The sequence below is a fragment of the Cyclopterus lumpus genome, chromosome 3 (genome assembly GCF_009769545.1).
Source record: "Cyclopterus lumpus isolate fCycLum1 chromosome 3, fCycLum1.pri, whole genome shotgun sequence".
In the NCBI taxonomy this organism is placed as follows: domain Eukaryota; kingdom Metazoa; phylum Chordata; class Actinopteri; order Perciformes; family Cyclopteridae; genus Cyclopterus; species Cyclopterus lumpus.
The window spans coordinates 23,437,235-23,508,792 of NC_046968.1; the positions used below are offsets into that span (position 1 = coordinate 23,437,235).

At 45.0% G+C, this 71,558-nt stretch overlaps 4 protein-coding genes across 7 annotated transcripts in view; 2 read left to right on the forward strand and 2 right to left on the reverse strand.

Annotated features, from left to right (window-relative positions):
* The first annotated feature begins 15,340 nt into the window (after nt 1-15,340).
* Nucleotides 15,341-35,520, forward strand: sema6dl (sema domain, transmembrane domain (TM), and cytoplasmic domain, (semaphorin) 6D, like). Of its 4 annotated transcripts, none has more exons than XM_034560171.1 (20): nt 15,341-15,430; nt 21,702-21,873; nt 22,420-22,531; nt 23,545-23,605; nt 23,863-23,925; nt 24,023-24,124; nt 24,322-24,412; nt 24,648-24,767; nt 25,079-25,167; nt 25,976-26,193; nt 26,309-26,440; nt 27,071-27,226; nt 27,751-27,924; nt 28,274-28,414; nt 28,648-28,725; nt 28,851-28,909; nt 29,491-29,547; nt 30,058-30,240; nt 31,261-31,502; nt 31,621-35,520. In XM_034560171.1, exons 2-20 carry the CDS (start codon nt 21,750-21,752, stop codon nt 32,752-32,754), a joined length of 3,336 nt encoding a protein of 1,111 aa, XP_034416062.1. In that variant the 5' UTR covers nt 15,341-15,430; nt 21,702-21,749; the 3' UTR covers nt 32,755-35,520. The 4 variants fall into 4 exon arrangements, with proteins under 4 accessions (XP_034416062.1, XP_034416080.1, XP_034416088.1 ...); XM_034560180.1 differs by lacking the exon at nt 15,341-15,430 and adding an exon at nt 16,418-16,490; XM_034560189.1 differs by lacking the exon at nt 30,058-30,240.
* A 16,946-nt stretch (nt 35,521-52,466) lies between these two features.
* rnf128a (ring finger protein 128a) lies at nt 52,467-55,410 on the reverse strand. Its single transcript, XM_034560208.1, has 2 exons — nt 55,109-55,410; nt 52,467-54,919 (listed from the first exon to the last, which is right to left on the reverse strand). The coding sequence occupies exon 2, from the start codon at nt 54,905-54,907 to the stop codon at nt 53,819-53,821; it is 1,089 nt and encodes a 362-aa protein (XP_034416099.1). The 5' UTR covers nt 54,908-54,919; nt 55,109-55,410; the 3' UTR covers nt 52,467-53,818.
* A 3,435-nt stretch (nt 55,411-58,845) lies between these two features.
* slc24a5 (solute carrier family 24 member 5) lies at nt 58,846-64,476 on the forward strand. Its single transcript, XM_034528414.1, has 9 exons — nt 58,846-59,005; nt 59,374-59,553; nt 60,162-60,245; nt 60,429-60,532; nt 60,682-60,782; nt 61,673-61,956; nt 62,117-62,323; nt 63,414-63,515; nt 63,985-64,476. Exons 1-9 carry the CDS (start codon nt 58,846-58,848, stop codon nt 64,305-64,307), a joined length of 1,545 nt encoding a protein of 514 aa, XP_034384305.1. The 3' UTR covers nt 64,308-64,476.
* Nucleotides 64,477-65,022: 546 nt separating this feature from the next.
* The window catches only part of myef2 (myelin expression factor 2), a 10,007-nt gene continuing 3,471 nt past the window's right edge, over nt 65,023-71,558 (reverse strand). Inside the window, exons 4-17 of the mRNA XM_034560696.1 lie at nt 70,992-70,999; nt 70,797-70,890; nt 70,097-70,288; nt 69,859-70,012; nt 69,711-69,760; nt 69,571-69,631; nt 68,709-68,864; nt 68,335-68,379; nt 68,125-68,232; nt 67,900-67,995; nt 67,670-67,723; nt 65,863-66,050; nt 65,534-65,585; nt 65,023-65,350 (exon numbers count right to left, since the gene is read on the reverse strand). Of these exons, the coding sequence (XP_034416587.1) occupies nt 65,175-65,350; nt 65,534-65,585; nt 65,863-66,050; nt 67,670-67,723; nt 67,900-67,995; nt 68,125-68,232; nt 68,335-68,379; nt 68,709-68,864; nt 69,571-69,631; nt 69,711-69,760; nt 69,859-70,012; nt 70,097-70,288; nt 70,797-70,890; nt 70,992-70,999 (1,434 nt within the window). The 3' untranslated portion in view covers nt 65,023-65,174. The remainder of the gene's footprint in view (nt 65,351-65,533; nt 65,586-65,862; nt 66,051-67,669; nt 67,724-67,899; nt 67,996-68,124; nt 68,233-68,334; nt 68,380-68,708; nt 68,865-69,570; nt 69,632-69,710; nt 69,761-69,858; nt 70,013-70,096; nt 70,289-70,796; nt 70,891-70,991; nt 71,000-71,558) is intronic.

Genomic DNA, 71,558 nt, shown 5'->3' on the forward strand with positions numbered 1-71,558 from the left:
ACGCGTGCTCGCGAGGCAACTGCTTGACCTTGCTGCACGGTGGGAGAATTCATCAGCTGTTGGCATTTTTCTCAGCGTGAGCTTTCTTTTATGCAAAACATGAAGCGGGTGTCCACAGCACATAATGTTGTCTCGCGGAAGACACACACACACACACACACACAGACACACACAAACAATCGCCCCCTCGCTGCATGGTTATCTGTACACGGGAACACAAGCTTACTTTCTACACACACACACACACACACACACATACACACACAAATATGTCAACACGTCGAGGCAAATGAGAGAATGGCGCTCCCTTTTCCCACGCCCTCGTTTTTTTTGTTTTCCCATTCAGCTGACGGACATTCCCGGTAAGTCTTCCTGGCATCACAAACACCAGATCCCCACCGGGATTCAAGGACACAAAACAGCAGGAAACGCGTGATCGCACCGCACTGATCGGGACAACAACTCCAGGCTAGTTTTGTGCATGTGTTTTGGTGAACTGTAAGCTGACCCTGGATCTGTGTCCCATACCCAGAGGGGAGCTGATGGATGGGATGAGTGGAAGACCACTTGGCCAAACTTGAAAGCCCTCTTTCTTGGACCGTGGTGGGCCGGTTTGACTCTGTTTGGGCAGATATTTGTCCGAGTGTTTGTCTCTGCGTGAGTGTTTTGTGTGCATGCTAAGATCCTGCCACGAGTTTCCTTAAAACAAACGATTGAAGATCTAGAGAGATTTTTTACATTTTTTTTATCTAGTTTGTGCAAATGAGACATCCAGGGGAGAGACTGAAAAGGGACAGCGACGGCTCTCTTCTTCTCTCGATGCGAGTGCCTCTGCAGGAAAATGTTTGGCGTGCGCTTGATAATTCATAAAGGGATCGTATTAAAGGTCTTGACACAGCAAAGGGAAACAACTCTTTGATGTTATAGATTGAGCCTATTCTCTACAGGTCGCAGCATGCATTGCAAGCCTAAAGACCATTACACATAGATTTTTTTTGCCCCCCATGTGATTAATTTGTACACTAATATTGTTTTTTTTTTTTTTAAACTGTTGTTTTTGTCATGAGTAGCCCACCTTCAAAAAGAAAACCAGTTAGTGGCGAAAAAGTGGCATAGGTTTTTTTTAAAATATATTTCCGGAGTGACTTTTCTCAGCTTTCGCACTGTGAATAAAGATATCAACCAATCGCTGTGTTTGTAACGGATATATTCAATATGTACACACAATTGTACGACAACACAGAACCAAGACGGCAAACTTTAATACTCCGATCAACCTCAACAAAGAATCATTCCACTCCTTCTGTTCCTTCCTTTTTCAAATGGAAAGGAAGGAACGGGGTCAAAAGGATCTATTTGAATCTTTTATTGAAAAAGTGTTGCAACTTGCTGCCGGTATGAATAGTTTAATGCGAATTATTCATCATGAAATTGGGAAGGCCACTGGTGTGTAAAGACCTAAAGTGGCCATTGCTGTGTAGCAATCTTATAGCACAAGAAACTTTAGGAGAAAGAGGGGAAAAATACATTTTAGGAACATTTTAGGAACCATAATGGTTAGCCGGGTGGGCAATCCACTGAAAATGTTCCATCTGGATCTCATCACAGAGAGGCTGAGAGTGGCTCGCTCTTACTGCGGTGACTGAACTCACCACACACACACACACACACACACACACACACACACACACACACACACACACACATACACACACACACGCACAATGACTCATCCTCGACAGGAAAGGGAAGTGGTGTGCAGCTAAAACATGTCTAAATGTACCTAAAATGAATTGTTTGCATCCTAAAAACATAGTTTTAAGTCAAGATGGCCACATAGGAACATTTCACTGTCTCATGGCTCCGTTGATGTACAGTTCGCCCGGTGACGTACAACTTCCGCGATAGGAACACTTATGCACTGTCGTTGTAATTAAAATGAAAGATAATGGCTTCACCTCGAGGCTGAAAGAAGGCCGCTAAAATCTGCAGCTCAGGGAAAAGATAGAAAAATTAAATAGCACTTTTTTTCCTCGTCTCTCAGTCTTCGGGGCAAGTTGTGAGCTTTTACCACTACTTTACTCTCTCACTCCATCCTTCAACCACCTTTCCTTTTCTCCTCTGGCATTACAGACAACTCCTATCCCGACATCCCATCATACGCTAACTAAAACAAAGAGATCCAGTGGCTCTGTAGCAACCAGGCTATGTACGGACCACCTGGTGTACTGGGCTCCAGCATATATTGTAATTGATCTCAAATGTTTTCATTAAAGACGGCAGTTTATTTGCATGAGAGAAATACTCTCTCATAAACTTTTTAGGCCGTTTTTCGGTTTACCATTCTTTCGCATTCAAACACTATGTTGTGGACAAGCACAACTACTTACATATACATGTGTGTTCACAGTATACAGAAATTGGCTAAATATAGATTCCACTGTTATTTTTAGGAGAAACATTTGTCCCTACCTAGAAAGTGGGGTGTTAGCTGGAATAAGTGAACATTCATCATGAAGAAATTAGAGAACAAGACAAGTGGTAAACATTGACTCCATTTGCTCTTCATCCAGCCACTTGACTTCAAATAGTGTGTGAGATGAAAAGGGGGCTCGCAAAGAGGGCAGAAGTCCTCGCTAAATGTACGAGTCAGAGAAAGAGCAGGAGGAGAGATGCTCCCCCCCTCCTCTGCCAGTGCTACCCAGACTGAAATATAATTGTATAGATCATCAAAGGGTTCCTTCCCACTCACTTCCTGCTTGCTATAATTAGACCTGTGCTCTCTCTGGCAGCCACCACCAACTTTAAGAACACTCTCTGCCTTGAGCCGGCACAGACACTGGCCTGGGTTCAAATGCTGTGCTTCCTCTCTGGAGGGCGCTTCTTTTTTTTTCTTCTTTTTTTTGAGGAAGGAGCTCTGAGCTAGCATCGCATGCGTCATGCAGCGCTAATCTGGAGTGTGGGACCAGCTAGTCGATGGGTACCTGGGGGACCCCAGATCAGCGCTGGACATCAGTCATTAGGACGGGAGGAGAGCTGTGGAGTGAGGTGGAAAAACACTCAGCTAACGACCACATGGCCTCAGCCGCACAGACCTGAACCAACAGCCCTGACCCCTCGTAACTCATGCGCGCACACACACACACACACACACACACACTCCAGATCCTACTCACACACACACATCCAGATCCTTCAAGAGGGCATAACAGCCCAACAGTTTGGAAAAGCAACTGTGTGACCTACAGCAGAGCAAATTCCCATGTATCCAGTGTGACTCTGCACGTGTGTATGTGTGTGCACGTACGCACGCATGAACTTGTGTGTGTGACAGAGAGAGGTGGAGTTGAGGCTTTTTTTCTATAGAGCGAAAGCAAACAGTCCATAAAGAGGCCCTGCCACTCTCCCATTTCAATGTAAATCAGCCTGACTCTGTTAGGGGGTTAAAGAACTCTCTAGGGGCCTGGCGACTACCACCGCTGGGGTCACACATGCACACGCACACACACGCACACAGGCAAGCAGAAGCACACAACACACAAATGCACAGGCACAAACATGCATGCGCACACACGCACGTTCTGAGGCGAGAGGCCCAGATAAAGAGCTCAGAGAGCCTGTCAGAGTGTCAACTCCCATTAGGCCAAAGGCTGTTGTGTGTGTGTGCAGGCAGGCGTGCTGCTTTTTGCATTTCATTCAGCACACACACACACACACACACACACAATCTTTTCCTCACACACACACACACACACACCCTCCCAGAGCCGCCCCGCCTGGCTGACATGCTGTTTCAGACAAGACACACAAAAGACAACGGATCCCGCCTGAAAAGACAGACATCTTCTACATTTCCTACATCACACACAGCGGGGAGAAAAGAAAGAGGGGAAACAAAACATGCACTAAATGATTTTAGATGAGCAGAGGTTGTGCCTCTGTGGAAGTTGTCAGGGATCTTCGACGTAATTAACCACGCGAGCGAACAAGAGCGTAAACTTCAACAGCAGCGATGCATTTTAAGTTTCCAGTTTCCAACATCAGAGTGCAATGTTTATTTGTCTTTGCGATGTAAACTGTGATATCATGCATTATTATACAGTAACCGAGTGGAGAGCTGGGACTTAACCACATCTAAAGACAGGGATGCGGAGGCTTAAAGAGCAGAGAAGTCTCAGAGAGGCTGCGTAACCTCGGTGACCTGCACAATTAGTGCTGCACTCCCTTGGCTGCCTGTGGCCAGCAAGTTGTGTAAAGTAGGATGGGGCTGTTAGGACACGAACACAGAGGACAGGAGGGCTGGTTTCCTCCCACAGAGCCTCAAGAAGCACATTACAACCTGAAGAGGAGGGGTAAGCATGCCAACAACCGCCTAGAGATGAAAAGAGAGGTGAAGAAAGAGAGCGAGAGGCGGAGAGCAACCTTTTTTCGAGCCACCAAAACGCCTGTACATAAAAGACACACTGTGAGCCGACTCGGCTGACTCAGGCAGGTGTGTCGTTGTGTTGCAGCCCAAAGCATTGGCATGCTCGGGCAGCAATATCGGCTCTACCCGCATAATCAGCGGTGTCGATGCCGAACAGGCTGGAATGACTTGAAGTCTCTCGGTGCTGCTCGTTGGTGAGGATCCCTGCTCTTTAAATAGTGCTCCTCTTGCCTTCGAGTCTTTCATGTCCAGAGTGCAGGCTGACAGCTGGAGCTAAAAACAGTCATCTGAAAACAGCGTGCGCTTGATCTAGGAGGGGAACTCCAGCCACCACAAAACATCCCATACCCACACATGGCTAGTCATGCTTCTGACACACATCTCAGTCTGCCTCCGCTGCCTGTTCAAGAATGCTTGAAACCACAGCCCCCAATCCCCCCCGCCCCCCTCCCTCCCCACAGGGCGAGAGACCGATTCGCAAGCGCGCCGTCAGAATCTTTCTCGTACACGTGCTCATTACCGAGTTCACTTTTCACCCACATACATCTTTCCCCGAGTCGAGGGATTGGCCGCGCATCAGTCATGGCCTACGTGTACACACAGGCTCAGACCGGCAGGCAAACAGAGAGACAAACACAAAAACAGACGCACACAAATTGCTCATTACGGGAAATACTGCCGACGTCACGGTTCACATGGGCTCAGCATAATCCACATGAATCATTAACTTATCAAGAACCCGCGTGTTTCAGCGACACACCCGAGACCCTGGAGGAGAGCGGAGGAGGCCGAGTTGAGGAAGCCAAGGTGCGCCAGGCTCCCTCACACTGATATACTACAAATGAAATATGTATTTGAAGGTGTTTTTGCTTTTCAAAACTCTGGCACAGAGATCACAGAGCCTGCAGTAATTAGGTTGGCCAGAGCTCATATGAAATCTTCAGATATAGCTTTTCACATTTTATAGGAGGAAACCATTGGCAATTTGGTGATGTGACCCGAAAACATTGTGTACAGAAACGTGGTCCCGGAGATTTAGATAAGGTGTATTTCTAGATTGGATATTTTTTTTTATGCATGTATTTGAAGAATGTATTTGACCATATCAACACATGTCCTTGCCAAAAATCTAGCTGGAATTTCTTTTCAAAGTTATTCAAATGCTACTTGATGCACACAATGATTATATTTGGAACTTACTGAATATAGAAGTTAAAATGTTTGTTTCGGTTTGGCTGGTCTCATCGAACATTCGTAGCTATACCTACGAAGAATTATTCATAGATATCCCATGAAGTTGACCGTTAACGCCCACTCAGCGCGGGTGGGAGTGGCGATGAATGGGTCCAACGTTGACTTTATTTGTCACGTAACTTGTGCACTTTAGAAACTGCACTTGCGTAGTTCTTTTAACCAAGACGACAATCTGTTCATACGCCTAGTTTAGTAGTTGTGTTGCCTGAACCACAGTAGTTTCCTGTGAAGAGGGATGTTTATTTTGGAAAGACTGTATGCGAGCGTAAATGTGTGGCTGGCATTTTTAGAAAAAACGCACAATAAATAAGGTGTAACTTTTCGTATGATATCATGGAAACTGTAAGAGGATATATTGTTTGGTATCATATAGGAGATATGATTAGGGATCCATACCTATCGGTGTTAAAAATAGGTTTAATTCATGAATTCAGACTAATCACCAGATATATATATGGATACCTGGTGATTATAAGTTGTAATTAACTTTCAAAACCTGTCTAAAAAATACATACACATACACAATCCTGCATTGTGTTCCAGTCCTGGCTCGACACTGTGCCGCTCTGCTCAACCAACCCTAAAACACCACCAACCTCACTGTCACACAATACCTGTTGTCTCTGCCATTTGGCTGCAACAACAAAAAGCTTCCATTCAGCTCTGTTTGTAACAAGGGCAAGGCTGATGCTGTGAGAAAGCAGGCAAGTCAGCAACATTTACCTCTTAGAGAGATGAGAAAGCCCAGGGCACTGGCCACAGGCCCAGCAGCATTCCTGCCTATGAAGTATAGATAATTGTTTTGAGGGCCCCTGTTGAGAGCCGCTGTCTCATTTCCATAACTCCATAGGAGTGGACATGATATAGTAGTGTGGGTACAATGAGGCGATGAAAATGGCAGACTGTATAATAACCCTCTGACAGCTGCAGCTGCATGCTAGCTAGTTAGCTCGCCTCTATCGAGAAAATCACATGGGAGTTGGCAGGATTTCAGAGAGATGAAAGAAAAAGGGACATGACTGAAAAACATAGGAGGTAACAAGAAATGCAGTGAGAAGACAAGAAGGATGTCAAAAAATGGAGAGAATATAAAGTGCGATTACATAGGCCAAGGCTCATTGGTATGAATTATCATCGGCTGGTATCCATGATTGGAGCTGTAACCTTTGGTAAAGGACTCTACTTGATCCACGACACGGCCACCAGCCCGATGGGAGATAACATCAACACCAGCACACTGACACACACACACACACACACACACACACACACACACACACACACACACGCAGATTTAAGTGCATTGCCGAGAGATAAAGAGACACACCCATAACATACACTATCTGGAGACTATATTCATTATTCAGTCTTCATTAGAGGAAATATTAACTGATCCCTTTCTATCACCTCACTTGAGGTACTGGGAGGAAATGTAATATGATGTAAATTACTGGGATATTATAATATAACAAATGATCCCATTAACAATGCCTGGATGGAGAAAGAGATAGCGGCAACGGTTGGAAGACTTGATTTAACTTGAGGAATGGAGACCACAGAGGAGGGGAAGACTTTATTTAACATGCAGGATAGCGCTTGTCTATAGCCCCAGGAAGGACCGAAACACAGAGCTACTTCGGCACTCCATCCACCAGGAAAAGTGTCGAGAAAGGGTTTTCCCTCTAATGGAAGCCATTAATTATTATATACCTTTATGCAGTCATCACTATCTTAAGTTAAATCCTGTGGAAGGGAGTGTGTATTGTCAGTGGAAGGGGGGGACGGGGACAGACGGGGGGGACGGGGACAGACGGACGGACAGAAACAGTCTGTCTGTCTGTCGCACACTTAATGGCCTGCACACACTCTGGACATGTCTTATGGAACTGGCTGATGTTATCAACAGATGAATGGCCACGCAGGTCAAAGGTCAAGTCCAGCGCCAATGTTTTGACTCTGAAACCCTGTGTGTTCACTCTGCTTCCTCTCCCCTTAATCCCCACCAGCTGTGTGTGCGGACATGCACTTAAGTGATTGAGGCTAATATCGAGAAAAAAAATTGCTAAAGTCACTGCTGCGTGCGTGCGTGCGTGCGTGCGTGCGTGCGTGCGTGCGTGCGTGCGTGCGTGCGTGCGTGCGTGGTATAGAGCAGCATGATGCTACTAAAGCCAGATGACTTACCAAAGTAATGAGCTAGGCTTACTTAATTTAAATATAATCTACCTATGGGAGACAGCACACGTTATTTTTAATTCAATGACAGCTGGCATCGAGCGGCAGCAGAGGAATCTATCGAAAATATTAATTTGGTCGCAACATGAAGGAGAAATCAATCCCATAAAAAAACAGAGCACTTAATAGAGTTCCATTAAAGCGAGCACAAACGGCCACTCCACTGCAGAAGGGCACCGAGAGGCCACGCTGTCGTCACCAGGATGCATTTTAGACTGAATAAAGTCATGCTCCATTTTCAGCCAGTCCTGACAACTGCTTTGTTTTGTTTTTTATGACACCTGATACCCTCACCGCTCCCACCACTCAGCTGGGGGGGGGGGGGGGGGGGGGGGGGGAGATGAGAAATGGATGAGTGCTGTTGTGGAGGAGTGTGTGAGGGGTCAGACGCCAGGGCTGCACATCTCCGTCCCGCGCACCACACACGACTGTCTCCAAACGTGTGTGTGTGTGTGTGTGTGTGTGTGTGTGTGTGTGTGTGTGTGTGTGTGTGCGTGCGTTTCATATTCCACCTGGTCGGTGAGAGTCGCAGCGAGATCCTCTCACAAGGTTTCCAATCCTTCGTGTTGTGGCGGCAGTCAAGTGGCGAGTGTCAACGTGGATCTGTCTGAAAGCTTATAGCGTGAGCGATAGATTTCACTGCTTGTTTTTACAGACCTCACAGACAGACTCTGAAGGGTAATTCCTTTTTTTATTACAGGCCCGGGTCCTGTTTTTTGTATTTTTGGCCATCATTCCTATTAATAGTAATAACACCTCGCTCACGACGTTGAGTGCGGAGTTCTGGGAACACAGCAAGCCGCAGCAAGAACATGGGCAGCCAGTCAATTTCCAACGAAGTCCCAGAGGGGACATTGTTATTTGGAAGACAAAATGAAGACAAACGGCTCACAGACTGACACTCCTAACTTTCCTTCACTGAACTGTTGGCTTGTTTACAACCTGTACGGACGTGAGAGCTCTCGATCCTTGCTCATGTGTCTTTGTTGCGATTTCTAAAATGGGTGAGCACAATGTTAAAAAGGACCGAGGTGGTAGAAAATGTATTTTTTAACATTATGTGTTTATTTTCATTTTTACATATTTACAAATGTTGGTTGACCCAATTTTTTTTTTTTTTACTAAATTGTATTTTCTCACCTTTTGTGCCTGTTCACACAGATAGTTCTGGTTTTATTTACCCTCCCACAATAAAGGAAAGAATTAGCTTGGACTGACGAAGCAGGACTCACGTACAACGCTGTATTCCCAAGGAATGTCACCGGAAAAAAACTAAATCTGGCGTTGTTCTGCATCCTATCTTACCCCATCTACTCGTCTTTCTCGCGAGCCCCTGAGGAGTTGTGACATAGAAGCCGTGAAGCAGGAGCCGAGGCATGTTGCAGCCGGTCAAAAGTCCCAAGTGTGGAAGGCTGCAAAGTATTAACCCTGCGACGGCCGGCTGCAGAGCTGGGGTGTGCGCTGCAACGTGGGTCTGAGGAGGAAAGATTTCCTTGTTGGTGTATTTTAATTAGGCTCGAGTTAGTGAGGCCTGCAACAGCTTGTCTGGTGGCTGACCTGGAGAGACGGGATTACCTTCTCCAGCTGCTCTCCTCCCTGCTGCCTCTCCTAATGCCATCTTTATTAAAGGGACAGACGACGCTGGCTCCATCTCTCACACATCACAATTGGGCCATTTGCTAATAAGGTGTGTCACAACCAACTGGACATGGGGCAGCATTCTTGTCATTTCCTCCCTTACGCACGCACACACTCACACACACACACACACACACACACACACCCCGGCCCCCCTGCTGACCATATGTGGACACCTGGTCTGGAGGTAGAAGCATTCCTGAAGCCTTGGAGCTTAATTCCCCCAGATTAGCCTATACTATCCACCTTCATCAGCAAGTAGCATCACATCCTTTATGTCCACCCACTTAGGTACAAATTACAAATGTTGGCTTGGCTAGGAATATGTATGCTTGCGATTAATGTAGAATAAAAATAAATGAAGCTCAAGTCAGGCGCTAGCGCGACAGTCCTTCCAATGATTCATTTCCCTCGTAATATACACACCGTGCGTCTGCTAGCTCAGAAAAGTTTGTTTGCCACCTCCGAGAGTCAAAAAAGCATTTATGGTGTTTTTGCTGACATGACACATTTGCTCACCCCGGCCCGTAGAGAAAGTCCCAGGATAAAGGGCTTTTCCTTTAAATCCCTGATAGCCTCCGAGCTCCAAGGAGGACTTAGCCGGCGACTGACAGCCAACATGGGAGGTGGGGCAGCGGTTTGACGTTGGAGCTTATGGGTGTTGTGCGGGTCGGGTAAAGTGGTAGGTAAATATTTGGAGGCCCTCAGTCGAGGTTTATGTGTCCCTTTTGGCAGGTTGGGGGTCTGGTTGCAGTTGGAGCACTTACAGATATGCAGGATATTTCTTCACAACATGGGATGCGCGGCAGAGACGGGGTGGTCATTTTACTGTAAGGTCAAAAGCAGAATACCATGCGGGAGACAGTGTGTCCTGTGTGGGCGGGTGCAGTTGGCTTTCCGGCCCTTGAATGGCAGCTTGCAGCTGCCCTCGGTGTGCGTCTGTCTGCCGGCCCGCCTGCCTGTGTCAAATGCTGCGTCCGGTGGTACGAGAATGCAACAGCTACCTCCCAGCGCGCCCGGCACAAGCTCCTACACACAGCTGTTCACCACGCAGTCAGTACCAAACACAGCACCTGTTTGCACGTGTGTGTCTATGTGCATGCCTGTCTATGTATGCGCGCCAGCCAGATCAGACACACACACACACACACACACACACACACACAAGAATAGACCCCTGCTTCAGAGCGTGTGAACAGAGCAACCTCTGCGACTCCTCCTTTCCTGTTCACTCTCGGGCCCACTAAATCCCACTTCTATCCTCTTCCACCCTAAATAAAGTAATATCCTTCCTTACAGACAACGTGACAAGGTCTTGGATCATCCGCGCGGTTGACTGCTGAGTTGGGAGCGTTCATTAACTGCGCTACAGTGATGGATTTGCACGTAGATGTTATGGGATCAATGCGGTAATGAAGGGCATAGTGTGTGGGAGGAAGCATTTATTACCATTACCAGAAGTAATACAACTTTTGCCCCTTAACCATGCCTCCCTCCCACACAAAGTGAATGTTAGTGCTCCGCTTGGGCCAGGAGTACTACCCTTAAATGGTGGAAGTATTGTCCTAATAGTGTCACGGTGGCATTGCATTAAAGACACATTGTCATTCATTTCCTATATAAGACCGAGGCCACCATCAGCTCAAATCCAGGAACATTGCATATAACTCAGCTACGTGATAGCAGAGCAGATTAAGACATTTAGATGGGAAGTGAAATGGGATCAATAAATAATGAGTCGAAAATGTCACGTGTGTCACTCAATCGTCAGCAGTTCACATTGATACGGCATCTTATCGCGGGTCTGCAAATTACCCACAGCACCGGCTATGAATATGATTAGCATTCTCAATTTTCGCCGAGAAAAAAACTCTAATAAACACAATTGCATTATATCCAAAAATCATTTCGTACCTTCCCGTGCATTTCCTTTACTGAATGTGTCAGTCCTCAGGATTGCATCAAAGCAAACTAGCTCCTGTAATTTCCTGAAATTTGGAGCGAGAAACAAGTCGTGACGAAATAGATTTGCTTCCCTCTTTCCCTCATCTACGAGAAAATAAAAAGATCTCTGCAGAGGGAGCAATATATGCAAACAGAGCACAGGTCATTGCCCTGCAAATTACAGATATATGTTTCAGTCCTACCTCCAGTCGGCACATTTAGCTGTTGGCTATAAAACTTGTCACCTTTCTCTGACCTTTGGTTAGGATGAACCTTTTTTATAAAAGCAACCGATCAAGCAAATCAGACGTCTATGTCAAATCTTCAATCTGTGACCCAAAGAGTAGTAATAATATAGCTTAGACACTTGGTATCCAAGCGGTTACAAACTGTTCTCTGAAGTCAAACGGACATTTTAAATCACGCTAATTTTTTGTAAAATAGATGCTAATATTTCCCCCCTGTGCTGTTTTTGGTCGTATTCGTGGAAACTTTTCAACATGAAATATTTTTTTTGGACGACCCATTGTTATGCTCAAATTTAAAATCGGCTCGTTAGCCTCGGTACTCCAGGTGTGTTGACGCAAATGACCTTCGAATTCACTGTCAAAACTCAGAGCGACGAGTATTTTCATTACTCTGTCATTTAGCTGATGCTTTTATCCAAAGTGACTTACAATCATGTTGCATTCATACACCGTAGACACAGCTACATTAGCTGTTCAGGGTTAAGTGTCTTGCTCAAGGACACATCGACTAGGGCGGGGATTGAAAGACGGACCTGCTAACCACTGACCCACGGTCGCCTCAACACTCAACACTGACGACATAAAATAGCGAATCACTTGCTATCACGGCAGAAATCAAAGCACCATTAATGATAAAGCCTCCATACTTATTTCCTGACAATATTTCATCACGTTTCAACGGGCCATTTGGTGTTTGCTCTCGTCCAAAAGGCCGAGCACCAGAATGAGGGAACAGATTTATTGACATGGGTGGCCCCTGTGGGTCCGGCTGCATTGGGGATTTAAAGAAAAAAAAGGTCCGAGTGTAGATTGGAGGACACAAAGCTTCTCGACAGGACTGCACAGTCAGGTGACAAATGGTGCCCCGGGCCAGCCGAGTGCCAGAAATGGCCTGTTAATCAATCAGAGGTCACCATGGAAGCTCAGTCCAGACTGCCTTCACTGAGAGGCAGCCATCTGATGGACCATTCAATGCCAAGCCTGCAAAGCACACAGCCTTTTCTCCTCGTTAGCACATCCCCGCTGCTCTTAATGTCGACTCATCACTTCTGAAAACTGGACCACTCTCAGCAGAGAAGTCGTTTGTTTTGCTTTTGCTTGGTTCATTATGACAATAACGTTACGATAATTGAGCTCTCTTTGAATTCAACTAGACAACTTTTACTGTTGTACCATTTGGTTTTCTCTTTAACTAGCCCCGTTGGTTTTTTTTTTTATATTCTCAAGTGACCTTTGGTTCTCTCCATCTTTTGGCCTCGGCCCCAACCATAAGGCTCTGGCCCCCATCCTTGACACATGGCCATCTGTACTGGCATTTCAGGCAGTAAATAAGGGAGTGGAAGGTTGTGCACTCTCTGGTCGGCCCATCCTAAGGCCAAGCCCTCACATTCTCCTCTGCACCCCGAGGCCCACCCTCACACACCTCCTCGGGTTGAACTACACACTGCAGAAGTCCCTAAGGGAGCATATCATGCTTTGGGAGTAGCGCCGGCCTTCTGTCCTCTGTCCCCTCACCTCCCCCTTCACCCTATACCGCTACTCTCCCACCATCACCATTCATCTCTCCATCTCCCAACATCAATACATTCATCTGTCCATCCCCACTATCAATACAAACATGCTCTCATTTTCAAAGACCTTTGTCATTCACCCATCTGCTCCACTTATAGCTCGGCTATATTTATATACCAGTGTCATCTATCCTCCCAATATGCACTTTATTAAAAAAAAATCATCCTCAATAAATTGACATTTTGAATAAAAGGGACGAAAGTAATTATCTCTTGGGCTAATAAAAGTGTGGCCTCAATATCACCAGTGCAACTCTTATTTTGTGTTATCTTGCTTAAATAATCATTACATCAGAAAATTGGATGTTTTAGATTGTGTTGAGTGGGAAGACAGTAAAGCCATGATTCATCCTTTGACTATCGTTGGGTTGGTGACAGTTCATGCCAGTAGCAAAAATAATTACGCTACAAGCAGATTTAGAATTGTCAACGCTAACAATAGTGCACTAAAACCCATTAAAACCTCCTGTGTCACATTGCCATTACACCCATGATAAATCCGTCAATTCGCGGGGAAAGAAACGACCACTCGATACGCCCACCAATCACCAGGCTCCCACAGATCCATATATGTCCACCCATCCTGACACTCAGTACCTGCGTCTGCACAAACCTTGGACACATTGATCTGTTCATCTTCCCCCTCTATCACCACACACAGTGACCTCACACATAAGAAACCCAGGACTGAAAGAAACAATGAGTGGCAAGATTGAGGCGCCAAAGTGCCAGAAGAAACAGACTATCTGTTGAGATAACCTTGGTGAGATTGGAGAAAGAAAAAAAGAACTATAGAAGGCCTGAGGAAAAAGAAATGAAGAGCATAGATATTGAGAACTAGTAACTCCCCAACCCAAAAGAAGAGGAAGAGGGTGGGACAAGAGAGGGACCAGCGGGAACAAAGACATGCAAGAAGTGCCAAACTGGGATCAGGCAGATCAGCAGTGCAAACTAGTGTTTCCTGTGCAGAGTATTTAGATGCAGATTCCACTTTCTCATCTCATAGTGGGGGCTGTCAGGGGGGCGAACTGATCTGTGTGTGTGTGTGTGTGTGTGTGTGTGTGTGTGTGTGTGTGTGTGTGTGTGTGTGTGTGTGTGTGTGTGCGTGTGTGTGTGTGTGTGAGGATGTTCGACTGGGACGCATTCTCACACATCTGCTAACCTGCCTTTCTAATGGGGTGCAAATGGCCCCCCATTGCCCGGTTAGAAACGACCCGACACGTTCGATGACGACTTCAGCCTCGCATGCATATGGAATACGAGCACTCACACTGATGTTACACACACACACACACACACAGATCAGTTCGCCCCAACGCTATGTATGGCAGGAGCTCAAACTAAAAAACCAACAAAGATCATTTATAATTCCTTTATCGTGTTCATAGTGCAAAGTAATAGTGTAACATTATCCATAAAACACATTTGTGGTGCATTTAGAATTATATTATAGCAGTTTTCCTGGAATACATAACGTATGAATTTGTGGAGTTATTTGACTTGTTTTAAACTTTCATATTTCCACCAACAAAAAAAACACATGTAAACAGGTGCATTTTTTTTTGCTGAAGGAGGACATTTGTGCTTCAACCATCACCCTCTCAAATCCAAACAGTTTCTATTCCTAAAGCTGTGTTTTACTAAGCAGCCACAACTCAGCTGAAATGATTTTTACTAGGCGTGCTTGCTGACTTGGAGTTGGGGGATGGGGTTTAACAGAATGGAGGGGGGGGGCAATACGGGGTCACACAGGAGGAGAACTGTGAGGGAGGGGGGGGGGGGCGCTTTTTTCTTTCTGTGGGCTCGAGGAAAGAAAGGAAGGAAGCCCGAGCAAAGCAAAGCAGCCCGAACCACACCGAGGAGCTGGTACCGCTGGGGGGGAGGGACTAGAGCGAGAGCGCTGCTCATTGGTAGGCTGCGGCTCGCTCTCTCTGGATGGATTGACTTAACACGGGTCGAATTACACCATTTGCCGTGCATTAGTTTGTTTTTCTCTCCGCCAGGAGAAGTTGATTCACTACGACGCGCATCATTTTTTTTTGTTGGGGTGTTCCTTTCTGGGGGATTACAGCCACACACGCACAAAAAAAGGATACAAAATAAGCAATGCAGATGAGGTGAGTTTCTTGCAGCTATACGTGGATTTACTTTGTTGCGCCGCATTACGCAGCGAAAGTCGGAAGAGGGGGGGGGGGACTAGAGAGAAGTCTGGCTGGGAAACGAAATATTCCTTTCGACCAAAACGCTGCTTTGCAAAACCGGTGGTTTGCAGGACAGAAATAGTTCCGTCCTGGCTATTTTTTTTAATATTTTTTTTTTTTTTTACTAATGCTTGCAATTTACTATTCATCCATTCCGCTCGCGACCGACAACGTGTATCTGCTCCGCTCCGCTCGGAAGCCTTTTTTCCCGGCTGCGCTCGGTGGAACTGAGGGTTGACCACATCTAAAGTCACCTCTTTATTTGTTAGACAGCTTCCCCCTCCTATCGAAGCTGTTGGAAACCTTTTATTTAGGATGTATCGTAGTCTATTTTAAAGTCTGGTGACTCGAAAACTAAGTGAGCTACTGGGATAAACAGGCACAGGAATAAAGCTTTGTGTAAATAGATCTTTTTTTTTCATTATTATTATTATTATTATGGTGGATCTGTGCGATATCACGCTCTCCCGTCAGTCCAGCACGCCCTCTCTTCTCTTAAAAAATGAGCATTCAAATCACTGCGTTGCACATGATGTCCGAGCGCGGCGTATGGCGAGGATAGCGCGTCGTTAATGTTTATGCCCCCCCCCCCCCCCCCCCCCCCCTCTGGTTTTCCAAAGTTAATAGTAGTGGAAAGGGGGGGCTGGTGTGTCGGTGTATGAGGGAGGAGGCTGAGTGGTCGTGGCACAGCTTCTTTCTTTTTTTGAAGATCGGTCACCAGAGCGCGAGGGGCCCGGAGACAGCGCAGCCAGTCCAAAAAGGCTCGTTTGTGGCGAGCGAAGCTGAAATCTGTGCGCAACTGGGCCCCCCCCCCCCCCCCCCTCCTCCAAAAAAAAGAGAGAGAAAAGTGGGGTCCGCATGGAGCTTTAAATGACAGGAATATTACACGCTGGGTGTTTTCTCTTAAATGGATTACCAAAGGAGTATGACATTCAGTCGGATTGCCCCGTTCGCGAGTGAATTCAAAACACACAAGGTAGGTGTCCTCGATGGTTTTTAATTATTGATGGGAGTTCATTTTATTTATTGGACACATTAAAACGGATCTTTGGATTGCAGTTGTAAAAGAAGAAAGAAAAAAGGACACATCACTTCTGTGTAGTGCGACCCGGAGAGCTACTTTGAGAACAGACTATATATATATACACACACAGTATATGTGTATACAAGGGGAACCAAGTACTTGGATTTCAAAGTATAATACCCCAATCTTAAAAGCAGATGTTCGCATACATTATGATTCATCGGGAGTTAAATAGAGCCAGTGTCGGTCAGATCTCTCGCGCAGAGCAGGGTCCGCATTTTGCTCCAGTTTCAGACACACCAGCTCACCTCTTCTGCTGTGTACCGATCCAGAGTTGTTTTAATCACTCATTCAGACACTACAGTGTTTTCTTAACATTTCGAGTTGACACAAATCAACTTAAAAGGAGGCAGAGGACACGTTTGAACGCGCGTGCTGGCACACAATCAACAATAAAAGACGAGCAGGACGGGCGGTTTGACTTGAGGGGTTGTTTACTCCTCACTCACCGGGGCCTTTAATCTATTTAATGTATTCCCAATTTCATTACGGCATTTTCATATTGGGATAATAAATCGGAGGAGCATAGCCCCCGGTTTTTCCCTATTTATTCTGGAGGCAGAGCAGCGCGAGATGGCTGCGCTCAGTGCCGTGGAGGCAGCCGAACGCAGCCCCATCACAGTTGTCCCTCCACCGCTGTCGTCGTCCCGGCCCCCCCCCCCCCCCGCGCCCTTTGTTGTCTTTTGTTTGGGTCCTACATGTGGACTAAAGGGCTCTGAAAAGATTCACCACGGATAAACCTTGAATGCCTTTACGCCCCGGTCCGCACAATGCGCGCATTAGCGCCAGGGCTGCTGCGTGGATTGTGTGCGCAACGGAGCAGCGGAAGATCCCCGAGCACCAACTTGGAAACAGAAGAATAATGAGAGAAAGACGCCGAGAATTAGAATGGTTCATTTGATTCACGAGGAGGCATCTAAGTGGGAGAGTAGTTTTAGGAATTGTTCCGCCGGGTCTCATTATTTGAGGAGATTTGGCCAATTAAAGTGTAGGAGCAAAGGGAGATGAAGCATTTGGGCGTAATCTAAAGTTATCTACTGTGCTAAATTCATTAAAAAACTAAAAAGGTGCACCTTTAAATTAAATTTGCGCACGCCTGTGGTCTAAATGTATTGATGCTATTCTCTTATAGCAACGCAGTCCCTTTACAGATGTCAAAACAGAGCAGATCTGTGTGAAAAGCCACAGATGTGTATGTTTCCATTAAACTCGGAGTCCGCCACACAGAGAGAGTGTGTGAGTGGAGAACCCCGGCTTAGTTACTGGAACCACAGACTTAATATTGGCAGGAGTACCGCACTCCGGCCAGGTCCAACACCAGAACCAGGCCGAGGGGTTAGTTGACAGCACAGCTGGCTGCGTTGCACTTCACCGGCCACGGGGTCAGAACTCAGCGACCAGAACAATCTCCGTTAACCTCCACTACAGCCGCCTGTAACCCCGGAACAGCCGCCATTGAACCATACAGTGATCAGTGTTAACCCTTTACTCCGAGAGCCGTGTGGTTGCACCCAACTGCAGCTTGGGAAACCAGATTGTTCAACGCTAAATTGGTGGAGTGATACAAGTTTGACCCGGTGTGCAGCATTTGGAGTCAGTACAGTTATGTGGTTTGCTTTGGTTCCCCCAGAATCCCCTTTTAGGAGCCCCAGAAAAGCTCACCCCCTGACCAGGGGTGGAGCTCTATTGTGTTGACTTGCCCAAAGCCCCCTTTGTTTCCTGGTCACACCTGCAGCTCAGCCCCCTTTTGTGCTCTACTATAGCAGAACTACTGCTGAGAACAGCCGTTCTCCTGTTTCACTCCGCCTCTATCCAAGGTGGAGAAGAAAGGGAGGGAAGCACGGTTTAGGGTGGCACGGCCCTCTCCTTCTGCCAAGTCTCTGAAGCAACAAGTCCGGCCCAGCCCCTCAGAAGTGATCCTTAGGTAAATAGCACGCGATTGGGGGGCAGTGGTTGTTATTGAAGTGTGGGGAGGAGGAGGAGGAGTAATCATTTCTGGGCCCGTGTGGCGGCCGCACTAATCGTCTGGCTGACTCACTCTCCTGTGTGGCTGCAGCTTGATTACTTTCTCAGAGCAGTTGAGACGGTATCGGACGCGTCCGGCTTTGGACGCACACACAGATTTAGACATGCATACATACACCATATAGGTGTGATAACTGAAATGGCTGAAACTGAACTCCTGGGCTATTTGAATCCCCGTGTCGTTGGGTTTACAGATCAGTACGGCGCAAGATGACAAGGCAAGCAGCCTCGAGCACCAGCCATTGTTCGGCGGAGATTACACTCGCACACAATCTACCAATCCTCACGCACCACTGTTGTTTGTCCCACTTTTTTTATTAGCCCCATAGGACTTCCCTGCAAAATCACATCCATTCAGTGGGGGAGAGGTTATGGCTGGCACGAGCCAGTGAAAGCACCGCTAAGAGGAGAATATGTGTTAATCCGTCATTTTAAGCTCGAAACACTAAATCTTTAGCTGTAACTACCAGAATTGGGCTACAGACCCACCATCAGTAGAAATGAAGCAATCCCACCAGACCCCCCTCCTCCTCTCCCCTCCCCGCGTTTAACACCGTGGGCCGGAGCCAACAACATCAGCAGGGAAAGTGCGTGGTTGTAGGACATTGAAAAGCCTGTAATAACAGAGGTAGAGAGAGGCCAGGCTAAATAGCACCGAGTTGCGTGACAAGCCCAGCATCTCTAGGCTTGTTGAGGCCCATATATGTGTGTTTGCACGCACACACACACACACACACACACACACACACACACACACACACACACACACACACACACACACACACACACACACACACACACACACACAGACAGTCACACACACACACACACAGTCACACACTGGAGGGCAGGAACCAGAGAGTGCAAAGGAATAGTCAATAGAAAACATGCTGGGCTCACTGGAGATTGAGAAGTAATTTTAGATCGCTGACCTCTGGATGTCTTCTGTTTCTGTTTTACATTAAAGTTTCCGAGGAAAGCCTTCGCCTCCACAGCGGGGCTATTACCATGCAAGGAATCATGGGAGATCGTTGGAGTGTTTCCCTCCTGAATTTTTCAGTGAGGGAGAAGCAAAAAAAAAAACAGCGCCGTGTGCTTAAAAAGACGGGATATAGAGCAGGACTCTTACGTTCTGACAACCGAGGAAATGATTTACACGTGAAGCGCAGCCCGTGTGATCGCGCGATAGAATTGAAACGTGAAGCGGGGTTTATTTACCTTTTTTCCTAGCTCCACTTTTTCGCCCCCTATTGTTACACGTTTTGTATCTATTCCTGTCCTCGGCTTCTCCCAGGAATTCAGGGTTTTAATACAACACATTTCTTGGTGCGAGAGCTCCTGAACCCGGTAGTAAAAAAAAAGAAGCTTCTCTCTCTCTCTCTCTCTCCATTGTTTGTGTCCAGGGATTCATTTGTATCGAAATTAGATTGTAGTGACTGCGCCAGCATCCTTGATGTTTTCAGTTATAGGGATATATATGCCCCCTGATTCAATCTCTCTATTCTGTCAATTTAACTGTTAAGTGGACTAATTGAGATTAAGTGTTTTTATTGTCCATAAAGACGTTGCTCTGTCAAAAGGCGGCAGCATCCCACGGAGAGCTGAATAGCCGTGATTACACGTCTGTGATGACTAAAACACGCGGGCATTACTCTGCCTCCATCTCCACCGCTTCCATTCTCTCCAGTGACACACCGTACAGGAACTGTTCAGCCAAAAATTGGATTATTAATGCCTGGAGAAAACACTGTGTGCTTTTATATCAACATGTATGCTTTTAAAAAAGCAGTGCAGCCAATTTATTAGCCCATGTAATCCCCAAACGCTGACAAAAGGCTGTCATGCTGATGCCTTTTAAATGCCTCGTGTCGCCTAGTTTTGACGACCGTGTGTATTGCAGTTCATTAAGCGACGTAAACAAACAAAAAGTCTTTCCATCTATTTACGGGGTGAAAGTGATCAGATTGTGAGTTGAAAAGTTCTCACATGGCCACAGTGATATAGCCATGTCCATAGATTGCCTTTTTCTGCCTGCTGATCTGCCGCGCTTCCTGTGTGGATCAATCAAAGCACTAATGGCTTGGCAGGCAGGGCCCGCAGACGGCACTGGAGCAGGTGTGCTTTGGGGCTAATTGAAAATGAGTCAATACCGTCTGTGTGTCCGTGTGCATGCACATGCATCGGTCTTTGCATTACACAATTCGAAGGGGTGATTATGTATGTACAGCCGTGTGTGTGTGTGTGTGTGCATCGCAGTGTGCGCCCAGCTAATCCATCCCTCTGCCTGTGTGACGTCTGCCGGTAAATTGTTTATATCCGTTCAGGCTTTGCCTGCATGAATAATTTGTTTGCCTTATAAATATTTGAATGTACACCGATCATTAATATGCACAGACACAGTCTGTCTCTAAAGCACTCCTCCGTGCACTAACATACACACTAAACTCCTTCCACTCCCACGATGAATTATTACCAATGTAGTTGCTGGTGTATCATGTCGACAATCAGAAAAATACCACCGTGTCAAAAACAACGGCATATGACTTGATCCTCGGAGGACAAAAGCTTCGCGGAGCCCTCCGTTGCAATAAAGCGCGCCCGCCCCAGGGCACCGCCAGGGAAAGGCCGGAGCAATAACAGCCAACAGAGCGCTAATAGAAGTCAGCTAAGGTCAGAGCAGAGGCTCCACCGCTGATGGTGATGAAGTTGGAATGTGCTGATTGGAGTGGAGCCTGGCCCAGGACAGACCAACGGGAGCACAGATGTACAGAGACAGCAGGCCCAACACATTTCTAACAGTGTGGACTTCCGCTGCATCCAACACACACCGAGACACCCCGCCGGTCACTTGGCTGACCTTCCCTCGGACAGCAGATGCGGCGAGAGGAAGAGGGGAAACGCCAAGCACTGCCACTGAGCGCTCCCGTCATCAATAAGCACGAGGGGGGCATAATGCGGGGCCGCACGTATCGGTCGGGGAACAAAAAAAAAACCTCGCTGCGGTCCCCGTGTTCCCCCGCAGAAGGTTAAAAATGTGACGTGAAATGTGTTGGAACGGCATGCGTTTTGTGTTCCCAGGTAACATCTCCACCCGAGTGAAACAGGAAGTGTCGTCTGTGAGCAGCCATGGGCCAGAGAGCTGTGCTTCTGCTCAGTGAGCTGCTGCTGCTGCTGCTGACAGCCTCACGCACTCTCCTCGCAGTCAGCTTCCCCGAGGACACCGTGCCCCTCGACGTCGTTGACGCACACTGTGAGTACACGCGAGACGGCGGTTACATTACACTGCAACGTCACTGGGAAGAAGTCCACACGGGTCCTCAACATACACCTTTTTCTTCTTCTTTTTTTTTTTTTTAACTCACTCCAGTCCACATGTGGAATTAAAAAACAGCAGCTTTCTTCTTTTTTTTCTAGTCGCGTCAGCACTTCAGACGCTCGCATGCCATATTCATAGCAATAAAATCAATCTGCTCAATGGTCAGCTGTAGCATTAAGTGGATTTCATTCTCGTCTCCGTGATGTACTGGGAGAACAGAGAGATGTGCTGACACAGGCAGCCATTATCTCACGCGCAAACAAAACGCAAAGACACACGGATATAATTATACACAACATACTGTAGATCTTTATACTGTAATTGCAGGAGGATTTGTATGAAGCACACACACAGCAGATCTCTTTCTAATCAGTGCAGTGCAGTTAAATGGAGCAAGAGGTGTGAGTGTGTCAGCTTCTACCACGAGTTTCCCCACTAACTGTGTGTGTGTGTGTGTTTGTTTGTTTGTTGTCTTCACAGTTGCACGGAGGTACCCTGTGTTCAGAGGCCGGCCCTCTGGCAACGAGTCACAGCATCGCCTTGACTTTCAGCTGATGACCAAGATACAGGACACTCTGTTCATCGCTGGCAGGTAAAAACACACACACACACACACACACACGCTATCTCTCCTTCACACATCCCCCACACCAATGTACCCGGTCACTCCTTGGCAGGTAAACAGTGCCGTAAAGGGGGGAAAAAAGCTCTTAGTGTTATTGGATCTGTTGCTTGTGGGCCTGTATTTGATGTATATGGCCGGTATTGATCGAGAAGAGGCGTATCATGGCGGCCTGCAGCTCAGTCAGGGATTTCTTGGCATCTTTACGTGACTTTTTGGTATTTATGGGCCATGGGAATAATCTCACCTCACCGCCAGCACTAAGGTTGTAGCAGAAAATCAGCTCGACATCTACAGTATAAAACCCCCACATCTGGAGGCCCTATAATCACTGCCACATGTATCTCTGTTTTCAGGTGGATCCTCCATTTGTCAGTTTGGGGTATTCACATGTTTTCACTCAACGTGAAGCAAACTGTTGTTTTCTACGGGTTGATATCGACAGCGTTTTATTACAGTTTTTTTTACAACCGAGGTATAATCAAAACAATAAGTGGTCGTCATCTGAAATGGTATTGCAGAGAGGATAGTCGGGTTTTCATAAAACAGGCGGTCCCATAAAAACAAATCACGCTGCATCGACTCTGCAACACCCTGTTTGTTTATAATACAGACATTTTAATGTCAATATTTTTGGTTTAAACTCATTTCCCTCTGATTTTATCTTACTGCGAACGGTTGTGCGGCGGAAAACATAGTTCACAGTAAATGAGATCTAATGACAAGTACCGGGAAGTGTTCTCATAATGGCTAATAAAGAGCAACATTGGGGAAACAATGCAAATGAGCTGAAAGAATGTGAAAACAAGAAATGACTAAACTAAAATGGCATTTTTAAGTTCAGACGTTCATTTTTAATCAGAACCTTTACGCTTTTATTTATATTCAACACATGTTTTAAAAACATAAAACATTGGAAATGAGTTGCATTGATGGTTGTGCTGTGTCCCTGAGCCGTGTGTTCTGTTGCCTTCTGTCCACAGAGATCAGGTGTACCTGGTCAGTCTGAGAGAGTCCTACAGGAATGAGATCATTCCTTACAGGGTAAGATTCTCTCAATCAATACACACACACACACACACACACACACACACACACACACACACACACACACACACACACACACACACTAAAAAGGGCTCCTAAAAAAAAATACAGAGCCATTAATCTCAAACTGGACAGGTTGTAAAATGGGAGAGTGGAAAAAGAAGGACAGCATGTGCACGAGTTCAGTGTGTATGTGTCTTAGTCGTGTGTGTGTGTGCGCGTGTGCGTCTAATGCTCCATGTTGGTTTTCGCAGAAGCTGACGTGGCGTTCGGGCCAGTCGGACAGAGACACGTGTGCCGTGAAGGGAAAACACAGAGTAAGTAGAAATGTCCTTTCGCAGACGGGAGGTTGTGAGAAGCGGAGTCGGCTGCCTCTAAACCCGCGTGTCGTTTTTTTTCTTCCTCCTTTTTCAGGACGAGTGCCACAACTTCATCAAAGTGCTAGTTCCCAGAAACGACGACCTGGTGTTCATCTGCGGCACCAACGGCTTCAACCCCATGTGCCGATACTACAGGGTCGGTATCCAGCGCACGCTCGCATGTGCATAAACGCACACTTAAAAAGTCATTTGAGAAACACGCCCCCGTCATTTTATTTGCCTGTTAAATCAAATTTGACTGGACTCGTTTTCGATGTGGGCTTCGTTCTCGCTGTTGTCCCTTGAGACAAAACGCTTTTTAAAGTGCGGGTGATGCTTGTGTGTTCCCTTCAGCTGGATAACCTCGAGTTTGACGGAGAGGAGATCAATGGACTGGCACGATGCCCATTTGACTCCAAGCAAACCAACGTTGCCCTTTTTGCTGGTGAGGTTCAAACGCACAGCCGCCTCCACCCACAGTTAGTCCTTGCAAAGAAGAACTAATGGGTTCCTCCGTATGCTCTCATTATCGTCTTTGCCGCAGTAAAACGGCGCCTGCAGCGATAACGCCGAGGCCAATCAAGCCTTTTAAAAAAGGGAAAGGCAAACAACACAGCGTTGACGAGCAGTGTATCCTAGCGTTCGGTGACTGTACTCCTCGTTTTGTGTTTTTTTCTAAGAGGGGAAGCTGTATTCGGCAACTGTAGCTGACTTCCAGGCCAGTGACGCTGTCATCTATCGCAGTATGGGTGATGGATCAGCCCTGAGGACCATCAAATACGACTCCAAATGGCTGAAAGGTAAGCGATTGCCTCTCCATCACTCTCAATCCTTATGTCTCTCTCCCCTTCCCTTTCCTGGAGGCTAAATGCCCATGGTGCCTTTGCGTGGCGTATGTATGTACCTGGCTGTCGGAGCTGTTTTTAGAGTGATCGAGCGCTCTCCTGCCTTGCCAAGCTCCACGGGGATATGGCCTGTTCTCTCCTAGGAAATCTAGGTCACCCCCAGTCATCTACAGCCTTGTACAAATCCCTGAAATATTCAACATGCACAGTGGTGGTGACGGTGCAGAAATACACTTCAACTCTCTGCTTCTGTCTCCCCCCCTCAGAACCTCATTTCCTGCACGCAGCAGAGTATGGGAATTATGTGTACTTCTTCTATCGGGAGATTGCGGTGGAGCACAGCAATCTGGGCAAGGTAAGACAGTGCACCTGCCGTTTATAATGCATGACATATTCCACACAGATACAGTATGCAGGCCTTTATCCGCACAGAAAAAGGGGCTTACGCCTGCCTTAGTGCGTGCGTTTCTGGCCCCGGTGGTAATGGGGCCCATTCAGGCGATGACACTGCGTCGCATTAGAATACATGAGGAATTTCCACAGCCAGTGTTTGCTGGGAATGTTCTACTAATGTAAAACCATTACACGGCGAGAGGATTTGTCTCCCAGCGACGTGCGCTCTGTGTCTGCCACTACCTACGCCACGTGCGGGGCATTAGGAGGCTCTACGTTTGGAGGCCAACTTCAGATTTTCGCCATGCCTCATCCTGAGCCGGTCTGGCTGAGCCGCAGGAAGCCGGCATCCTCCATCAACCACCACGGCAATAAATATTTCAACCCTACTAATGCTTGGTTGACACCTGGCCTCTGATGGAGGTTTGCACTGGTAAATAATTCAAACCAGCTGCTTCACCCACTTCATTTATACGCTAAGCCGTGGTAATAAGTGCAATCAAACACGTATTTGCGTGGCGCCGCATCGGGCCAGTCGAGGCCATCGCATGTTCTTTTTTTAGACATTTTGCTCCAGTCGGGGTGAACAATCTCCGCACACGTCGTTAAAGATGAGCGCGTTTGTGAAGTCGCCCGTCCCGAGTTTGCTACAGGATGGAGATGTTTTATTCAGCATGTTGAAGTGTTTTTAGTGACGTTCACTCTGCTGCCTGCCTTCCTTCCTCCCCCCTCGCCTCGCCTCGCCTCTCTTCAACCCCTTCACCTCGCAGGTTGTGTATTCTCGCGTGGCCCGGATCTGTAAGAACGACGTCGGCGGGTCACAGCGGGTGCTGGAAAAGCACTGGACATCTTTTGTGAAGGCGAGGCTGAATTGCTCGGTGCCGGGGGAGTCCTTCTTCTACTTCGACGTGCTCCAGTCCATCACCGACATCATCAACATCAACGGGTTGCCCTCGGTGGTCGGTGTGTTCACCACACAGATGAACAGGTGAGGGAGGCCCCGGCTGCTGTCGGCTGTGAAAGCAACCAACGCAGAGGACGGAAAATAGGACATTTAGGGCGTCGCGCGTGGACGTTACGTTGATGCGTTTCTTTCTCCACAGTATCCCAGGGTCAGCAGTGTGTGCCTTCTCCATGGCCGACATAGAGAAAGTGTTCTTGGGACGGTTCAAAGAGCAGAAGACTCCGGACTCGGTGTGGACTCCGTTTCCAGAGGAGAAGCTTCCCAAACCTCGGTACGGATCACACTCTTCTGCTCCCAAGACAAGTTCCCAATTCTAAACCTTCCAAAGCATATAGAGACAGGAAGGCAAAAGGAAAAAAAGCAATGTAAAAAAATTAAAAGTAAAAATAATCAGATTTTATACACGGCTTTTCTTGAGCAGGTGGCACTAACACGTGACATGTTTTCTAAATGTTCTAAACCCTTCTTTGTCCAAGTTAAACAGAATGGCATCAGATCTTTTACACTAGTAAAGGACCAAGTTATTAGCTTTGACCCAGCACACAGTCGCCATCTGCTGATGACTAAATTATTAATTTGCCATAATTAGACGCGTTGCATATTTAACCTGTTTACAGTCAGCACGTATATTTGCGGCCCTGCCCTGTGTCCAAAACACAAAGTCCACCAAGCACCTCATTACCCCGATAAATCATTAATGGAGGATAACCATGCATATGTATATTTTATGTTTCCAGCTGAGGCCTTTTTGTGATCCTAATAAGCACCTGCTCCTCTCCCCCCCACCCTCCCATGCACTTTTCATCCATTTCAATGCACGCTATTATTACTCCCCGGTGTGTGATCGTACAGGCTGATCTTTGACCTTTTGCCCTCTCTGCGTGTGCACCCTCCATCACAGACCTGGGAGCTGTGCGGGTCACGGTCCAGCTGCGTCCTTAAAGAGCTCCATCGAGTTCCCGGACGACACCCTGCAGTTCATCAAGTCCCACCCCCTCATGGACACAGCTGTGCCTTCTATTGGGGACGAGCCCTGGTTCACCAAGACTCGCGTCAGGTATGGCGATACCTTTTATTTTGTACCGAGGTTTTCAAGAACAAACTCATTTCTATGTTCCACCGCAATATGCAAAACCTTTATTCTCAAATTTTACAATATGAGAATAAACAAACAAGACTTAAAAGCCTTTAGAACAGCACTGAAAAAGTATCAACATTGACACGTCTTAATTTAGTGTGTAAGAGCTGTTTATTCTAAATGGACTCTCCTGTTTTGAAAGAGCTGACCCCCACTGTGAGTAACGTGTGTGTGTGTGTGTGTGTGTGTGTGTGTGTGTGTGTGTGTGTGTGTGTGTGTGTGTGTGTGTGTGTGTGTGTGTGTGTGTGTGTGTGTGTGTGTGTGTGTGTGTGTGTGTGTGTGTGTGTGTGTGTGTGTGTGTGTGTGTGTGTGTGTGTGTGTGTGTGTGTGTGTGTGTGTGTGTGTGTGTGTGTGTGTGTGTGTGTGTGTGTGTGTGTGTGTGTGTGTGTGTGTGTGTGTGTGTGTGTGTGTGTGTGTGTGTGTGTGTGTGTGTGTGTGTGAAGGTACAGAATGACAGCGCTGGCTGTGGACAACGAAGCAGGACCTCACAAGAACTACACCGTGGTGTTCATCGGGGCCGAGTCTGGGGTTGTCCTCAAGGTTTTGGCCAAGACCTCCTCCGTGTCTCTGAACGACAGCGTGCTCCTGGAGGAGATCGACGTCTTCAACACGGCCAAGTATGAATGCGCTCACTTTTCGACCTCTCTTCTCTTCTTTTTTTTCCCCCTCTTCCCCCTTCTGACACGAGGAGTCAGCAACTCCGAAAGTGAAGCGTCCTGGCACAGATGGCCGCGTCTGTCTGCTTCCTGCGCATGCACAGTGTGTGTGCCCGATTTCTTTTCGAGCTTTTTTTGTGGATGAGCGCGCGCACCCCCCGCGGTGTGTTAGAGATTAAAATCCTGTTGAACTGTGAGAGAAAGCGTATGTGACTCCTCCACCTAACAAGTGATTAAATCTACTGAGACTGAAACAGTAGACAGACTTATCTGATAAACCTCTGATCAGGTTTCTCTCTTCCCGTCCCAGGTGCCTGTCTAACCACGAGGATGACAAGCGTGTCCTCTCGCTGCACGTGGACAAAGAGGCACACAGCCTGTACGTGGCCTATTCAAGCTGTGTCATCCGTATTCCCCTGAGTCGCTGTGAAAGGCATTCTTCCTGCCACAAGTAAGTGAGGCGCCAATGCACACGTAGGGGGTCAAAAATGCGCTTCATACGGTCGGTCATCGGTTTATGACTTTTATTGTTTTATGTTTCAGTAAAAGCCATACAAAAAGGGAATGATAACAGCTTCGTCTTATGCCTCTCGGTTAATGTTCAGGCGGTCACAAATGATTATAGTGCACTTCCCAGAATGATTAAACCCGGTGTTCTGATGGTGTGTGTTTGTATGGCTGCAGGTCCTGCATTGCATCAAGGGATCCCTACTGTGGCTGGAAGCCTCATGGGGCCTGTGAGAGAATACAGCCGGGTGATGTGTGAGTTCAAGCTTCAGCTGTGATATAAAGTGCACATATTATAGATGGGGAGGGGAGGGGAAATGTGTGAAAGATTTTTTGCAACTCTTTGATTATTCTATCTTGTCTTTGCTTTCTCTTTTTAGGACTGGATATGAGCAAGACATTGAATTGGGATACACTGCCCACTTGGGAGACTGCCACGGTACGAATCTCATCTCCATGCCATGCCGTCGATCCTGAGACACACATACACACACACACACAGATACACATACACTGACGCATACATGCACACAAACTCATCCCCACACACACCATGAGCCTGCACCACTCACACCAGTAACCACTCCAGTAACTTGCTCCGACATACGTCTATGTGCAGTATTAACACACACATCTGCATACAGTACATGGCCACCTGTAACCTGTGAGGCAGAAACATGGACATGTACAATTACGGGTCATGTTCAGCCGGTGCAAATGGTAGAGGTGTGAAGATGTCCGATGGCCAGAAAATGGGCCTTTGCTGATTTCACTGTAAAAAGAAAAGAAAACACCTGCCCCTTCATTTGTACCAACTAAACATGACACCGACTGAACCTCAGTATTGATCAGAACCAGAGGGCCTCTACTGACTCCAGTGAGAAAAGGACACTGCCAGCGGGTGCTCTATATCTTTATTATTAAACCAAATAAAACTGCACTCTTAGTGTCTCTTAGGAATTTAAGTTTTTCCTCCTGGATTCCTTTATACTGATTTCTTGTCCTTTTTAATTCTTTTAGCGTTTTTGGGCACTACATCAGCGCCAGATTACAAATCATTTGGCGACCCTACCTCTGGTTAGTTTGATCTTTTACTCAAATGGTTTCTTTCCTTGAGTTCAGCATCTCCAACCCTGTCTTTCCACCACTGCCACTATTCATCTCTTCTCACCAACACACCTCCTGAATGCTAATCACCTGCTTCATTGTCATCGTCACAAACAACAGACTCATAGGCGACGTCGGTGCTCAATCTCAGCACAGATTCACTTCCTCCTTTTTCGCTCATCACTTCCTGTTCCTCCTCCCACTTGCATGCCCACCCACCATCCCTTGGCATCCTTACTGTTGTGTACCGACTTGTCCTTGAACCGCTGTATCCTCTCCTTCTTCCCCTTCCAAATTGTCGAAAGAAAAATGTGCTTACATCGGTCTGTGAATGTGAACTGTGATAAGGTTTATTCCCTGTTTTGTCAAGACACTAACATTAAGAAATTACGCGAAATACCCATGCATACTAACCGGGATGATAACAGTATGCTCAACCCGCGTCTGTACAGTTTGTTAACAATTTGTTTGTCACCACAGACATGGAGTTTTCATCAACGCCAGTCACAGTCCACCCCAGTGGGCCCATACACCCCCCAGTACTCATACCCACTCAGAGCCCCAGCTCTGGGCCTGATCCAGAGCTCTACGGCTCAGGCTTTGTGCTGCAGGATGACCCAGCCACCTCCCATTCTTTAGACTCTATCCCAGGGGGCCAAGAGGGTAAGGCCCGAAGGGAGGCAGCCATCAATGAGCCTGATCCAATAGCTGCCAACAAGTCTCACTGAGCCACACCAATGTGAATCTACACATAGGCTCACATAAGCAAACACACACACGCGCACACACTGGCAGCTATTTAGGGATCCGATAGATAACATGGCAGATTTTTCTATTTAGTCTCTTTTTCATACATAATTTATGTTGGTATACACATGAGATGTTGATGTTACTATTGTTTTCTTTCCTTCAAATTTCCTTATGTTTTTTTCTTTCTTTTAACTTTTAATTCTAGTTTTAATTCTAGTTTTCTAATCATTAAACCCTACACTCACTGTTCTCGTAACGTTTTCTTTCCAATCTTTTGTTTGGATTTAGCTTCCGTCTCTGCCAGTGCACATTTATTAACTCTAGCTCTAGTAACAGTTTCCCCCGGCTGGTAGATCATTGACTGGGCCTGCTCTGCCACACCGCTATTGTGGCCGCACAGTGGATGACTAACTCTTACAATGTCTGTGGTTACTAACAAACTTCCAGTAGAGCAGCAAGAGCTGCTTCTCTTTCCTTTGAACAACTTCCTGCTGGTTCTTGCTCTTGTACCAGCAGATTGATTTGGCTCTCCATCGCAGTGCACTCCGAACCCTTTGATAGCGGTTAAACGCATGACAAAAAGTCGCAAGCGGACCGTGGATCACGGCAACACTTAAGTCTTCCCTTCTGAACTAACGTAGCACTGCTTTTCATAGATGGTGAAATGGATGTGGGTACCTAACAGCTTGTGCCAATGTTCACCATATTTCTTCTTCTTCATATGGGCTTGAAATGAATAGGAATGTGTCAATATGTATGGTTGACTGGATTCTTGTATGGGGGAGGGGGGGAGCTGTAGAATCAGAAACTCATGCATGGTGGTGTTCTCACAAATATGCACATTCTGCTGTTAAACGGGGAGGGGTGCTTCACTTAGCACTTTAACTCTTTTTACCAGGGGCTTAACCAACGCTTCAATGTTTGTTTTTTTAGGAGTGTGGGATATCCAAGCCGGTGAGACCAACCAGATGGTCCACATGAACATCCTCATCACTTGCGTGTTTGCTGCCTTTCTCATGGGTGCCCTCCTGGCGGGTCTGATAGTTTTCTGCTACCGAGACTCATTCCTCCGTAAGCCCAGACGTGTCCACAAGGATGCAGAGTCGGCACCGTCCTGCTCCGACTCCACTGGAAGCTTTGTCAAGCTCAATGGCCTCTTTGACAGCCCTGTAAAGGTACGGCCATAAAACCAGCTCCAATGCTAGATCACATGTTGCGGCGATGAGTGATTGACCGAGATAAGTGAAACTGTGTCTAATTTTAAGCTCTTGATTTATATCGTCACATTCTTAGGAGTACCAGACCAACATTGATTCTCCCAAGCTGTACACCAATCTGCTGAGCAACGGCAAAGACCTGAATTCCCCCAACGGAGACACAAAGACCATGATCTTGAGGGATGGCTGTCAGCCCCCTGAACTGGCTGCCCTGCCTACGCCTGAGTCCACCCCTGTGCTTCAGCAGAAAAGCCTGCAGCCCATCAAAAACCAGTGGGAGAGGGCTCATCCAAAGGCCAGTGGACCCCATAAGGAGTCCAACTCGTCTGCCAAGAGTCCTCAGTTCCTTCTTTCTTCTGCTGGTGCTCCTCCTAACTCCAACTCCATCCACCCTCACCTCGCCTTGGGACACTCCCTCATACCAAGTGCGGTTGTCCTGCCCAATGCCACACATGACCACTCTAACCTTGACAGTGGAGAGGATACACTGCCGCATTCGTCTGAAAGAAAGCTGAGGAACCCAGACTCTAAGGGAAGTAGGAAAGAACAGAAAAGGTCTGTGGATGCAAGAAATACCCTAAATGACCTTTTAAAACACCTTAATGACTCAGTGGCAAACCCCCAGGCCATTCTTCCAGAAGGATCGGGGCCACGCCCAAGACAACAGCTCACTCTGGAGCCCATGGAGGAACTGACTGAATTACCCCCCAAGGTGCCGAGCCGTGAGGCTTCCCTGTACTCCCCCTCCTCCTCCCTGCCGAGGCACAGCCCCACCAAGAGGGTTGATGTGCCCCTGCCCACCACTCCCACAACGCCAACGGGCAGCCTGAGCATGGGAGGCACCCTGGAGAGGCAAAGAGGGGGGTATCAACTCCACCGGAGTGCCTCTCACAGGCACTCCCTATCCACCTCGCCAAATGGGGTAACCATGGGGGTGTCTGTGTCTCGCCAACACAGTATGAACAGGGGGGGTTACATGCCCCCAACACCCCCCTCCAGACTTGACTCCCAAGGCGGAGTGATGGGGGCGGGAATGCACTCAGCCCACCCATCCTCTGCTCCCCGACAGAGCAACTACAGTGGGTATGGCTCACTCCCTCGCACAGGGCTTAAACGGACCCCATCGCTAAAGCCAGATGTGCCCCCTAAACCCAATGGGTTTTCACCACAGACTCCACAGATGCGAGTGGTCAACAAGTACAGTTATTAAAAGAGCATGGACACTTCTGAGTGAGCTCTTGGCCTTGACTGTAGAGCTTTGAGCCCTGAGGGCTTGGGGGGAGGGGCTACGGATGGGGTTCGGGCCTAGTGTGTGTTTGTGTATCGACTTAAGGTGTGTTCCCCCTTTAAATGATATGCACATTCACGCACACTGAAAAAGGGAAAAATCACACGTGGCCAAAGATACTCCGTGGGGCTTTTTTCGCTCCCTACATGTCCACCTCCCTCCCTTGTCACGGTAGCCACAGGATATGAACAGTGGACGGTGGTGAATCTGCTGCTCCCCGTTGTATCTGGGCTCGGGTGTCTCCCGTTCCAATATTAGGTACGTGGTCCAGGACACCAGCTGGGGTCGCTACGGCGTCTGTGCGTGGAGTGCTGGGTTTAAAGCCGTGGAATACTTGAAGAATGGGTCTCATTTGTCACTGCCCTTGAGCACTGTCTTCCCACTAATGTGAACTGAACAAAGAGGAGGGGAAGGCCATGCCTTTGTTAGTAGGATGGCTGGAGGCTGCGGAGAGGGAAATCCAAAATGTGTGTGTGTGTGTGTGTGTGTGTGTGTGTGTGTGTGTGTTGATTAAGATACATATGACCGTGGACAGCTGGATTAAGCAGCAAGCGAACAGAGAAAATGGTGCATATGAATGTGTGTGTGTGTTGGTTGATTGGAAAGCAGATTTGTGTAAAGGCAGTACACTTGTTTATCGAGTGGCCACATGCTAGAGGATGCAACTTAAAACCTGTCTGAGACCCGAGTCACTGTCTCTCATTCCAATAATATTATCACATCTTTGGTCTTTTCGGGTCCATCTGAACCGAGTTGAACTCATATTTTTGTGTCATTCTGTAGTGTTTTTGGTAATTAGGTTAAAATGAGGTGAAGTTGGTCATGCTGGGTGTATACTGGCACAGGGACTCAAACTCATTTGGACATTTTACGTAGTATTTGCTGCTATTGGTTTTAGACATCGGCGTTTGTCTTGGATGGATTTCTTTTTCTCCACCAGACTGGGATAGCCTATGATATGAGTGTGCACATCTGCGTGTGTGTGTGTGTGTGTGTTTATATTGCAGACGGAAGCCAAGAAATACAGTTTTCAGCAACCAAACACACTGTTGAAACTGATATATTGGAAAAAATGCTTCTCTCCAGGACTGAAAACTCCCCTAACCTCCACTGCCCCTTTGTAGGAATTATACTGGTGGTTCAGGAGACTTCTTTCTTTATGTAGCAATGGTATTAAGAAAAAAAAAACGCATAAATCTCATCTCATTCTATAAATTAATTTTGAACGAAATGGTTTGCCTTTATAATGTTTTACAGTGTTATTTAAAGATTTTACCATATGAAAAACTAAAGCAGCACCCATGGTTAAAGCCCAATTCAACATTTCAGGGCACATCCTGTTCCGTTAAACTTGTGTGTCCCCTAACACGATAACGCTAGAATCTTCCTTCTACATTAACGCTATTAAAAAAATAAAAATAGGTATATTAAACTGACCCTAGAACAATACATGGATGTAACACCTCTGTCATCTGCCGTGCTGGTTCTGCAGCCCGTGTTCCTTGTGCAGCTTCCCCGCGAGTGGCCAGTGTACAATCAACACAACAATTTACCAATGTGTCCAAATGAGTCATGCTGGGAATGACAAGATCCTGTATATACTTAAATACTATAAATAAGGAGTATAAATATTTTTAGGCAAGTGAACCTGAATCTGTGCATCGTGTGCCTTATTCACAAACTGAATTACTACAGTATATAATATTGGCAATGTCAATTGGTCCTCTGTATGTTATTGTCATATACTATATCGACAATTTTTATACTAAGCATTTTGAAAATCAGCAGGATGTGTTGGAAAATCACAACCCGAAGTGACGCGGAGAAGGAATTGGCTGACAAGACACTCCACTTGTGAACGCTCATCTTACAAAAAAAGGACAGCGAAACCTGTTTATTTGGGGTATGAATTAATTTCTGTTTCCTTTACTGCCGGCGTTGAAAAGAATGGTGTTAATCCACCACATAGGAGGTGCCATGCAGTGAATGTATTTTCTTGACAGTGGGATGTAGGGTGGTTAGATCTCGCACTGTGGAGCGGTCGGCTCAAACGCAGCACATCCTGCCCACAGCCAATGTATTAACAGTGTTCACGCGAAAGCCACGGGCGGCGGTCACACAGAATCCCTAATCCCCCCAGGATTGCACCGACCGGGAAGGGTTTCTATTGGTCGGTAGTGACGACTGAGGGATCATTTCCCTTGGGTATATTATTTGGGTGACATCTGCAATCCTATCCGAGGGTCAGTTGCCTGTTTAACCCAAAGCCACATTTTGTTTACAAGTGATGATTGTATGTAAAGACGTTCTGCCTGTCATCTTTACCAGTGTTTGGGCTCTCTTTTCTACTCGACACACGCACACTCGACATCGCAAACACACACACACACACACGACATACAACGCTCAACTGCCTTGTACATTGCAATATGAACTGGGTCTTTCTGTTGCAATCTAAATTGAAGCCTTTATATTTCAGTCTGAGCTCGGTGTATGTGCAGACGAACCGGATTTTGTCATGTCATTTTGATTTAAATACTGTGCGACATGGCGATGCCAGGCCAGCTGTATATATGATCTCCAGAGTATGTCAGCGTGTAGATATGTTGTAAAGTTGTACTGTGAATGTGTAAATAATAATAATGATGGTCTTTTGTTTCATGATATTTTTTGTTGATTTTTTTTAACACGGCATGTATAGTTGAAATAAAACATTATGGCACAGAATAAGTGGTTTTGTTTTTTTTAATGTCGAGGACATGAAATTTGGCCTGATTGGGTTTCATAAGTCGGCGGCTTTTGTTATGTCATGTTTCTGGTGTGAGAGAGCATGACTGAGCGCTGCAAAGAGTTAACGATCAGATGCTTGCTGTCCTTTGAACTCGGCCTCAGAGCCATGAGATGCATTCGGTCCGAGCTGAGTTCTGTAAGCTGCCCATCTGAGACACGAATGATTAAGAGCTTCTGACTATTTTTAGAGCTGGGTTTTTTTTAAGTTTGAGGCCAGCGCCACAACAACCACACCAGATAGCATGTGGGAAAGTTTCCAAAGTAGCATGTTCCTTTAGACGCCGAACATCTGGACTCACGACTGCCCAAGGCTTAAGATCGGAGCCACCAATGAGCTGTGGAAGAATGCATACGTTTAGATGCATGCAGCGTAAACATCCAACGCATGATGTCACGCACTGATAACGTTGTGATAAGATCAGCTGTCAACAACAAAGAACAAAAGAGGAACGGTTGGCTGAAGGTCACTTTTTATGTGTTTCTCATTTGCAGAACGATGAATAATCAAATTGCCCGTTGAGGAATGACCCCCTCACTCTTTTAAAAAAAATAAAAACATGCACATGCTGTTTTACTGAAATTCTGATAGCCATTCATGTAAAGTTCACACAAATACAGCAACAAGCCGAAAAATGCATCCTAAAAATAGAATTCACTGTCAAAACATGACAACAAGAAGGCAGATGTCCAAATCCCAAACACGGGATGTCACGGTGGCTTAGCAGCCTAAAAACACATTCCACATAACTGCAACAACCCCGGTTGGAATTCAGCCGGAGACCTTAGTTGCACGTCGCCGCCCCTCCCCACACGTTTCCTGTACGCCTCTTCTTCGGTTTACCATCAAATGGAGCAAAAATCTGCCAAAACATTCTCTTATAAAACATCACAAACACCGTTTTAACCATCATTGATAATCATCGTTTGAAATGTTAACTTCCCGCAGACGCTCAACTCCACTTTAGAAGTCAAATGTCGAGATTGAAAGAAGTTTTTTTTTTTTTTTTTAATCAAACTAATCTGCACATAAAGAAGCGGAGCAGGAGGGCTCTGAGAGCGCCTCCTGCTCTTCTGCAGGGAGGTTTTGCAGCCCGTTGGCTGTTTGGCCCGCGAGGCTTTGTGGCTCATCGCTGGCGTCAGAATGTTGACACAAGTGCTCCTTCATTCGCTTTCAGCAGGACCTCCTGAAAACTCGCACCTCCTAGCAACCCAGCTCTCTCTCTCTCCCACTCTCTCTATTCTCCCTCACACGGGAAACCTTCTCCCCTCCCAACGGGGGTTGGGGGTGTGATTTGGTTGGGAATGGGGAACAACAAAGAGGCGCCTCTTGCTATTCTGATGTACATCCCATCCTCTCAATTTATCAGATGGGCTCTTTGAATTAGTGGAGGCAAATCAAACACATGCAATGATTCTGTAGCCGTTTCATTCACTTGTCCGTCCGCCTGGCCACACTTAGCCTCATTACGAGCACCGACTGTTCCCGGACAGAAAGCATGCGTTTGTTGTCATACTGACGTGTCTGTGTGTGCCTGCGCGTGTGCGAGTGTGTATGTGTGTGTATATTTCACTTAACAAGGAAGCAGACGCTAAAAAAAACTATTTAAACATCCGAACGCAGAGAGAGAGAGAGAGAGAGAGAGAGGGGGATTCGGCCTCTTCCTCAGCTTTCTGCTCCGCTTTCTCTGCAGCCTCTCTTTAGAAATGTAAGGATGGCGATTAGACGGAAAATCATCCATCTGTACTTCCTGTCTTCTTTTCTTAAAAGCCTGGAGGTGAAACCAGCATTTACATTTACAAGCCTCGGTCATGGAAAGGTGCTTGAAGGGTTTCTTTGTGGGCTTTAGCAAGTACATGTGCTCTCTCTCTCTCTCTCTCTCTGATGTATTAAAATCTGACAGAGTAATGCCTCATTTGAAAGCGGAATTAAATGACAGGGAAGGAGCCGAAATTGAGTTGGATTGAAAAGAACGTTTTTGCTTGGTTTTTTTTGCGGTGCAGCCTCTACAGTTGCGAAAAGCCATCAAAGTGTAATCTGTGTGCCGAGCACCGCTTACATTGACAGTCGGTTAATGGCACACATTGCTTTGAAAAAAGTGACTTAAAAGGCAGGCGAGAAAAAAAGGAAGGAAGAGAAAGGAACTGTTGAGATATGAGGAATGGAAGTGCAGACAGGAAGTAACTAGTAGCCTTTATGAGCACATACAGACATTTTGGTTTGAAGATAAAACTATAAACAAAACAGCTTCATGAGAGAAAGAAAAGAAGCACATACAGAACGGGGACTTTTCCCAGTTTTTTCAAAACTGAGTTTCAGCAAAGTTCTGCAATCAACCGCTCTGACACCACAAAAGAGAGACAGAGAGCGAGATGGCAGGAGGGAAAGAACTAGGCCGCAGAGATTTTAATTCTTTGGTATATTATATAATGGCTGCCGAGACCCCCCCGGCAGGGAATGGCTGCTGTGTTCCAAGATAACCTCTGGAAAATGACACGACAACCTCTTTTTATGCCTGCATCTGCGCTGCCACCTGTGTTTTATCACGAGACATTATTGTTAAGGGGGAGCTTGGAATGGGAGACACAAGGAAATAATTATGCCGAGTCCACAAAGGCAATGCATTATATTATGCAATGAAGTCCAGAAATTACTTTGGGGGAAAAAAATAGAACATCAACGGTGTTGTTCAGTGTTTTTTTTTCTTTTTCTTCTTGCAGTCCAAACACAGGAGCTCCGTTGCCTCAAGTTAACACATTCATTTTCTATCTTCTGATTCTCACCAGCACCTGAACACACCACCATACTTACCCGTTTTCAATTAAATCACATCTCCAAAATGTCACTGTAATAAGTTTAATTTGAGGTTTAAAGTCTTAATCAATGACACTGAAGAGGCCATAAAAGCACCAGAGAACAGTCTGATTGACAGCTGATACTGTAGTAAATAACAACAAAATGCAAAAAGTGTAACTTCATTAAATTCATAAAATGGTCATTCTGCTATAAATTAGATTTGACAAGCACAGAGTGTGTTGGCACCCTGTCAAGTAGGACATGTCGGATTAGTAAGCTTATCTGTTTCACAACAATAAATAATAACGAGGAGACAAAAGATGTCACGGTTTATGAAGATATCCTGGTGACATGACATCGCAGGGTAGGTTCATTCGTTTGAGATATCTTTCCCCGAAGTAAGAGAGCTGCAGTGCACCAAGAGCTTTGGGTTACACAAGTTCAACACATCGGAAAATACCAGGGCCAATTTATAGCCATTAACAACCGCGGCACTCATCTTGTTAGCATTGCCTAAGCTAATCTTAGGGGAGAAAAAAATAAAATAAATCGATTAAATGTAACTTTAATTTAAGTAAATATGTCTGCTGCTCTATTGTTGCAGGCCGGGAGAGTGGAACATTTGGCTTCAACTTCATAGCCTGAGCACATCTATGACATCACAGATGCCGTCGGAGATAGCACCCACTGCTGGAAGACATCTCGGATAATTAACTTTCTAACGTTCCCCCGAAACTTGTTCAAGGCAGTAGTATGTGAAATTAGAATGACGCGGTATTGAAACTCGACTTGTGTCATTCAGCATTACCATGCATGGCATCGACCCACCGATACAGGGCCCGTCTGAGAGAAAGAGTCAGGAGACACAGATAGAGAACGGTGTTGAGAGCAGGAGGAGAGAACGAGATGAATATCTGTCCAATGTGGTTCTTTAAGATGCACAGACCCGGCTCCAGCACCTGCAAGCAAAGGGGCTTATCTGTCAGGTTTCATCTGCTCAGCAGGGTGTGTGTGTGTGTGTGTTTTGGAGAAGGAGTGGGTGAGTAGGGCAAGTTGCAGCAAGCCTATCAAGCACATATTCACTTACTGAGACGGTAAACACCTGAAAGAGTTTAACTCTCTTGTTGCGCATGATCAGGTTAAGGATTAGCACCAACAAAAAAAAAGTATATATATATATATATATATATATATATATATATATATATATATATCAGATGGATTCTTCATTTCTTTGTTGTTTTTTTCCACTCTCTTTATCCGCCCCCCTCTGAAGCCTGACTCAGGCCCTTTACAGTCTGGGTGTTCTGGGAGCTTTGTTGGTAAACCAGTGGATTATCCCAATTGCTTTATGACTAAAGCCTAGCCTGCTATTACAGTGCTTTGTCATAAAGAAATCACATCTTCCCAGACACCCTGAGACAGAACCTGACACACACACACACACACACACACACACACACACACACACACACACACACACACACACACACACACACACACACACACACACACACACACACGCACACGCACACGCACACGCACACGCACACACACACACCCTACGCCCGAGGGGTTGACGAGAACGTACCACATCACAGCCGACGGAGCCCTCATCACATGCTAAAACTCGAGCCTAGGAATGCCCCTTGATGCACAAATGCATACAAACGCACATTGAAAACACCCCATTGCGTAGACTTACCCTCGGGCAAATACTGTGGCTGAGTGCGCAGGGTGCTGTAATAATGATAAAAAGCTTACGCCATGTGCAGCAATTCCTGTGTGAATTACTCATCAGAGCGCACCTGCCAGAGGACGAGCCACACGAATTACAGAAACACTACAATGCGCCGATGTCCCACGGATCAGATTACGTGGGGGCCGTTGTAAGTGCAGCTCTCGGCTCTTGTTACCCGGCTTAATTGAACATAGCTTGGATTTGACGTCGGCTAACAACATGGAGTTAGCTCCCTCCTGCATTAGTGCCACAGCGAATTAATTCTCCCAACAGATCAATGGGCTTATGGTCCATACAGATCAGCACGGAGAGATTTCACGAGCGGGCTGCTGCATCAGCTGGCTAATTTTCTGCCCCTTCTCCACAGCCACCCCCCCCAACCAACCTTATTTATCATTGGGAAGAAATCAGATACACACACACACACACACTTTTCCCCCGCTGTTTTTCCATCTTCTTCATCTATATAGATACAAACACCGACGGGCCCTCGCTGCCATACACAGAATCCAGATCAATAAGTAATGGGCGTCCCGCTGAGCAGATGAGCTCTCTCGGACTCTGCCCGTCCTGATTGAACACTGTCTCTTTGTGTAGCTCGGGGCATTCTCCGGCCTCAGAGAGAGCGACGGACTGAAGGAGGGTAGGTGGAAGGAGGAAAAAAGAAAAGAGGAGCGAGGACAGAGAGCGACGGAGGGGAGAAGATGGCCCGGAAAGGAGGGAAGAGCCGAGTGCCAAGATGTTGCACAACAACCCTTAGTCTTTCCAACAGGCAGAATTATCATTCAGGGCAAAAAGAACGCCAACAACGATGCAATACCCTGGACTTACAGGATACAGCTTAGCGCCACCCCCATCCTCAACAGCACATGCCCACACACAACCTAAAATAAGCTTTCAGACATCATCCCATGGGATCATCTCATCCCTTTAAATATGTCTGGAAAAAAATAGTCAAGATCACATGAGATACCTATTGAACTTGTACTAACCTCTTTAAGGATGAGAAGTATGTAATGACAAATCCCATGGAAAAGCCCATTTCTCAGTGCTTTGACATCCTTAAGCCGCCTGTGGCATTAAGCCTCAAAGCCCATTTGTTCCTGCTGAAGATGCAAATCTTTAAATAGTGTCACAAATATAACATAACATTTTTTTTTTTTTTTTTAAAGGCTCAGGAGTTTTCTTGAAAAAGCTCGGCACTGCAGTTTTTAGCAAACGTCGAGAGTTTTGTTGAGTGTTTACAGTGGGATTGATACTAAACTAATTACAGCGCCCGTGTTCGTGGTAATGAAGAAGCATGATAGCCAGTGAGTTTGTGTAGCACATTTATTTGTTTGTTCTTTTGTATATAAAGATGGAGGTCTACGGCACAGAGGAACGAGCTAAATCAGACTCTGGCTACACAAGTAATTCATTTCTTATTTTGTTCTTTTTGTGTGATTTGTTGACAACAGCATTCTTCTGAATGACAAATCCAAAACTAATCTCACCTTAACAATTGTCCGAATTTGATCTACTAATTTTATGAAAATGCATCGATTACAACAACATACTAATCTACCGAAAACATATACTCGCCAGATTGGAATGAATGCTTTCAAGTGGGAGTTGTCTAACTTCACATTTATATTTCCTCTAAAGATTATAAAGCTAAAACCCAATTTCCATACCTGCACCCATTTCTGGACTAGCCGCTTTCTCACAAAACGTTTTTTTGATGCTAAATCTTTGTGCATCAAGTGCTTTTAAAAGCCACATCATGTGGAGGAAATGGCCGAGAACCTTTAGTCCCTGATAGTCTGCCCTTGAGTGCTGCTCTTACAATACGGGCTCGTCAGAATAGCGGCCTGAGCTTTGCAGTTGTGCCTCTGCGTGATGCGGAAAGTAAAAAAGACAGCCGACTGGCCTTCGGAGCACTTCAAAAAGCCCAAAAGCAGTGTGAGCCGGAGCACAAGTGACAGACACACACAGGGGGCCAATGGCCCGTGTGTACTGCTGCGGCCGAGGTGCATGTGTGTTTGCGGTGTGCCTATGCATGTGTTGTGTGTGCGTGGGTGTGTGCGCGCTGGATGACAGGAGGCCTATTAAAAAGCTGCCTGAGGAGAGGGCTTTCAGTCGGGAATTTATGGGGGGGCAGAAAGGACGGCGAGGCCATTGTGTGTCAGAGTTCCATCCCGAGAGCTGGAATTAGAGCCTTTTCTCCTCCGCTCGGCTGCGAGACTCCGTACCGCCGCGGCCCCGTCTTTAATTAGAGCAGCTCTAAGGAGACAGCCGCGAGGAGGAGACAAAGAGCGGGGAGGAACGACGAGCGACGGAGATAAGAAGGAGACAAACGAGGAAAATAAACATAATCGTTGGGAGGAAAAGAGAAGAGAGAAATTGGATTCACACCGTTTGGCAATGCTGTGCAAGTCTGATTGGGAGTGTAACGAGGTGAATGATAACAACATGATGTGAAATATGATAAAAGGTTATTCCTGGTGGTGTCATGAGAATCTCTGTAGCAAGCCACTGATTGGAAATAGCAGCTAATGTGACTTTCGCAGGGTGTGTTTGACTTTCAGTTCTATTAACTTCCCCCCTTTCAGGCCTCCGCACACAAACAATGTCGAGCAGTGCACGACGCGGCGCCTGTGTGGAGGTTATAGCACAATCAAATTAGGTAAACAAACGTTAATGGATGATAATGAATGTGAGCATTATCTCCAAATAGAGTGTCCATTAATATTGATGATTGTTTTTATTCCGACGCATTACAAACCAAAGCAACATCAATATTTGTCGGAGCAAATGAGCGAGAGAATGTACATTCATCAGCAATTGGATAACTAAATGGATAGATGGAGGAGATAAACACAGGCTGTTGTCTCCTCTGCTGATGATCTATCCGTTTAGGCTTGTAAAGTTCATTTATGTTAAATGGATTTGATTGTTATGGGAGGTAAACAATATGTCAAGCTCGATTTCAAAATAACTCATTCTGCTTAACAGCTAATGTTACAGCCTGCTGGTGAAAGGGTTTGTCTTGTTTGTTAACTGGCAGGGCGATCAAACGGGTTGTCCCGTTGAAACGGGGGATAATACTGGCTGTTGGTGTAAAACGCTGCTGCAGATTTGTCGGTGCGTGTGTGTGTGTGTGTGTGTGCCTTTAATCTCCCACCTGACGAGCCCCCTCGCAAAGAAAAAGTAAAGTTGATGATGGATTTTCTGGGACACTGTAAAGCGATTAAATGGGGGGGGAAAAGGCCTATCATGGGACATCACAAGACTGTGTCTACAGCGCGCACACACACACACACACACACACACACACACACACACACACACACACACACACACACACACACACACACACACACACACACACACACACACACACACACACACACACAGTGAGGTGTGTTGACCCTGGCTATATTTAGGCTTTCTCTCCAGTGTGTCTTAATCCTGCTGTCTGCCATGTTCCACCTGATTAGTCTGATCATTCACTTCTGACAGGCACATTTCTTAACCCTCCACGCAAACACACGCACACACCCACAAAAAGGAAGTCACGCACACTCACACAAACACACGTGATGCATCACACACACACGCACAGACAATCTGACTCGAAAGGGCGAGGGAATAAAAGCCTGAAGAGAATGATGCGATGGCCCCAGTCACTCACAAGGAAAATATCCCATCATAGCCCTCAGTTACCGGCGTCAAACCTCACTTCACATGGCCAGTTGCAAACACTGGCTCATTTAGTGTGAGGCGCACGCACGTAATTAAAGCTCATCAACGTGTAAAAATCCCTCAGGAAAAAAAGGTTTCCACTCCAAAATGTGAACGATGAGCCCGTGTATATTCTCTTGGGGGACTTCAGTGCAGAGAGATGAGAAGGTCTGAGGCCAGAAACGAATGCAAATGAGAGGTTCGACTGTGGGGTAGATGCTGGGTTTCCCACACAATGCCTGAACAATATTGCCCTTCACCTGCTGAGATCTAAAGCAGTAATCAAGAGGCGTGGAGAGCCATGGCGACTATTTCTGTGTGGGGGACCCTCGCCGTCTCCGTCTGACTCCCTCAGGCTGCAGATAAGAGTCACCCTAGTGTGTGTGTTCATGCATGTAGGTGAAGGAAGTGTATCCCTCCCCCTTCGGTAAGCCATCTCTCTCTCTCTCTCTCTCTCTCTCAATCCCCCCCCCCCCCCCCCATTGATCCTGTATTCCAAGCAGTTCCTCGATGACCAACCTGCTGTTAGAGCTGTTGTTGCAGTCCAAGTTGATTTAGTTGAGCTCTCCGTGCCTGAACTCCGTGGGGCCATTCTGCTCAGTGGCAGTAAATTACATTCATTTACAAGTTTGGATCAAGAGAGAGAGGAAAAGGGGCGAGTGTGGGTGTTTTATCTGTGTTAATGTTGTGTGTGTGTGTCCAAACACAGTTGGTGGCACTTTATAATGGAGGCATCTTTCATAACAGGTATTCAAGTTGAAACTAATATCCCCGTTAATGGTTAACAAATACTTGTTTATCCTCTTCCAACATGACACCTGCTTTATCGCTTTGAGTATCACCATAAAAAGGAATAGTTCTGCTTTCTGTATGTAAGAGATGAGGATTGATACCGTCCTCCTCATTGTCTGTGGGATAAATATGTAGCTGGCCCATTAGCTTAGCTTAGCTTAGCATAAAGACAGGAAAAAAGCTAGCCTTGCTCTGTTCTACAGTCACAAAATCTGGTTAACAGTACGTCTAAAGCTCACTAACTAACACATGCTTTATTTAATATGTGTATACGTTATCAAAAATAAGCAAAATAATGATCATTTTACAATTTGTGGGGCGTAACACTGTAATCATTGGACACCAGGCTAGACGTTCCTACCCCCCCAATTCGAGTCCTTGTGCTAAGCTAAGCTAGCCAGCTGCTGGATGGCTGGATGTAGCCTTATATGTAACAAGAGTTATGTAAGAAACTATTAATATTTCTTTCATTCATCAGACGTCCTCCGATCATCAACTGTTGGACCATTTAACTGATGGAGAAGAGCTGCATCTGTACTAAAAATCCATTTATTAAACAGCCTATTGACATTTACGCGATGTGTAGACGCGATGGTTTCTCATTTTCAAAAAAAGCTCTCGTATCTGCAGTTATATATGGTAATACGTTATTAATAAAAAGGGCTTTTGACCACAATACATCAAGTCTGCAGCTGAAAATGTTAATTTGTTGTTAATAAATGGACTGTGGTCCAGATGCTCCGCAGCATTGTCCAGAAAGTAAGTCGTCAGTCTTCCTGATGAACTAGAGGGCTTGCCGAGAAGAAACTGCAAGTGGCATCTTCAGGGGAAATCTGATCGAGCCACTCACATTTACATTTTACAACCTGGCAGCCCAAAAAGTTGTTTTCATTAACTTTTTTATCCGGACAAAACGTATCATTATTACTTCTGCAGCGGAGCGAGAACTTCATGATATTCCCCTGGCGGCATCCCATCTTCACCTAAACCACAAATCCCGGCTCAGTCGAGACCACACAAAGAGCCGTGGCTGCGGTTTGAAGAGGGTCAACACAAACAAAGTTTGTGAAGTGATTCCCTCTGTCTCTCTCATCGACGTAACAATCCTCTTCCCGCCGGAGGCCAAGATGCTCTTTGTTTACGCAGCGTCATATGGTGTAGATGACCCTACCTGAAGCCAGGGACTCATATCCATTTCCCAGCTCCAGCTCCCCGACCCCCTGCTCAGGCCTCAGCGCAGCCAGACCAGCTTTCCCATTGCTCAGACAAAAGGCAGCTTCACTGGGATGTAACTCAGGCCTGCACATATAGAAAGTAAGGACAAAGCCTTCTATTCTCTACTCGCAAACAACAACACCCTTTGTCTTCTCTTACAAAAGAAAACATTTGCCAGCAAGAACTAAGAGAGCTGCAAACAGCCTGACCATTTGGTTAAATTAGACACCAAGACAATACATATCAAACATAAACGATGGAACAATGACATATTAGTTACATGCTCATGAATTTAATGTGTGAGGGTCTGTGTATGCACATGCTACTATCCAGAATGGCTGATCAGAAGGGCAGCTAAAGACACATGAGCAAGCCAAAGCCCCTCTGGTGGGCCCTGAGGCCCGTCCAACTGTTTCAGGACATGTCCTGGAAAAATAAAGCACTAAAAAAATCAAAAGTCTACTCGCACTTAATTATGCGTTTTGTAGTGTTCAAATACACTTTATAAAAAATCACATATCCTGTCATTTGCAAACGCACAAGCTACAATTTATAATAAAGAGAAAATATATTTTTATTTGACTGATTTGCGCTGTTAACAGTGTCTCAGCGTACAAGTTTGTAAGAGAAAAGTCACTCACTCGAATTATCAATCAGGATCTCATCTCAGAGTTAAGTTTCCTGCCTGCAGCTTATCGGATTGCCAGTGCGTGTAAAATGGAATTGCACAACATAAAAGTTAAGGTCACGGGGAAGCAGTATGATGAACAAGATATGGAGGTCGGACAAAACAAAAAATACATTATTATTATTATGAGAAGTGATAACAAAAAAATTTAAAACATGAGCTGATCTACATAGATTCGAGTCCGGGCAGCAACTGTGTGAATTGCATAGACTGTGCATAGGAAGTGGAGGTGCTCATTGTGGTTTGTGGACTGCTGTTTGAAGCCTCAAGTTCGTCATGTTGGCCGACATATTGTTTCTTGCAACCAGAAGTGACACGAGAGGAGCCAAGTACAACAAAACGCTGAATAATACTTTTTTAAGCGACCAAAATGTTACAATTAACTTTCCTGAACTGAAAACGCTCCGTTATAGATCACGGACAAAAACTTGGATTCAGAGAAATAGCAGATTTTCCATTCTATTGTGTTTGTAAGTGCACTATACATATGCACCTGGTGATTATCTCCTAACCCCAGTGACATACACACACTCAACACTCGAGAATCTGGATTAGATGTTTAGTGGGTGGGGCGATGTGTATGATGATACATGTGGTTGACCCCCCAACCATCTTATTACCATCAGTCTTATTAACATCTAAAAAGAGTTCTTCTCTGCAGACGTGTCCTGTAGATTCAAACAGAGCTGCAGCCTCCTTCTATTCCTCCCACATTACCGGATCGCCCTCCCCCTCCTCTGTCCCATCCACTTTCCACGGTGTATTATTTCACAACGAGAAAGCATCGGCTGTATACACCAACTTAAGCCAGCGGACACAACCCACCCTGGCATGGGGACTTGGCATGAATGTTAATGCAGAGGAACCTGGTATTGGTAAAAGAAACGCGTGCCAGACACAGAATACAAAGATAAGGCGCGTAGAGATGAACTAGAAAACAGACTGGGGAGGTGTCTGGTCGAGCAGAAGTGGACTGCTTACAGACTAATATGTTGTAGGATGTCATGTATACTGAACTGTATAATTAATCAAAAGCAGGCTCAGAATAGCAAAGAGTTTTACCCTGAAGACTGAGGTTATTACTTCATTACAAATCATTAATAAGATCGCAGTAGTTGCAATAACTTGCCCGGTGCAAACATTTAAATTATTCCGAATAGCTCTTGACACACAGATACAAATATGAGTCTGTTTTGACAAAATATTTCAAGCTTTTAATTCAAAAAATTCTAAATAGCCCTGCTTGTCATTTACTTGTTCTTTTATATTTTAGTATCAAATACATCATTTACAAACAACAGTATAACATAAATATATGCAATAAGGAACACAAACTAAAATACTGGCATCGCTCTGTTAATTCTAACGGATGAGGAACTCTTATCGGCATCAAGTCCGCTCAAATAGTAGCGACTATTTCTTTAAAAGAATGCAGCTGAAGCTGAGCCGCGTCCTAGCGCTGACCCTTGGGTGTGCAAAAAGTAGGACAAACCTTCGAGTGACTTTTATTGGTAAACCAAATGGCAGCCACAGCTTGCGGACAAACTGTGTAGGAGAGCCCGGGCAGGCGGACAGATGGTCGACAATGTGTACCGAGTCCAGGAAAGCGTGTTCAGCAGGACGACACGGAAAGACACGGAGAAGAAGCTGCAGCTTCTGTCGTGTCACTCTGGACGCATTTAAACCGAAAACACAGAATGGACAAAGACACGCACCCACAAGGGGATAGGAAGAAGGCACGTATTGTCAGTCGCTTTAATTGATATGTAATATGTAACGTAATGAAAAGACAAGAGAGACACGGAGCCCGTAGCCTATATTTGCCGTGAACACTCTGGGTTAGTGCCCACTCCCCATCTTCTTTAACCGACATTCATTTTTCGCTGTCCCCAGTTCCACCTCACCTGCTCGGTCCCTGACGTCAGAAACACAAACGTCGCCCCCTCCAATCCCCACACGACGCCTCGGTCGCTCTTCTCTTTGTCCTGCTAGCTCTCTGCAATTAAGCAAATGGGTCATTAATTAATCGCCGCAGGCAACGGGACGCAAGAGGAGTTAATCAGACTGGATGGATGGACTGCTGGGAGTGCGACACACAAAGCGCGCCTGCACACACGCCGTGCCCACTTTCACAAAGTATTGACATTTCTGAGACGTGAGCCTCCGGTAAGATGCGCATGAATAAAATTACAGAAAATAGCAGGAGTTGATGAAAAGCGGCTTGATCATTGATTCGCGTTGTCAAACTGTGCTGAGTGGCGGTTTCTTCTAGGGAAGAAACTTTGGTTGAGGCCTTGCCTCGGGCCATCAACATTCAGGGTAAGACAAGAGGATATCTTTTCTAGCGTGTGATGGTACACGGCTCAATCGTCGAGACTGCTGACAAATCATTTCCGTGAAGTATATACAAATAGGACTATCGACTTGGAAAACCACACAGGAATTGAATTGGCTGCATTTATACTTAAAAATAGTTTAAAAAGTAACGGGCCGGTCCCTGACAGGCGTGGGCGTCCTGAGGCATCGCTTTGACTGTTGAGACGGAGGCTGATTGTGAATGCAGACCTGTCTCTCAGACCTTTTCTGCTTTAAATGTGGGTTTCTCTTGAGAGCCATAGGCTCCCCCCCCCCCCCTTCTCTCTCCCTGTTTGTGCACTATCGAGGACAGATATATTTGGAGCAGGACTGAGGTAATTGCATGCACAAATGTTGGGAATGTTTGGAATCTGCAATCTGCACCAGCAGGAGAGAATACCAAATGTGTCCCGCACAACACAGGGGGCTGTGCTGATTATGAAGGGGTGGAGGGGGGCAACCATGATAACTATTGATTATGATTATAAATGTAGGGCTGCAACTAACAAATATTTTCATTATCTATTAATCTCACGATAATTATCTAAATGAATTGTTTATGTTGTTGTGTTTTTTTGTTTTTTTTTACAATTTAGCTTGTTTTACAAATCAAAACTTTACTGCCACATAAGATAAAGAAAAAAGCGTTAGCGTAAAAACACGTGGACGAGAAATCAAGGCATCAAACCTGTCCAGAGTATCACGAGTGAAGACGTTTTCTTTGATTTAACATAATGCTCTGTTCATATTTCTCCAGTAGATGGCAGTGTTTGCATCATTGCAGCCCATTTGGCAGCTACACCGAACCAGATCCAGCAATAGGAATGATTTATAGGTTCAGAGGAAGAAGAGATACAAAAGAACAGACGAAAGGCCCCGTTGTTTTACACCTATAATACGACCTCTTGAACAAACACTCGCTTCCTCCGCCACCGAGTCAGAGCGGAAGAGGTGTTTCTTCTTCGGACATCCTCTTTTTTTCCCCTTTAACCTCACATGCCTGACCTTTTGATGTCTGTCAGCAGGGAAGAAAGAGAGCAACGGGGAGGTGAGCTGGCCAACATGTCAAAGGACAGGACAGGGCCGGGCCGTGACAACAATGATACAGGATGCCAGTTGTTTAGTCCAGTGCACTCAGCACTATCTGATCTGCCAGAGGGACAACAAGAGGAAGGAAAGGTTGGAGCGAAGGCTCTCACCTTGGTGGTGGCGGTGGTGTTGGTGGTGGTATCGTGCAGAAAATGTGAAGCAGACTTTTCTGCATTAGATAATGCTGGCAGTAAACATCCCTGCATTGAAACTAATCATTTGTCTCTCTCCCTCATAATGTGAACGGATTGGCCAAAAGACATAAACCCTGCTGGGACGAAAATGAGTTGTGACTAGTATACCCAATATTTGCACTTCATCTCTGCGCAAATGAAAATATATATTTATTACGCGATCCAACAGTCTGAGAATAAAGCAGTAACAGAGTAAAGAAATGTTTTATGCTGTACTTACTGACTAAAAGGATTCATTTGTAATCAAATTTCCCTCCTTCATTAAGGTGATGACAGTCTGGGGACAATGGAGCCTGAGACGAGACCAACTACTGTAATTTAATTTAAAAGTATTTATGTCGCTCTGCTGAAGCTGCACAGCAGAGGGAGACAGACAGACAGACAGACAGATATAATTCTTCTGCCGGGTCATTAAAGTATACAGTGAAGTATTATATTTCATTATGATTGAATTTATTACTCTGTGCTTGCACTCAAGCAGGAAATTGCCCCAGTACCTGCAGACCATAAATGAAAGGATGGGACCGGAGCTTGTGACCTCCTTTACCTTTGATCGCAGGGACTGAATTCAAATTCATGGCAAACAGGGATTTCCCCCACCAGGTGGTGGTGCAGGCTTCCCATAAACATTCACAGGGACAGACTGAGACACAGAGAGGAGTGTGGACCTGCAGCCTGAACACAAAGTACCGTGTTCATGTTTATTCAACCACAAACACAGCCCGACTTCTTGCATTCAGTCCCAAGCCTCCGGGTGCATTTGTCGCCGTAGAAAACGGGAGATATTTACTGTGATTAGCAGGTACAGCAGCAGATAAGCTCTCAGGCCACTACAGTAGTTGATTCCACTGTTTGATTCCTATCTGGAGCTGAAGGTCAAGTGCGGTATTAGAGTCCAGCCACAGACTACTATGCCATTAAATGAAAACCTTCTGACTCAATTTTCTCTTTAACAACTCCAATAAATCAGAGAAGCGCCACCGCTGAGCGGAGCGTGCCTCTAACCCGGGGCTTGCCAGTTGTTCCCAGCCCGGCCAGTTAGTTCAGTATTGATTCTCTGTCTCGCTGTGATACCACTATAACCATCTGACCTATGAATGCTGAGCGCACAGCGCTGGCCTGAAATCCAAAGCACACTGCTCTCAGAAGGGGAGAGGAAACACCAAGGCTCAGCTCTGGGCTCCAGACGGGAGTGCTTTCAATAAGAAATTCTGCCCTCGAACTCATGTCCCTGTTTCTGTACCTGCTTTAGCCTCGACACCTTTAACCATATGTCTCGACACCCCCCCACACACACACACACTTAAAAACTTGCTCTCGTGGTGCTAATAAATCCTTCAGTACCTTGCAGAGATGTTGAGACTTGACAGGATGTTAAAATGAAAACATCGAAGGGCCTTCAGAGCAGGGATGAATTACCAAGCATGCCAATGGGGCCAGTGCCTAAGAGCATCTGACCACAGGGGCCTCAGACCTAGATAAACTGAGGGAAAGGCACCTTGGCACAGGAGTTGTTATTCAAAATAAAAAATCTAGCAGATGATTCAGAGAAAATAAATGATAGTCCAATAAGCAAGGAGGGCGGGGCTCTAGAGCAGTGGTTTGGGAAAAATGTAGCAACTCAGCATATTGTTTCCTGATGTTCACCGGTGGAATATTGGATTTTTTCAGGCCTTAAAAACCTTCTTTGGTTGAACTGATCAATTTATGTCCACACGAAAGACAAAATCTGTGCTGACGGGTCACAAGTGCACATTACTTCATTTCAAGAGGACATTGCAATGAAGTAATGTCCACTGACATTAAAATGAAGCGCTGTCCACTCGTGACCCATCAGCTGTTCACGCAAGCCTAAACTCCCGACTGACTCGGAAAAGATGTCCAGAGTTTAGAAGAAGTCTCGCACTTTCAGTGCAGACTGTGGGCTGCTTCTGAAACACAATGGAAGGATAACAAAAAAAATAATATTTCCATTCAGCTGCATATCTCTGCTTGCTCGGTCAGGCCCTACTTGTGTGATAAAATGATTATCCAGCTCAAGCTCAAGGTGTGTGCGGATCGGCTCCCATCTGTGCAGAAGTAATTACAGTTTCTCTCCACTCCCACAGTTATTGGGAACGATACCATAACTCTGAAAGTGAGACACTACCTACACACTGACCTGCCTGAACTAGAATAAAACACGTGCACATTCACACGCGTGCACAACCATGCAAACACACACAGAAACACCATTCTTAAAAATGACATATGCTCGTTAATTAGGCCTCATTTTGAGGGATTTATTGCACTCTAACAAGCATCAATGTGATTTAATACAGCAAGTAATATTATTTTTTACAGAACAATTTAAGACTTCTGGAATCTGTAAAACAGTAGTGAAAATGATCCAATATAGAACAATATATTAGTTGTGATAATCAACGTATTACCACCAGCAAACAAAGACATTAAATAATTCTTTAGGTTTATCCTTGACTGAGGGACAATCTGGGTATTTTAAACACGTTCCATAATTTAGCCATGTGAGAGTTCAGAGGTAGACCACAGGAATTGAATAAACACCAGACCAAATAATTCAAAAGGAAAGTCCTGGAAGACCAATTCAAGAACAACCGTTTGTGCTTGCACATGATCAGCTGTTCAGAGAAAGGGAAATGGCTTACATTAATTATGCATTTCATCTACAGATAGAACTTGACATGATTGATGAATAAATCTCAATATAAGTCATTTCAAAATCCCTTACACATAAAATAAATTTTCCCCCGTCCAACAGTCAAGAGATTTTTGGGAGGCATATCATCCACAGTTCTTATAACATTTATTGCATTGCCACATTCCCAAAGTATCGAGAGGCCAACCAATTATTGAGGACTTGAACATTTTTATTGCATTCGTGGAAAACATGTTTCTACAGACCACGTTTCCCAAGAGAGCCCCTTAGGTGATGTTATATACCCATCATCAGGCAAAGTGTGTCACGCTGCATTTCCTGGTCAGGGTGTGTTCATAAGGGTGTGTTTGTAAATCCAGCCTGACACGCTAACATTAAAAATACAAAATAACACTCCAATTTTAAAAAGAGCAGGATAAAAAGTCAAATTATTCAAATCTATCGAATTAAGAGAAACCAATTCTGCTCTGAATTGAAAACAATGGTGAGGGAGAGGGAGCAATAGGAGCCATCGAGCCCGGATCTCAAACAGAATTTAAATGCTCTACTGCACTTGCTGCCTAACCAGTGTTGATCTAGTGTGTCAACTATGCAAAGCAGAAATGTGACACTGGCATCAACTCACGACTAATCCGTTTTTCAAAATCTATTCCAACCATCTAAAAAAGGTAATTTTATGAACACACCCCATATGTACACACTTGCACCAAGACGGTAGTGCCATCCTAGCTAATTACACAAGGTCCAATGACATTTAAAATCCTTGGAATGTTATAAGAAAAATATATTTTAACTTGCATCTCCTATTGGAACATGATTGTTTGATTCCATTGTGCTGGTTCAGCGTATCCCAGAAGAAGATCTATTTAAAAACAGAGGATTAGCCCGTGTCCTGGTTGGTTGGCGCATGGTTTCTTGTTGCTGTTGTTTATCTTCTCCCGGCCGACGAGTCTACCTCGAAGGCCCCGTTGTCATAGTGACGCTGTTGTCTCTCCGGGTCAGATCCCGCTGGGTCAGTCAGTGGGACTTCGTACATGGGCTGTCCTCCTATCGCTGTGATCACAGTGACATCTGGTGGTGACTCAGCGGAAAGGCTCTCTTTTGTTTCCTCATCAACCCCCAGGGCCTTCAGGATGTCGCACTTACACATGGGGCAGGTCCTCCTCTCCAGCAGCCAGGGTTCGATGCAAACTTTGTGGAAGATGTGGTCGCATGTGAGCACCGTCACCACTTCCCCTGCCTTGTAGGACTCGATACACACGGCACACATGTGGGAGTCAGAGGTCGTTTCCTCATCCCCGGTCTTGAGTTTGCGTACTTGCAGACGTCCAATCGCTTTCTTGGCCTCCGACTTCAGCTTCCTCTCAGAGCGCCTGTGCGCGTTCAGACTGAAGAGACGGTTTGCAGAAATAAACACAAAGTAGGTGATGGAGGCGGCCGTCACAATGAAGAAGGCGATGGACAGGAAGTAAATCCAGTATGTGTCCATCAAGGGTCCGTGAGGGCTGCCTAAATCAATAAGCATCTGCACATCTGTCCCGTTGCCCACCAACTGCACAATCTGTAAGCCCTGAGAGTTGCCAATCATGATCGCCACAATATCAAATGCCTCCGAGTGTGCCATGTGAGTGGTGCTGTTGCCACTGCCGTCAGCATTATACACAACCACGCCGGCTGCTCCCTGGCGTTTGGCGGCATTGATCTTCTCACTGAAGGTGCAGTTGCCCCTTTTAACCAGGGCTATCCAAGGAGGGTAGCTGGAATTGCGATTGTAGACAGGATCTGAGCCACAGCCTTTAGGGTCCCCCCTGGGAAGCATAACAATGCCTGAGGCTTTCTCCAGGAGAGAGTTGCGACCATACACCCCACAGTCACAGTATTTGTCCACAGTCACGTTGTTGCTGTTATCGTAGCTTATTTCCACCACAGCTGTCCAAAACACCATGGCAGCTGAATAGTGAGCGAGCCCCGACAGACACAGCAAAAGCAGCAGACGGTGTTGTGTCGTCTTACCCATGGTAACGCTGGTCTTAAAAACAACAGGAAGCCCTTTGTTAGCGTCTTTAGCTTATTCAAAACTGCTTTGTTAGTCCCAGTTCCTGGTTTGTCCGAACAACAGCGGTCTGAATTCCGGCTACGGTTTCACCCAAGCTGCTGTCTGCCGTAATCTGATATGAGCCTTTGGTAACACAACACGAGTTATGCGTCAGCCACTCACCTCTCGTTATCTTCCTGAACCTTGAACACTCCTCACAGAGGGCAGGGTGCTGGTATTCAACAAGTAGAAGTGCGCAAAACACACAAACCTGTGATCCGTTTTGAGAGCCAAGGAACAGCGAGAAAGGCAAGACGCGATAAGCAAATGATAAGATTTTAGAGACATAGGTCAATTAGACGGAAAACACTCCTGTGAAACTCATAAAAGCTGCTAACTTCTCCTGTGTACGGATGAGCAGAGCAACAGGTCTTTCGAGTTTTGCTCGTTTCCTTCCCCTTTTTCTGTGACTGAGGTCACTGTTGTGAAAAAAACCAAACTGACTAGTATGACTCCACTACCCTGTGGTAATTCATTTTGAACGAAAAGACAGACACGTCTGCTTCCACCACACATTTTAACACACACACACACACACACAAACCCACACACACTTTATGAATGTGACCTTTAATAATCTATTTAAAACTGCACTTGCAAATAATAAAACGGCGGTTGTGTTTAGATACCAAGAAGCACTTAAAGCGCTTTATTCCACACATACCAGTTACAACGGAGATGAATAGGGTACTGCAAATATACAGTATATTGTAGCCACCTTTTTTTACTCAGCTCAAAGATGATGCCCTCCCCTTAGTGAAAAGTGGCAGTTTAAAATAAAATGTTAATTAGGGGGACATGTTATAGAAATAAAGTGTAGCACTAGTTGTTAATGTATTTAAATGTATTGGTTTGTTTCACAATTGCAAAGTTATACTACATATTTGTATCTGAATTAATATGATTATATAGTTAAACACGTTGGATCTCCATAACGTCCAGAATGGTCACACCCAGCTACACATTTACTTCACGTTAAAAAGTGATCAAACTAGAGGTGACTTGCAAGTGCTTTCTAAACCAATCCCATTATACCACACAGGGGCGCCATTTACTCAATGTTTATGTCCATCATTTGACAGTAAACAACACTGGTTTGAATCAATGGCATCCATCATAACAAAAGAACTATTTGCCTCCTCTTGGGGAGATCATGCCGGCCCTTCTAATACAATCACAATGCCAAGAAGATCTTTAAGGAATGAATCGTTTGACAATCTCAGGGATATTATCCTTTGCATTCATGTAACCTGCTACGGAGTGTGAACACGTGCAATCCTTTCAGTTTAGTGCACGGCAATTGACAAAAACAAATAAGGAAAGACACTTACGACTTGTTTTGAAGCTCAGTCTCTGCAGACAAGACTGTCCATACAGTCTGATGTCTCCTGGGCCGCATGCTGCCTGGTCTGTGTGGGGGTAACGTGGACATGTCCAAACAAGCCCCAGACCCGATCCCTCCCCACACACACCTTTTCTACAAGCTTAAGTTACATGTTGGGTTTAGCCTATAATAAATAAAAGGTGTAACATGAGTTATAAGAGTTGTAATATAAGTACAATACATGTGTAGCCTAACTGTAAAGTGGCACATCTATATTGTTATAGATCTTAAACCATGCAGGGTGGAAAGAGTACTAGAGTTGTATCCTCAAGTAAAAGTATGGTGAGGAATTTGTAGTCAAATACAAGTAAAATGACATTGATAACTAATCTATATTTAAAAAGGTAAAAAGTAGGTCAGGTATTCCGACTAAACGTTACTGCGTTATAATATTAGGGTAAAGAAAACTAATGTTGGCCTATATAATGCGCACGCGCACGCGCGCGCACACACACACACACACACACACACACACACACACACACACACACACACACACACACACACACACACACACACACACACACACACACACACACACACACACACACACACACACACACACACACACACACACACACACACACACACACACACACACACACACACACACACACACAGTGCTCCGTTGCGTAGAGAGACGTAGAGAGAGTTGGAGCTAAGAATACGTGTTTAAGAAGGAGAGTTGTAGTTCACCTGTCTGAACGCGAGGCTCGTCCACCGCGAAGTGCACGATATGACCAGTCCACCATGGCCGCTCTGTCCCAGTAGGCCCGTTACCAGTCCACTCAGCGTCTGTGTCCCAATATAACCAGTCCATTCAGCCTCTCTCCTTCCAAAACCAGTAAAAAGGACTCACACTCACCTCGCTGCAGGTAATTACGCCAAACTGTCTTCATGGGCATGTTAACTTTGTGCGCGTGAGTTAGACCCAGCATGCACCTGTGGTTCACGCGATGTCCGAGGTGCGTTTGATTCGGATCACTTGGCGTGCGGGTTTGGCGGTGCATTACAAATGACTGCTCCAATTAAGGAATGCAGACTGTTTGTTTAACGTGCACTGTGTAAAATGTGGATATTGTGTACGTGACGTCACCCGTTGGTTTCTGAAGAGCCGTCGCCATCCGCGGTGGAGTCCAGGTGACGCACCTCCGGTGAGAGCTAGCTACACACACACCTGTCACTCAAAGCGGCCGAAAGACCTAAATGTTAATGTTATTAAACGGGTGAGTTATATTAAAATGTAACCATTGTACCGTTGTTATGAACGGAGTAATTATCTATGGACACTAAACACGTTTTTTTCATCCAGCTGTAAATAATTATAATTATTATTATTTCTGCTGTAATGTTAACCTTTTAACATGTAGGTCTATGGAGTGACTCGCTTTTAGAAACGGCCTCTAGTGGCTGTTTGAGGAACAGTCATTATTTGCACTTTGATGGCTTTAAGTTTTCAGCACTAAATCTTTAGTTGTTTTTTTTAACCTCTAGTCTGTATTGGATACTACTTAAATGCGGTAATTAACTTTCACCTTTTTGTTTTTGTTGACTAATTACTATTTTTGAAAAGATGAAAATGAAAAGAATAAAACGTTGTCACAGTAACGAGAGTATAGTCTAAATACAATCTAACCCTGAAACCAATATACATAGTCCTATTCATTTATATTGACATAGATCTATATATGGGTGTGTGATGGGCTCCGGATGAAAGCTCCGATCTCTTTGTCACACACACACACACACATGACCCCTATATATATATATATATATATATATATATATATATATATATATATATATATATATATATATATATATATATATATATATTATAGTGTTATATTCATTCCTCGTTTTATAGTGACCTAAAATGATTTGATTAGCTAAACCCTGTCAGAAGGCTGTACCAAAACTGCTTGAAAATATACTTTATTGACACTTTATTTGTAGCCACTAATGCACATGAAGGTAACGCATAAAGTTGATGTTGATTAACATATGCGTCAAAGCATTGTTGTAAAAGTCGCTGTCTAACCTGCAGAGCTTCAGACCGTATACCCTATTTGTAAATACATTTCTGTTAAGATTTCTTTTACCAGAAAGAAAAGAAATACTTTTCCACAATCAAAGATGTGCGTGTGTGTGTGTGCGTATGTTCAAGTGGGTTTCATCATGAATGGCTACACCCCTGATATGCCTCAGGCTGCAGCGTGTTCAAGTCTACTGGAATGACTCGCAACTCGTGCCCCCCCCCCCCCCCCATTCTTGGTAGGGCCAGACCTTAAAGGACGCTTTCTCGCCCCAATAATCTCTCTCTGCAGCTTGTAGTCGTAGTGTGTAGTGTTAGATGCGGCGCTCACAAGCAGCTTCAGTCCACGTTTCATCTTTTTTTTTGCAAGCTTGTTAAGAGTAAAGAAACATATGACTCCTTGGAATACTTGCTAATTTCACCTCATTGACTCCAATGACCATGAATAAGATTAGACCTGCAGCTCTGCAGAAAAAGAGGAAAGATTTTATCCCTTACTTTTTAGGATTTGTAATATTTTTATATTGCACGGTCCATCTTGTGTCATTCACAGCAAAAACAGCTCAGGAAACCCATCCAACCAGGGTGCGTCGGGCGCTTGGTAAGACTCACCATTCTCTGTGAGATTTTGCTTACTTTAGTATGCCTTCTTTTTCAATCTTCCATACTTGTCCGAAATACATTTGTTTTATTTGTTCTAATCCGTTTACTGTGTCATTACAAATGTCACAGATTCGTGTTTTTACAAAGTATGAGTAATCAATTGTGGCTCAGCCACTGTGACAGTGTTTGCTCTGTAATCCTCATGTCTTATTGGCATGAAAATACCGTGAAACTGCCATTTAGAGCTCAAACAATCTCAGAGCGGTAGGCTGCTGCAGCAACAGGCTGGTTGTTTGGGGGGTGACAGGTTCTGTTAGTGACGTGTGTGTGTGTGTGTGTGTGTGTGTGTCTGTCCTGTTGTTTCAGAGAACGAGACGGAATGCATCTCATCACACTCCTCCGAGTTTCCCGGGGGATTCTTCACGATTCAGGAGAGGAAGGACGGAGGGCTCGTTATTTATTTCATGATTATCTTCTACATGCTCCTGGCCGTTGCGATAGTCTGCGACGATTACTTTCTGCCTTCATTGGAAGTGATCAGTGACCGTGAGTGGCACATCATCCGTTGCAATGCGTCATCACATGAACTGTAATGCTGTGATATGATCGTGGGAGTCATGAGGATTTACAAGATTGCTACTACTACAGGCAAAAGATTTGGCTGCACTGATATTGTAGCGGCAAACTAAATATGTGGACAGATTTAGTAGGATTTTAATAAAAAGAAATGACTGTGTATTAATCTGTCTATTCATTTGATCAAATAATCCCTTAATTAAAGTTCTGAGAGCCCATGGAGATGTCTTCAAATGTCTTATTTTGACTGACTAACAGACCAAAAATGTGAAAGCAGAAAATCATCACATTTTAGAAGCTGAAACCAACACATATTCAGCATTTGTTCTTGATTGAATGATAACAATTAAGCTGTAAACTTAACTAATAAACTTACAGGGGGGTGGACAAATAACATACCGGTACAATATGCATTACCATACTTTAGATATGGCCCCTAAAATAAATATATCGGTTTTCGTTGCCTGATCTTATTAGAGGTTGTTTGTGCTACTGTTGCATTGGACTGTGTATAATCAGGTGCTTCTATTATTTCGTAAAGTGTCTCGTGCTCTCTGTGTCTCACGTGTCTCCTTCAGGCCTGGGTCTGTCTCAGGATGTAGCAGGAGCCACATTTATGGCAGCTGGAAGTTCTGCACCTGAACTGGTCACAGCCTTTCTGGGTAATCATTAATATTTAATAACTACGTCGATGGTGACACCAGCATGCGTATCCACTGTCCCCGTGACTCCACCACCCTTTGGGAACACTAAGGGGACTGTGGCCTTTTGATTCTTTTTTCGTGATGACTCTTCCACATTGTCCCCCGTCCTCAGAGCTAAGACGTGCCTTTTATTTGTTCCAGGTGTGTTTGTGACAAAGGGCGACATCGGGGTCAGCACCATCGTGGGATCAGCGGTCTACAACCTGCTGGGGATCTGCGGAGCATGTGGACTCTTGGCCTCTGCGGTACATTACGACACACTCACACACTCGCGATATGCAGGCAAAAAGGCTAACTACGTGTAAGAGCGGCACTTTTACTGGGTCAAACTGAATCGTTGTGCACCGCGGGTTGTGTAAGTTGATAAAATGTGTATTTTTGTTTCCTTCATCAGGCTGGGCGCCTCACCTGTTGGCCACTGTTCAGGGACTGCCTGGCATATGCCATCAGTCTTTCTGCTGTTATTGCCATCATTTCTGATAACAAAGTGTACTGGTGAGTTTAAGTGTGCATCAAGATCTGGTTGATCTTCAGACCCAAGGTGGTTGTAAACGCCCGTCAGATACAGCTGTTTATTGCGTCTTGTGACACCGAAAAGAACAAGTGAAAACTGATCTAGTGCAGCACAGGACTGTGACTCACTGGCATTTATTACACTGGCAGCACAGCGCAATAAATGTTCCCCAAATAGGACGATGGCACATCATAAACAGCGGTGTTTGTTTATGAAAGATTTCCACTCGTATTATGTACATTTGGTTATCACGGTGAGACACGTTGTTTGCTTGTAAAGAGCACTGCTTTTGTTATTGTCAAGATACAGAGTTTCATAAAAGCAGAACCTCATTCTTGTGATGTAAAATAAATATTTATCAAAACCAAACTGCACTAAATAGTAACCAAAAACAGGAACTGCCAAAACAATCCCCTAAAAAAGGTGCTAAATTCAACATTCAGAGTATTAATATAGCAGCAAATAACTATTTGCTATGTTATATATATATATATATATATATATATATATATATATATATGCTGTGCTATATAGTTATATCTAGTCACTCTCCCTCTGTGTGTGTGTGTGTGTGTGTGTTGTAATACTAGCTTCTCCGTTCCTTGTTGACATAGCCGGGCCGGCTGAGTGCTTTTCAGTGCATGTGAGCGTGACCCGCTGGCTAGCTTACAGCTGTAATGGCGTTGTCGCCATTACAGCTGTAACCCGTGGTTGATCCTCTAATTGATTAAATATTGCCAGAGCTTTTGACCTACTATACTTACTACTAATTTTGGTTCACCAAAGCTCAGATGTTGTCATTTGGCCAAGTCCCTTTCGCTGAACGTAGGTCTTGGGATTCTATCCACCGCTCCAAATGTTGCGTTCACAGGTACGACGCCGCGTGTCTGCTGCTGGTCTACGCCGTCTACATCGTGGTGCTGTGCTTTGACCTCCGCATCAGTGAGTTCGTCCTGAGGAGGCTGAGCCCTTGCTGCACCTGTCTGGCTAAAGGGCCGGGTGAGAAGACCGAGACGCAGCCTCTGATGGGCTGGAGCGACGAAACCAGTCTGCGAGTCCATAGCCGCTCCCGAACAGACAGCGGGATCTTCCAGGACGATTCGGGATACTCTCACCTGTCCCTCAGCCTGCACGGCCTCAATGAGATTCCCGAAGGTAAAAAAACATGAGTCTTCCTTTTCCGCTATTTTAAACACGTGTCCATCTTGTGAAGTCCACTTGCCTGTTTGACCTTCATGGCCCCCCCCGCCCCTCACCCCCCGATGACCCGACACACAACCACTCGTAGCATGTCCCTCTGCTCGCCTTCCAGCAGAGCATAAAAGTGTGTTCGCCGTGCCGGAGAGCGACCTGAGGCGGATCCTCTGGGTTCTGTCTCTGCCCATCATCACTCTGCTTTTCCTGACCATCCCCGACTGCAGGAGGAGGTTCTGGAAGGGATGGTTCATGGTGACCTTCTTCATGTCAGCGGTCTGGATCTCAGGCTTCACGTACATGATGGTGTGGATGGTCACTGTTGTCGGTGAGATCATCGTTTGAACTTTTGCATAACTGTTATGAGGGCGTGAAGGATCTGCTCATTTCCTCTGTGTTTTCAGTTTAGCTGCAGGTGTAAATCTCATGCACCCCGTTAAGAGAGCCTTTGTTGATCACAAGCGCCTGGAACTTGTGAGAAGAAATGTCAGATCTGCAGAGTCGAATCACATGTCGGTCTGCTGGCTAATTCCTGGGATGCCATTGTCCCGGAACGTTAAGAGGGGGGCTCTTGTAGCTCCAGTGGGCCATGTGCATAACCAGGATTACAGCCTGCTGCTCCCTGAAGGAAACAGTCATGTGAGCCCTGTGTGTAGGTACAGAAGAACCCACAGGCACTGGTCCAAGAACATAAAACGGAACCTAAGATCAGGCCAAAAGGGGGTATCTTGATCATGTGACGGCGCTAGGCCTACTGGAGTATAATGAGATTATTATCCCGTTGTTGTCAGATAGGCTCACATGGAGGGAGAGTTTAGTCTTATGAAAGAGGGACTGAGCAGGTACTCAAACATGCAGCATGCCATGGAGAATGTTGGAAACGTTCCCGTGGCTGTGGTTCAAAATATCTGGACTCACTGAGTATTACACAAGGTCGTGACCTCTGTAATATGTCTGGAAATGTGGGTGGTTTATAGTGACATTAAAAGGATTTAAAGATGACGCATATTACACCTGTTGGGTTTTTGTATGGATTGTTCAAATATTCTTAGACTGCATTGAAACAAATCAATAAACTCAAAAATTAAAGGAAGTAGTCTCCGCCAGAATTACACACAATGTATTAGAAAACATTCACAGTACATAAGAATGTACACATTGTAGAGTTAAGATAGTGGCTTATCGAAACTTTCTTAGGGGGGGCGTGGTTCCGCCTTTGGAATTTGGTCTTGTGACCTCAGTATTTCTAAAATCCTGCTCCAGCCCTGCCTCGAGTGATTATTTATTAACCCTATAATGGAGATTATTTATTAACCCCATCGCTACAGTAAAGATCAGCTGCTGGTCTCAGCCAATAGCTAGCTTGATGTTATTGTTGGATGTGGACTTTGATTGTGGATTTTATTGTGTTGGCACAGGCGAGACCCTTGGCATCCCCGATACGGTTATGGGACTCACTCTCCTTGCTGCTGGGACCAGTATACCCGACACCGTAGCCAGTGTGATGGTGGCCAGAGAAGGTAAACACCAGTGTCCCGATGCATCGGCTGCAATTCACAGCCAAGGTGGTAGATGGTAAAATGGGCATTTATACTTTTAAAAAGTAATTTACACTACGTTTATACAATGATGGCAGAGTTCACCATACAAGGTGCCAAACTGCTAATCAGAATCTAATTTATATACTCAATCGCAGCAATTTTGGGTTCAGTATTTTGCTCAAGGAACAGCCGGGGTCGACCCACCGATCTTCCGATTAGTGGACAACCTGCTCTACACCCATATTTTAATGCCAGCCATAACAAAACAATTAAGAGTAATGCGTTTCCTAAATTCCTTCTATATAGTCGGGCACTGAGCTCTTGCTGGAAGACATTTAAGTGGGAGCTATTGATTACTCATTCACTTTGCTGACTCACTTTCCCATAAAAGAAAATACTTATATCATCTTAGCGAGACCAGTCTGTAATCATGTTTTCGGTTCATCAGGGAAAGCGGACATGGCCATGGCCAACATTGTGGGCTCCAACGTGTTCGACATGCTGTGCCTGGGTCTGCCTTGGTTCATCAAGACCGTCTTCGTGGACACCAACAACCCTGTAGAGGTCAACAGCACTGGACTGGTCTACATTTCAGCCACGCTCCTCCTTTCCATAGTCTTCCTTTTCGTAGCCGTTCACATTAACGGATGGAAGTTGGACTGGAAGTTGGGACTGGTTTCTCTCTTCTGCTACATCGTCTTTGCCACTCTGTCCATCCTCTACGAGCTGGGGATTATCGGGAATAATCCCATAAAACTGTGCGGGGACTGAGATCTGACTGAACCCAGACTGAAGCCGCATTGACTCAAACAACTGCCCCAAAAAAATAAAAATAAAACTTAACTGTGAAGTGTAAAGGAAATATGGTCCCACTCACATACTGTTAAGATACCGTGCCGTAGAAGACGTGTGCTGGTCACATCTCATGAAGAGAAGGATCTTAGAAGGATGAGCCGTCACACAAGTGACTGCCGAGTTTAAAATCCAGAATTGACGAGTCAGAGTCAAGTAATAAAAGGTGTCAACTAAACTTATTTGGCCTTGTTCTCCTTTTGAAGTGGGTTACTTAAGAAAAAGAGGGATAAGCTTTTACGAGCAGGTCTCAATCGCTTGCCAGAAAGACAGCAAATGGAAACAATTTAATAAAAACGTTGCTTGTTTTCTATCTAAAAAGTCAAACTTAGTAAAACAACGGAAATACATTAAACTGCCCATCCTGTTTTACTAAAACTACCACAAATCTTGGGAGTTCTGGCACTTGTGTCACAGTCCTATCCCGATACAATGCATGTCTCTTCTCTTCTGTTCTCACTTTGTGGTTCATGTGGAGAGACCCACTCAAGAGGCCACTGAGTGGCAGTCATGAGCAATAATGAAAAATGGAAGGAGATTTTACAACCACAAAGGTTTAAAAATTAAAAAGTTTATTTGTCCAAATAAACTTCCTGACAAATTAAAAAGGGGTTACAAAACAAAAGAGCTATGTAGTATATATATAAACCAAAAAAAAAAAAAAAAAAAAAAAAAAAAAACACAAAAACAGTGGCCACATGGGAGATATGAAATAATTGTGTTTTTAAAACAAAACAAAAGATCATTGGCAAGAGGGCTGAATGTGGAAGTGTGTTAGCGTGACTTCTACAAAAAGATGTAGGCGTTCCGGTCGATGCGGACGTCCACCTCTCGGCCGTTGATCTTGGTTCCATTCATCATCCTGCAGGCCTTCTCAGCGCTATCTGGACAGTCAAATCTCACCGTTCCACAGCCCTTTGACTTTCCGTTCTCCATCTTGATCTCTGCGAACATCACCTGGCCTGCAGTAGACAAGAATGAGCAATGAGTGCATTCTGAAACCGCGACGTTTCACACAAACCTACAATGTTTGCATTCTGGTCCACAGACGGCTCACGAGGAAACGGCAGAGAGAGATATGCGAGATGTGAGCGGCTCGTAAATTTAGCAATAAAGATTGAATTCATACTGAACAAAAGACATACCGCAGTGACTGAACTTCTCCTTCAGCTTTTGCCATGTCAGATCATAGGACAGCTGCAAAACACAAATGAATACTTAACAAATAACACGTTTGTCAACATTAACATATTTGAGGCTCGGCGAAACTGGTATTAAAAATATTGCAATTAAAAAGATGAGTGCATCAATAACGCATAGAGTACAAAATGTATCAATACTGGGGCATCAAAGCATTAAGAGTAAATGCATTAATCAATGAAAGCCATTAAATAAGTGTGGAGGTCTCTTAACTCCAATCATTGTTAAAAAAGGACTTCTATACCAGCGGAGCTCTCACATGATCCACACTTACATTTCGCACAAAGATCTGACAGCCTGCTTTGGACCCGGAGCTCCGGTCAGACATGCCGCCTCCCCCCAGGTGACTCGGCCCCCCGCCTCCATAGCCGCCAAAGCCACGGTTCATGTCCATTCCTGACATGCCCATGCGGTCGAAGCTTGACCCCATCCGGTCCATCGACATATTTCCCATTCCAACACCTGCAATTAACACACAACATTAACATTACAGAACGATTTAAACTGAAATACTGAATATCTTTTGATATTCTGCATATCGAAACTGCTATTCATTAAAAATTATGACTTTCAACATCTTATAGAAATAAAGTGTTTCATTCATTCAGTCCAATGACATATCACTGTGCCTCTTGGTATTCAGTCCCCTCAACATCGTCTGTCAGAGTCCAATGTCACTCTGACATCGTTTGAACGGGAAGAGCAGATTTTTTTACCCTTCAACAGATACATAAATTATCTTGTGAATATAAAATACAAAGTTTCTTTAACACTCAATTCCATTATTAATTTTTTTGTCATACAACTCCATGAGCCAAGTGCAAAGCATCGGGTTTTGAGCAGCAGTGAAAAAGGCCGGCCGAAGTGGAGGAGAAATCAGAGGTGCGTGGTGAATAATAAATACAGCCAATTACATCACTGCTCTTGTGGTTCTGGAACCGCTGTGCCAATCAGTGAGATATGACATCAATACAATAGATCAACGGTGAAGAGCTGCACGACGTGAACACACAGCACCACACATCGGCATCCAAAAGGCAGACGCTGTGCTTTTCTTACTGAATTTGTAGAATGCGGAAAGAAAGAATAAAAAATGTAAAAAAATATGTCGCTGAAGTTCAATAGATGGCCATAAAAAAATGCAATGCCATTTCAGTTTTAAAATTAACGGTACCACGCGTCATAATGGTGACATCATATTACAATGTAAAACAATAACGTCCAAATTGATACGCCATCTGACAAACCGCGTTATAATGGACGAGTCTGCTGTGTGTAAAAGTTTATTCTTTTATCCTAGCTTCATGTGTACACAATAAATCTTTTTTTTAAAAAGAAGATAAACCCTGCCTGGATCGCCGTGCTTAATGGCAATGATAATAACTACGACTGCTGGACGTTGGCGGCCAAGAATTTGTTCAATATAAATTTAAATTATAACTTAGAAGACATATTATAAATATATATAATTTTCAGGTTTCCTCATTCTCGACCCACACAACATGCACTAATTAGATTGTTTCTAATGCCGTCGGTCTGGCTACACACAAGCATGTGGGATGGTTATGGCCCTTATACAGTATGGAATATAGATCACTCTTGACCCTACTTCGCCCAATCCTCCTTTTACATGAGCAGCCGTATAAACTGCAAAAAAAGACTATAAAACGGTAATAACGGTAATGGCTAATAACTTTCAAATGTCCACAGTAATAAAGAGGCCCGGGAGGCTCTGCTAGAGAGCTAACTGACTGTAGCGTACAAGTACCTCCAAAGTTAATGGTCATCTACAAAATGGGGGAGGAATTGACGAGTTTCAATTATAATATCCACGTATTGATACATATTCATGCTAAATATTGGAAACGGCTTTAAACTAATTAAAGTTGACACACAAAAACTCTTGCTAAAAATCGAAAATTGCATGACTTCAACATTGTGTAAACATTTGTGTTATAACCAAAATGACATTGAACATCGGTATTTTTCCAGGTGTCGGGAAAAGCTTAGAAATTCCAGTATCATAACACTAGAATTGTTTTAACATAATTTAAAAAGATGCAGATGAAATATCTAAATACCTAATCCAGTCCCCATGTGCCCCATGCTGCTCATGCCTCCTCCAAAACCTCCACCTGAGGAAGAGAATGCAAGTCGGTGTAGATTAGGCCATAGCTCAACAATTTCACAGCCTGGACACAAAAAGCAAACCCTAAATCTCATCGTAACTCAAAACCAATCTACACAGAGGAACATGCATCAGCTGTGCCTGCAGTGCAAGTATGAAAGGATTCAGGGTTGTTTCACTCACCCATTCCTCCAAAAGATTCACCAAATCCTCGATTCATTGGCATGTCACTGTGGCCAAAGTCACGATCCATCCCGCCCATTCCTGCCCGGTACATATCTCAACACAGAACGAAAACCAAAGTAACCTTAGACATAAGTTACCAATAACCCACAGGTTTACAGTACAACAGCCTAGAGCTGGACCTCATCTCTGACCAGTATGAGGGAATACAATACGCTCACTTACCTCCCATCCTGCCACCTGGAGCCATGTCTCTCCCTCCAAAGCCACCACCCATGTTGCCCATGTTGCCCATGCTTTCCATGCCCCCAAAGCCCCCGCCACCACTCATTCCTGTCAAATGCAGCACTTGGTTTGAACATTAATCTCTCCTTCCCTCCACAAAAAGATGACAATGGTTTTTTTCACAGGACGTGTTAGTAGCAAAAGCCTTACCTCCTCCGAGTCGGTTCATTCCACCATACGCTTGAGCATCCATACCTATGGCAATAGAAAAGTCAGCCAGGCCAAGCAAAAGCACATACTTTATCCATTTGTATGTAGTCTAATTTTCAAACACTGCACAGAGGTGATTCTTTTGGCACAATGTCAGGTAAGGTTGTCCTGTATTTCAGCTGGTAGGCTGGTCGCCAACATATTAATTATTACAGACCAACGTTCAAAGCAGCTGCCTTTTGATGTTTACGTGTTGACGAGCTAGTGGAGCAAGCATCCGATTCTCTCTGATAAGCATTTGTCTATAGAGACAGCGTAGCATGTGATGCACCGTGTCTAGGATGTGGAAGCATTTCTGCACAAACATAACTGACCTCCGGGCCCCATTGAGCTAATGCCGCCGCCGCCTCCTCCTCCACTCACTCCGCCTCCTCCTCCTCCACCCACTCCTCCGCCTCCTCCACTCAGACGGTTGGCATTTATAGGCTGCCCTCCTGGTCCCAGTCCCATGCCAATACCACCTAGTCCCCCTACACACAAAATACAAAAAAGATGACAGTTTGAACTATGGGATTTACTAGCACAAATAACAGCGAGAACATAACATAAAGGAATGAAATTAATATATATATTCTATATCTCCACATCTTGTTTTGGGGTCAGCAAGTCTTTACTGTGAGTGCAGACATCTGTCCATTCCACTAATAAACAAGCAAACCATAACATGGGACGCTGCACAAGCACTTTCACAAGACAACTACTCCTACTTCCAAGAAATTAATGTTTTACAATATCATAAAATACAACACTAAACACAATACAAACTGCATATTTTCAATCTATAAAAAATATTGTATAAAATAGCGTCTCACACATACAGTAATAAAATCAACCTGGCCTCTTAAAGGCATGCCAAGGAATTTGCTTGCCATATAAGTTTTTAAATATTTAACTGAACCACTAGTTCCTTTATCGTGCCTTTGCGTGTGAAGCAGCTTGCAGTTGACGTTAAAAGGCCGCCATCTATCACACCTACATTATACTGAACATACGTGGGTGGGCCTTTTAAAACGTCACTGTAAAATATCAATGCAATTTGAACAACATGTGCAATATGTTCCCAGAGGGTAACATACATCTTCCACTGACCATTTTAGTGTGAGACACAATTCACTGAGATTATTACTATGGATAGAAGTTTGATAACAACTGACAGCAGGAAAACGGTGTACTCACGAGGTAACTGAGGTGTTTTTTCCACTTGGCGGAAATCATCAGGAGGAACAGATTTCTCATCCTGTAAAACCACACAACAAATGTTTAAATTTGTTTACACATCCCCTTCAGCTTAACTTACATACGTAAAATCAACTTACCATTTTAACGTGCATCTGTCTGTCAAATAGCATCTGTCCATTGAACATAGCTGAGTCCAGAGTCAAGAAGAAGGCCACGGCAAAGATATAAAGCATTACTCTGTGCTCTGTTTGTGTGTATATGTGTGTATGCAACTCTAAAGGATACATATTGCCTGCAGAGCCTCGAGTGACTGTTCGAAAGTCACTGTTCCCATCCCGCGGCTCTTGCCATCTTTATCCTCCTTTACATCGGCTCGCTTCACCAAGCCTGCCATGCCAAACACCTCCTTCAACTTTTTCCAGCCCACCTTGAAATCCAGCTGTAAAACAATACAATGCTATTTTAATAAGCAAGAATAATCATCACTAGCGAGATTTGGATACCGCTTGCAGTATGTTCTCACATTGGCCACAAACACTGTGGTGCCCAGTCGTCCGGCCTGCAGTGCATGAATGACATCAGGTGGGATGTTGGGGTTGTTGGCAATGGAGGGCGGGACGTTCATCCCACCAGGCCCCATGTCCTGCCCACAACCTCCCTGTTGACCTCCTCCCATGCGCTGCAGCACACGCCGAGCATGTTCCCCATCAGGATCCTTGGAAGAAAATACAGAAAAATTGACTTCTGATCTCAGACAATATGGCAAATCAAGATAATCATGAAGAATTGGTCAGGCAACAGTTGTAAAACAAATTTAAAAAAAGACAATTATACGATACAATTCTACCCGTGATTGCATTATCTGGTGATATTCCAGTGCATCATATCTCTAGTCCCACTATGTGTGGATCTGATGTAAAACTGCTACATCTTTCAAACCTTGTATGGATACAATCTAAATAAAGGCCACAAGCAAAGTAAAATCAATGTTGAAAAGAAGGCCTAAATGTACTGGGCAGAATTTCAGTCTACAGTAACAAGATAGAAACACTGAAACACAACTTTATACCCACCACTAGTCTGAAACTAACTAAATGCAATTAATATAGTGAACAAAATAAGGTTATTTACATCTTGAAACCCAAACAAGAAGTTGTTAAAGAAAACTATATAATCAAAGTTTTCAGTTTTGAGGTAATCATTTGACCATATATTGCACTCACCTCCTTGATGTTTAGCGGCCTTCCACTCAAATCATGCTTATTCATAGTTTCTATTGCCTTTTTCACAAACTCCTCGTCTTTGAACTCCACCACACTATTGAATCAGGAAAACAAGAGGCAAAAGATGACGCCATGCACATGTGAGAAAATAAAGAAAAGTAGTTATGTGTTCATGAAAATAAGGTAGTGTCTTACCCACAACCCTAACCAGGGGGTATCATGGGAGTCCAGGTCACACACAGCCAAAGTTGAGGGAGTGAACACAATACAGTTAAAAAGGCAAGACAAAGCAGTGGAACATTATAAATCTAATGCATCAACATGCTTCTAGTATTTTCTAAAGTCCATGTCGGCAATATTTAGCCCACGAGTTTAAGCCAGCAGCTTTTTGGTTGCGTTTTAATCTACTGCAAAGTAGGAGCACTTTTTCTTCAATTATTATCTCAAGCAATGTTGAAAATTAATACAACAATGTTTTTCGTTTGTTTTTGTGAACACATTTACCATTAACAGATACCTATGCATTGCAATTAATGTAAGACATTTTAATGTTTTGAACTGGACACAAATAAAAACAAAATTGCATTAACAAATGTATTTCATACATGGTTTAGGATTAACCAGTTTTACCACTGCAATAATGACAAATGGCGTGGTCCATCTTTACATCTACAGTATGCATTTTGCCATTCAATACAAGAACATAATTTTAAAAAAGGCACTACAGGATCATTCAAGACTGATGTATTCCTTTGAAGAGAG

Excerpts from the sequence above, each read along its gene's own strand:
- sema6dl (XM_034560171.1), top strand. The coding sequence starts at position 21,750 with ATGGGCCAGAGAGCTGTGCTTCTGCTCAGTGAGCTGCTGCTGCTGCTG. Across the intron at positions 25,168-25,975 it reads AGCACAGCAATCTGGGCAAG|GTTGTGTATTCTCGCGTGGC; the intron begins GTAAGACAGTGC and ends TTCACCTCGCAG. Across the intron at positions 27,925-28,273 it reads GACGTCTTCAACACGGCCAA|GTGCCTGTCTAACCACGAGG; the intron begins GTATGAATGCGC and ends TTCCCGTCCCAG.
- rnf128a (XM_034560208.1), bottom strand. The coding sequence starts at position 54,907 with ATGGGTAAGACGACACAACACCGTCTGCTGCTTTTGCTGTGTCTGTCG.
- slc24a5 (XM_034528414.1), top strand. The coding sequence starts at position 58,846 with ATGAATAAGATTAGACCTGCAGCTCTGCAGAAAAAGAGGAAAGATTTT. Across the intron at positions 59,006-59,373 it reads CAGGGTGCGTCGGGCGCTTG|AGAACGAGACGGAATGCATC; the intron begins GTAAGACTCACC and ends CTGTTGTTTCAG. Across the intron at positions 62,324-63,413 it reads GTGGATGGTCACTGTTGTCG|GCGAGACCCTTGGCATCCCC; the intron begins GTGAGATCATCG and ends GTGTTGGCACAG.